This window comes from Delphinapterus leucas, chromosome 16 (assembly GCF_059928025.1).
Source record: "Delphinapterus leucas isolate spDelLeu-1000000601 "Yukka" chromosome 16, BTC_Dleu_Yukka2, whole genome shotgun sequence".
NCBI classification, from domain to species: domain Eukaryota; kingdom Metazoa; phylum Chordata; class Mammalia; order Artiodactyla; family Monodontidae; genus Delphinapterus; species Delphinapterus leucas.
The window spans coordinates 18,446,355-18,518,443 of NC_143144.1; the positions used below are offsets into that span (position 1 = coordinate 18,446,355).

General features: G+C 42.4%; 2 protein-coding genes across 3 annotated transcripts; one reads left to right on the top strand and one right to left on the bottom strand.

The window, feature by feature from the left end:
• Positions 1 to 39,789: 39,789 nt before the first annotated feature.
• On the top strand, positions 39,790 to 42,397 carry ADO (2-aminoethanethiol dioxygenase). The gene has a single exon (XM_022560608.3). The coding sequence runs from the start codon at positions 40,102 to 40,104 to the stop codon at positions 40,912 to 40,914; it is 813 nt and encodes a 270-aa protein (XP_022416316.1). The 5' UTR covers positions 39,790 to 40,101; the 3' UTR covers positions 40,915 to 42,397.
• Positions 42,398 to 42,721: 324 nt separating this feature from the next.
• EGR2 (early growth response 2) lies at positions 42,722 to 53,494 on the bottom strand. Of its 2 annotated transcripts, none has more exons than XM_022560585.3 (3): positions 53,381 to 53,494; positions 50,736 to 50,844; positions 42,722 to 49,395 (listed from the first exon to the last, which is right to left on the bottom strand). In XM_022560585.3, exons 1-3 carry the CDS (start codon positions 53,477 to 53,479, stop codon positions 48,146 to 48,148), a joined length of 1,458 nt encoding a protein of 485 aa, XP_022416293.2. In that variant the 5' UTR covers positions 53,480 to 53,494; the 3' UTR covers positions 42,722 to 48,145. The 2 variants fall into 2 exon arrangements, with proteins under 2 accessions (XP_022416293.2, XP_089753662.1); XM_089897536.1 differs by lacking the exon at positions 53,381 to 53,494 and adding an exon at positions 50,945 to 51,713.
• Positions 53,495 to 72,089: the final 18,595 nt, after the last annotated feature.

Below are 72,089 nucleotides of genomic sequence, written 5' to 3' on the forward strand. Positions count from 1 at the left end.
AAATTCATCTTCTTTCCACAGTGCTGACAGAGGTTAACACTGCCCCTGGGGTTAGTCCACTGGTCCAAGTTCTAAATGTATTTGTCATTTAAAATAACAAACCAACTAATAACAAACCCCAAATAATGAATTTTCTCTAGGGCCTTAGTGCTTGATTCTAAGTATCTAATCCCACATGCCCTCAAACTTTAGGGTGCAGCAGAATTACCTGGGGAACTTGCTAAATATGCCAAGTCCTGGGCCCATCCTCTGAGGAAGATTTTGAGGTCTGGCGAAGAGACCCTGACTCTGAATTCTTAACCTCCCCCACCACCCCCAGGCAAGTCTGATACCCATAGTTTGTGGACTACACTTTGAGAAATGTAGTCTAGTCCTTGTACTAGATTCATTTACTTCATTTTCCTTAAGAGAGATAGGGACTGACCTTGCCATTCTGGCCAGACACAAACCAATGAGGTCAATTCAGAAGACCAATTCAATTGTGGTTTGTTTGGTTTGTTGAGGAGGTTTTATTATTTGTTTTTGTCAATTCAGATTTTTAATTGTGGCACACAATTGATGCCCAATAAACATTTGTTTATGCTGAACAAAATCACTATTTGATTTTTTTTTTTTTTTGCTGTATAATGAATGGACAAGTTTTTCATTGAATTACCACACTTTACTACTTGTTTTGGGACATTAGTCACTGCCTTCACGCCATTTCACATGGTTACTCAATAGTGTTTCACCCCATTCCCTTGAAACTCAATCTGAAAGTACCACCTTAAGGTGACCATGTAATTTATCGTCCAAAATGAGGCTCTGTTAATAATTTCCCCAGGACAACAGGCATAAGCCAAGACTATGTGGGAGAACTGGGAGACATGATGCCCCCACTTTCACTAGTTAGAAAAGAGATCACTGGAAGGCTACCTACTTGCCCAAAACTCCAAAGTGACCCCTCCCCTCTATGAAGGGCCACAGTACTGGATCAGACGCTGCCTTGTGTTGCTTTTATCTTTCCATGGGACTTACAGCTGCCTAGCCACCAAAATGCTTGCCACTGCTGTAAAGGCAGGAGCCATGTCTCTTTTCATCTCCCTCACAGCACCACGTATACTTAGCAAGTGTGTCATCTGATGGAGAGGTGACCTAGGTAGCAGAATTCACTGTTCATATGATACTGTGGGAGCGCTCATCCAGACTAGGGAGGCCTCACATGTAGAGGAAATCCTTTGAACCACAGAGCCAGAAAAACTGGGTTTGCTTTCTAGCTGTGTAACCTTATACAAATCACTCAACCTCTCTGAGCCTTATTTCTCCGTACATTAGGGTTGATAATATTAATCTCCTAACATTGTTAGGTAGATCAAATGAGATAATATATGTGAATTACCTAACAGGGCCTTCTAAACAATGATAATTCCCTCCATCTGCTCTCTGCAACACTGAACCTGCTAAACAGAGAGAGATGAACTAGAAAAGGCCATCACTGCTTACGGTTCTAGTTACTACCACAGCATAACAAGTTACCCCAAACCTAGCTACATAAAATAACCATTTTATTATCCTGAGTCTGTGTGCCAGGAATTTGGAAAGGACACAGTGGAGGCGATTTGCTCTGCTCTGTAACATCTGGATCTCAGCAGGAAGGACCTGAATATTCAACTTCTGTGGCCAAGAATCATCTGGGACATTTTTCATTCACATTTCTGGTGGTTGACGCTAGCTGTCACCCAGAAGGCCTACAATGTGGCCTGGGCTTCCTCACAGAATGGAGGCCCCTGAATTCCTACATAGGGGTTCAGAGCTCCAAAGGCCAACATTCAAAAAAACGAGGAGGAAGCTGCATGGACTTTTATGAGTTAGCCTCAGAAGTCATATGCTGTCAATTCCACCATAATCTCAAGCCAGCCTAAGGAGGAGAGCAAAGATCCCAACTCTTGACAGGAGGAAAGTCAAGGTCACTGTGTAATAAGATTATGTGGGATGGAAGAACTTGATTTGGTCATTTATGGAAAATGTAATCTGCCACATTTACCCTGTAAATGATCACATGATAAAGATGGATAAATTTAAAAAAAGAAAAAATAAACCACCACACACATCTTAGAATCCCAAAGTGTTTAAGGATCTCCTGAACCTCATAGATAATCTAGGCTTTGGTTAAGCTAGCCAAGTCCCTGCCTTTAAGACACTAAGAGATGTGTTTGTGCCTTAAAGATGCCCCTACTTTTAGAAAAAGTCTGTTGGTAAAAAATCAATCTTTAGGGCTTCCCTGGTGGCGCAGTGGTTGAGAGTCCACCTGCCGATGCAGGGGACACGGGTTCATGCCCCGGTCCGGGAGGATCCCACATGCCGCGGAGCGGCTGGGCCCGTGAGCCATGGTCACTGGGCCTGCGCGTCCGGAGCCTGTGCTCCGCAACAGGAGGGGCCGCGGCAGTGAGAGACCCGCGTACCACAAAAAAAAAAAAGAAAAGAAAAGAAAAAAAAAATCAATCTTTATCAAGCAGAAGTTTTAGGAGATGGACATTCATATTTGGTGAGTTGTGTGAGGAGTTTACTTGCATACCAAATAAAATCTTAACCTGGCATTCATGGTCTCTTATAACCTGGCCTGTACCTACTGTACCCATTTTATCTCTAGCTACACTGAATCACAAGTCATTTCTGGAATAATAGGGTTGTATTTTTTTTGTCATGACATCTTTGTTTGGGTTATTTTCTTCTCCTTGGAATGTTCTTCACCCATGCCTATCAAAATCCTACCCATCCTTCCATGCCCAGTTTCAATGTCACCTCCTCTCTGAAGCCTTTCCTGGTTGCCCATGAAGGTAATCTCTCCCTCAGAACTTCTAGAGATCTTTATTTATATCCTTCCTTTATTTATAACACATTCCACCTCACATAAACTTTGCCATTTCCCAAGGCCCACATCAAAATTTCACCTCATTTTTTCCCTCTGTCCTGATCCTTACCCTTAACTGATGCTAAGAAGAAAGCAAGATTAAAATGTTTCCCCCATTTTGGAAGTAACTGGGTTCTCACCTGGGCAGAAAGTGTTGGCATTGAGAGGTGGTAAGGAGTCAAGGTACTAATGGGGAAGACGAGATAAGTCAGGTATGACTGCCTCTACCCAAATGATCTCCATCCTCTGTCTCATGATTTCTTCTTATCTAACTACTCTGCGTTCTGTCACACACACACACACACACACACACACACACACACACATACACTCACCTCAGCCACTGGAAAGCATTATGAATCTCTATGGGGAGTGCCATACTTTTTTCAGACACTTAAATTATCATTTATCTCAGAAATGTGGAGATCCACATTTTAATGAGGAAATCTGTCTACTTATTGATTCTTTCCTGTTTAACAAGAATCTCTCAATCCTTGGATTCCTATTCTTTCTTCAGAACCACATTCATCTAACTTGCCATGGACACTCCCATACACACAGAATTATATTTTAAATTACATGGTTTTACTGTATGTGGAATCTAGAAAAATGTTATAAATGATCTTATTTGCAAAGCATAAATAGAGACACAGACATAGACAACAAACCTATGGATACTAAGGGGGAAAGGGGGGTGGAATGAATTGGGAGATTGGGATTGTCATATACATAGTGTATATGACATATATACACTATGTATAAAATAGATAACTAATGAGAACATACTATATAGCACAGGGAACTCTATTCAATGCTCTGTGGTGACCTAAATGGGAAGGAAATCCAAAAAAGAGGGGTATATATTTATGTATAGTTAATTCACTTTGCTGTACAACAGAAACTAACACAACATTGTAAAGCAATTATACTCCAATAAAAATTAATATAAATAAATAAATTACATTGACCTCACTTCAAGTTACATTGTGCTTCTTTCTACTGGGCCAAATAGTAAATTTGAGCAACTATTCTCCTGTTAAATATGGCCATCAAAAAGGAGAAAATCCTCCTTTTTATAACTTTAATCTGAGGGAGAAAACGCTCATGAATTCAAGCACAAAAGCTCTGTTGCACTATTTGGCCTGACCTTCATGCCAGAATTATGACTCTCCTTCATATCCCATTATTTGTTTCCTCTAATCTTCATTGTATCATGACTTCAAATTTCACATCTTAAATTTCAGCTAGTGCTTACTTAAGCTCCTAAAGCAGGTTAATTAACTGCTGTTAAATATTCATGATTTAGGCCACAGATTTACTCTATGAAACAGCACCCTCCAGAGTGAGGAAGAACTGGGAGTCTCCCCTGTCCCAATTTACCCCATCAGCTAAATGGTCTCTTCCTTTATGCGTGTTCTCTTTTAAAATTCCAGCAACTAATAACAGCTGAAAACAAGCATCACTTTACCAAAGACAACAGCACTATTTTAATACACTAAATGCCATCAAAGAAAGTGCCACCACTTAATCAGACAGACTATCTACTCTACTCTGTTGAATAGTCAAGAGTGGCCCAATCCACTAACTTACCACACATATGTGGACCTCAGCCTATCTTAGCATTACTCTTTCAAGAGATATCAAAGTGAGGTAAGCAAATAGAGGACAATTCAACCCTTAGCTTTATGTGATACAATTCATGTCTCATTTAATCATTCATTCAATATAACTATAAATATTCCTTGAGTACCTACTTTACCCAGTCAAAGATACTGTAATCCAATAGTTCCCAGTATTTAGATTTTACAGACTAGTAAAATTCCCAATATATCTGAGGGACTAACAAATGCTTCCAACTTTTTATTCTGCTGAAGAATGTCAAATTATGAAAATCAGTGAGTCTCCCAGTGAGAGACTAGAACAGAATTCGCTGATGGCACAGGAGGGGCAGGTTAAAGGTAACTGAAAATAAATGGACAAATCCACAAAATGAGAAAAGGTAAAGAACATTCTCTGGTCTCAAAGTTAATGTGTTAAGAAGATCTGAAAATGTTAATTCACGCCCATCCTTAGCCAATGACTAAAGTTTTGAAGAGGGATAACACCAGAGTTGCAATACCTAGGCAGATTCTTTGCTCAGCTCCCTCCTTCCTACCAGATTCCCAGAGACAGGCCCACATTGCCCTGCCTAAGGGCTTAGCCCCTGCTAGAGTCTGAAGCCAACTACCTCACAGACAGGAAAATCTTGCTGAGTAATCCTGAGCCCAACCAAATCAGCTCTAACCCTAGTTCTAGTTACCGGGCTTTCTTTGTGACCTAGCCTTTACCTTCTAGCCCAGTTTCAGTTACTCTTCTCTTCTATGATTCCTGATGCTTTCTCTTGGCTCATTTTCATAGTTCAAGAGTCTCCAGGTGGGCATTATACCTCTAAATCTCAGTCCCCATGCAGAGGCTCTGATACCTACAGCTAGTTATTCCTAGCACCAGCTCCCACCTCAATGAAACATGATTTGTTGCTTGCTCCCCTTGTTACAGCTGGGAAACCCCTGCTAGGCTCTCTCTGAACTTCCTGCCAGCCATCCTCTCTGCCTGGACCTAAAGATATTACCTATTACCAGACTTTACTGATGCCACATTTCATCCACATAAGACGACTGGCTCCAAGAAAGCTGGGAACCCCAGAAATCATGTGTAACACTTTGCTTACATATACATGTGTGTGTTTTCCTTGAGAGAGAGCCCTTAGTACTTAGCTTCTAAGAGTTCCATGATTTTGAGAAGATAAACAAAACCACTGCTATAGGGCCATTTTGTTGACTGATTAACCTGAATTATATATTCCAGGCTGGTACTTATGCTTATTTTATAACAAAAACAGGCTTTAATGAGGGGAAAGTATACCAAGGACCCTCAGTGTCTGGAGAAACCTGAATTTAAGTCTAGTTCTCCTATTTCTTTTCTAGTTCACTTCTGGCCTATGCACCATCTTCCATCAAACTACTTTTACATTTCACTCTGTTGGTCATGCTACCAACTGACATCTCTGTTTTTAAATAAGATAATACAATGCTTGGCACATCGTAAGTACTCAACAGAGATGTCAGCTGTTGAGCTTATTTCTCAATCAGGTAGGGCCACTTAGTACAGAAAAGTGAAAATTCAATGTTTTCATGGCTGTTCTCCCTGGAAAATACTGCCAACTTAATTCCTAGGCAAGTCACTTTTCCCAAGAAAAGGTAAACTCCTCCAGATATGTCCTTAGCTCCCACAAGCCTAAGAGAGTCATAGGCCAACAGCAAGGTGCAGACTGGTCTCAGAGATGATGCTTGTGAAGCTATGTCACCAATATGAAGAAGTGAGAGGATGATGTCCAATGTCTGTCTGGGTAAAATTGTGAGGTGGTGTGGAAAGTTTGTGGGGGGCACTCCAATCATTCTGGGAGTCTTCCTTCATGCCCTCCCGTTTTCTCCCTCTGTCCTTATCACCCTGATGGCTAACTGCTGAAGCATTAGCTGGTAAATGAGGAGCTGACAAAGTGAGGTATGAGAATTCATTAGCACTTTCAAAGGGAGCCTCTCAAGGTCTATGCTGAGTTTTCCTCAGATCATCAAGCTGACCCAACAGCCTACATGGCCTATGAAGCAGCAGCCCACTGCCACAGTGTCCAGAATGCTGGGTGTCCTGGGTCTGGGATTTGATCCCTGGAGTATCTCAACTTCACCTCTGGAAACGGACTCCACTAGGTGGGCTTTCCCCTGTGTAGTGCCACATGGGTAGCTCTGACTTCTCGTTCCCAAGGTAAGCCTTGGCATACTACATCAGAAAGATCTAAGACCTTAGATCTTAATCCTTCGGCAAAGACCTTTGATCCATGGTCATTCAAAATGTGTGTAACTTGATGTTATAGCTCAACAGAAGGAGCTCCCCTCACAATTTGATTTTTTTCTGATTTTTATTCAATTTCTTCCTTTATTTATATATACTCTCCAAGATATCTCTCACACTCCTACCTTGAATTAAGTCTGTCAATTAATTCTTTAAAGAGACAATAAAACTGACAGGGTACAGAAGTGATCCAGACAGTTCTTCTTGTATGCAAAACCTCAATCTCAACTAGGAAATCTTTAAAAAATTATTAAGCAAATTACTGTCATGAGAATTCTAGTCATGAAGCAATTCCTACCATTTCTGGAAATTTTTTTAACCCCATGATGCAGTAACACATCTAACTTATTAAGCTTTTTGTATTTGATAACAGCTGTGGTATCTAATCTTTTTCATCATTCAAAATGGAAACTGTCCTTATTTCAATACAGTCAAGTGAATCTAATTTAAATAGCAGAGCCTTTTGGAAAACAGAGACTCACCTCTCAATGCAAAGAACAAATATTTGCATTACCTATTTATATTAAAATATGCAGAAATTTCCCAAGCATTCAGCCAACTTATAAATTTTTATAACTTCTCTGAATTGTTAACATTTTTTTAACACACTGCATTATTTCAGCTTTGTGAAGGGCTCAATAACAATCCCTCTGGTCAGGAAAAAGGAAAGGACATTAGAATAAAGAATGCAGAATAAATAAAAACAAAACAGTACAGCCCGTACATCCACTCATACAAAGACAACCTTTATGGTGAGCTATAAGCAATTATAATAACACAATGTGCTTCATGTTGATTTCAGCAGTGAAAAGAATTTCTCTAGTTATTGAAGACTTTCCTGGCCAAGTTTCAGAAAAAAAAAAAAAATCTGATTCTATCCCAATCTGACTTCTGTGCAATGCAAGTCATGCACATTTTAAACGCTGGTATATAATGCTGCCATTCTTCTACGAACTGTTAACAGCTGTAGAAACTATTATAGCCGGCTTCAAAACGCGTCTGTGTAGTCACTGCTCTCCAGACACTTAGCAATCCCAAAGCTATTCCTGGACTCACTCAGATTGCAGTGCGAACACAAAGTTTTGATTTATGTTGGTAATGAAACAACAAACTTCTGATCTTTCCTCTAAATGGCCATTCAGATTACATGAACAGCATGTGCTTCAGGGGAAAGTGGAGGGCAGAATTTACAGAAACAAAAAGGAAGCAAGAAAATAAATGGAGGGACCACCCACAGTTACCTTAAGGAAAACCCACAGTCATCAGTATAAAGCACTGTATTGGAGTTACATCTTGTGGCCACAAAAGGCACTTGTGCTTGGACAGAAAGAAATAGCAGCAGAAGCTTTAGATGAGGAGAATAACCCAGTGAGAGCATGTGCCCTAAGCAGGGACATGTGCAAAGCTGGTGATGGACATTAACACACCAAAGGTGCTACCCTGGCTATGAGCAAATATGCAAAAAGGCCATGAAATTCTCATTTTAACTGAAAGTTCCACTTCGCTGAATCATGACCAAAATCCCCTGAAACTGACAAACTCATGCAAGGGAATTTTTTAGCTGTAGCAATCCAACCTCCCCCCCAAACACAATGTCCATTGGAGATCTTCCTTAAGTTATGAAGTTCCCTTAGTCCACATTTGCCAGCGATAACTCAAATATATGGGGGTGCTTCCCTAAAACTGCTTTGTCTCAAGCTAATCATTAAAGGATACCAACAATTCTGTATCTAAGTTGTTTATAAAGAATGTAAATATTGATATGTAACCAAAATTCAAATGATGTCCACTTGTGATGATAGTGATGTAACATGAAAGAAATCTCCATAGGATATTCCATATCTTCTGTTTTCCAATTTAGAGACCAAGAAGGTGGTAACTTTGTCCCTTCTTAAGATAAGTCATTTACTTAATTCCCTCTCTGCTGGCTGAGATAAAGAATTGAAGCCATAGTATTTCATTAACTTCCCCATCACTGAGAACCCTCTCTATGCTGAGTACAGGAATGCACACCAGAAGAGTAAGAGGCTCAACAAACACATGAAAGGATGCTCAACATCACTAATCATTAGAGAAATGCAAATCAAAACTACAATGAGGTATCACCTCACACCAGTCAGAATGGCCATCATCAAAATATCTACAAATAATAAATGCTGGAGAGGGTGTGGAGAAAAGGGAACCCTCTTGCACTGTTGGTGAGAATGTAAATTGATAGAGGCACTATGGAGAACAGTATGGAGGTTCCTCAAAAAACTAAAAATAGAAATATCATGTGACCCAGCAATCCCACTACTGGGCATATACCCTGAGAAAATCATAATTCAAAAAGAGTCATGTACCACAATGTTCACTGCAGCTCTATTCACAATAGCCAGGACATGGAAGCAACCTAAGTGTCCATCAACAGATGAATGGATAAATTAGATGTGGCACATATATACAATGGAATATTACTCAGCCATAAAATGAAACGAAATAGAGTTATTTGCAGTGAGGGGGATGGATCTAGAGTCTGTCATACAGAGTGAAGTAAATCAGAAAGAGAAAAACAAATACCAAGCTAACACATATATATGGAATCTAGAAAAAAAAGTTTCTGAAGAACCTAGAGGCAGGACAGGAATAAAGATGCAGATGTAGAGAATGGACTTGGACACGGGGAGTGGGAAGGGTAAGCTGGGATCAAGTGAGAGAGTGTCATGGACATATATACACCACCAAATGTGAAATAGATAGCTAGTGGGAAGCAGCCGCATAGCACAGGGAGATTAGCTTGGTGCTTTGTGACCACCTGGAGGGGTGGGATAGGGAGGGTGGGAGGGAGACACAAGAGGGAGGAGATATGGGGATATATGTATATGTATAGCTGATTCACTTTGTTATAAAGCAGAAACTAACACACCATTGTAAAGCAATTATACTCCAATAAAGATGTTAAAAAAAAAAAGAGTAAGAGGCTCAGCCTCTGTCCTGAAGACGATTCAAATATAGTTGGTAAAGAAAACATGAATAGGTATAAAAATAAGTAGAAAATCAAGTAGCTCCAAAAGTGTTGAGGGTGTATAAGTATGGCATAATCTGAACAAGATGGAGTTGAAGGGCTATATAGCTATGGGCAAGTTATTCATGCTCTCTGAACCCAGAGTCAAAGTATAGCTAAAATGCTGGAGGAAGAGTGCTGACAGGATAGCTGTGGTATCTACATGAGATATTGTTCATTGCTCTTGTACCAGCTAGTATGTATTAAGTATGTATTAAGTAATGGAATACCCAACTCCAGTCATTAAATAACAAGGCCATTAAGTCATCTCACATAACCAGAAATATGAAAGTAGGTAGTTCAAGCCTTGGTCTTGTGAGTCAGGGTCTTTTTATCTTTCTCTTCTACCATTTGCTAACATGAATGCTTGGTCCCCATGACTGCTATCCCATGTTGCAAAGAAAGCTGCTGTAGCACCACCTGACACCACATTTACATTCATGGTAGAAAGAATAGGGAAGGGGAGGTCTCAGTGGACTCTTTTCTAACACTTGCCCCTTTAAACAAGAAAACGAAAGCTTTTGCAGAAGCCTCATTCCCAGAGGATTTCTACTTGTTGACCAGAATTGTATCATATGGCTACCACTAACAGCAAGGAAAGCTGGAAATGCGTGTATCTGGTAATGAGACTACTATAATAAGCTTGGATAATCATGATTCAGCCCCAGAAGTCAGTACAGTGCTGCCAAAAGAAATCAAGTTTCATTAGCAAGGAAGAAAGAGCAAAGAGGGTGAAAATGGCAGCTGAGTACTCAATGAATAGTGTCTTCAGTGTTCCCTTGTTTTTGTTTTCTATCTTGATGAAAAACTTAAGATTTTCTTTTTTGCTGTTACAGAAAAGCAGAAATATGACTTCTATTTTTTATGCAGAGTACTTGTTTCCAATGATGGTATGATATAAAACAAATTGCCTTTTCTCTTTCAGTGCCATAAAACCATTTTATGAAATGAGGTAGGAGGTGTGCTATTCAAGCATAAAGGACTTGTAACAGACAGTACTGGCTGTCCACCCTACAAATATTTGCCCTAGTTCTTTGTTAATTGAACCCTGATCTTTATCATCCTCCACATGGCCATATCCTCAGTGAAGGTGTCCCTTTAAGTATCTAGGGGGTGATTCTTAAACTAATCTAATCATAATAATTTTATTTCTCAAGTCAGTAATTGGTTTAAGAACGAGTATGCAACATAACTCTTTCTGTCCAATGATTTGTGAGGGGATGTCTGCTTAGGATCTGCTAGGAAAAGCTTTCCTCTTTTGAAAGAGGCGAATTGAGAAACTGCCCTTTTCTTCATCTCAAAGAAAACAGGTGAGGATATGATACTTAGAGCATCAGCAGCCATTTTGCAACCATGAGAGGATAAGCCTAGGAAAAGATCAACATGCTGAGAATAGTAAAACAGAAACTGGGGTCTTGATGTCATTGTTGAACCACTGAATTAACCAACCCTGAAACTGTCCTACCTCTAGGTTTTTTATTATGTGAGATAATAAATCCTTCCTTATTTAAAAGACTTACAGTTTGTTTCCTGTGAACCCAAAGCATCCTCAATGACATGGTGCTATCCCTATCAGCATATATCCCAGGTTCTAAATTTTCAATAATAAGCTTATTTCACCAGCAGCAGCATCAAGCTCTTATCAGTTCCCAGTTATCTGTAGGAACACTGTGCAGCTCTCTGATAAGCTCAAGCTGATTTATCATCATACTCCATGCTGCCACATCAGCCTTAGCAGAACTAGATATATGAAGTTTACGTGGTCAGAAAATCCAGCCTCAGTCATGGTGAAAGAAGGCTTTGAGGCTGTTCAGATTCAGCACTTAAAGATTCTCTATTTCCCCTCAGCCACCCACAACATGCCTACAGTGAAGTGCCTCACTAATTTTAAGAGAAGCCCCATACAGTGCTCCTAAAGTCACAGGCAAAGGGGCATCAGAAGCTTAAAGGAGTAGAGCTACGGAAATCATGAAATAGCTTGACAGAAAAAAAAAAGAGCTTTGTCTATTAAAAAAAAATGGCTATAATTTTGGACTTTTAATCTTATAAACTAAGATATGTCTTGTACTTAAATTATATGGCAAAATAAAAAAGCTACAAAAGATACAAAAATACATCCAGATACAAATGTATATAAACTGGAAAAATAGTATTTGGTCCTATTATGGTTTATCATAATAAATGGTTTATTTATGATGGTTCATCATAAATTCTCATCTAAAATCTTTTTACAGAAAAGATTTTAAACGGTTAAATGTCTAAAATGTCAACTAACACACACACATTTTTTTTTCCAGAAGTTGTCATGCACAGCTGCATGCTTGTTATATAAAATCTTCCAAAAGAAAATCTTGTATCATTCTTATTACCCAGGACTCTCAGAGGTAATATATCTCTCCTGATGATCAGTGAGTGTTTCTTCTCTGAACCCCATTTCAGACTTGCTTTAAAAATGCCCTTTCACTTACTCCTTCTTGTATGACAGTACCTTAAAAGAGCTCTAAATAAACTTTCTACCTTGGCAGGGGAAAAAGTACACGGCAAGTTTTTGTCCCAAGTTTGATATGCCTTAGCAGGACTTAGCATAAGAAGGACATAGGATCAGATTCCCAACTAGATGGGGCAAACCACTTTGCTTATACCTTTACAACACAGTTTTCCATGTACTTCTAAAACCTGAGCTTGAGGATACCTTTTTTTTTTTTTTTTTTTTTTTGCAGTACACGGGCCTCTCACTGTTGTGGCCTCTCCTGTTGCGGAGCACAGGCTCCGGACGCGCAGGCTCAGCGGCCATGGCTCACGGGCCCAGCCGCCCCACGGCATGTGGGATCTTCCCGGACCGGGGCACGAACCCATGTCCCCTGCATCGGCAGGCGGACTCTCAACCACTACAACCACCAGGGAAGCCCCGAGGGTATCTTAATAGAAATCTCCAAAACCGGGGCTTCCCTAGTGGCGCAGTGGTTAAGAATCCGCCTGCCAATGCAGGGGACATGGGTTTGAGCCCTGGTCTGGGAAGATCCCACATGCTGCGGAGCAACTAAGCCCGTGTGCCACAAATACTGAGCCCACGTGCCACAACTACTGAAGCCCACGCGCCTAAAGCCCGTGCTCCACAGCAAGAGAAGCCACCGCAATGAGAAGCCCACACACCCCAACAAAGAGTAGCCCCCACTCGCTGCAACTAGAGAAAGCCTGTGCACAGCACAAAGACCCAGCAGCCAAAAATAATTAATTAATTGATTAATTTTAAAGAAAAAAGAAATCTCCGAAACTGAAAAGCAAAAAGAACAAAGACTGAAAACAAATAGAAGAGAATATCCAAGGACTGTGGGACAACTAAAAAGGTATAACATATGTGTGATGGGAATACCAGAAGGAGAAGAAAGAGAAAAGAAGCAGTATATGAAACGATCATAGAATTTCCCCAAATTAATGTCAGACAGCGCACCACAGATTCAGGAAGCTCAGGGGACACCAAGAAGGATAAATATCAACAAAAAACCAAAAACTCCACATAGGCATTTCACTTTCAAACTACAGAAAATCAAAGATAAAGAAAAAAACCCTGAAAGAAGCCAGAGAGAAAAGACACCTTACCTATAGAGGAACAAAGATAAGAATTACACCCAACTTCTTCTCAAAAACCATGCAAGCAACAAAGAGGGGAATGAAATATTTAAAGTGTTGAGAGAAAATACAGACAACCTAGAAACCTGTATCCTAAGAAATTATCCCTCAAAAATGAAAGAGAAACAAATACTTTTTCAGACAAACAAAAATTGGGGGGAATTTGTTGCCACAGACCTGCCTTTCAAGAAATATTATATGAAGTTCTTCAGAGAGAATGAAAATATATAGGTCAGAAACTTGGATCTACATAAAGAAAGGAACAGCATAAAAGAAGAAATAAGTGAAGGTGATATAAGAACTTTTATTTTCCTTAATTAATCCAACAAATAAGTCTGTTCAGAATAATAATAGCAACAATGTATTTGACTATGTATGCTTATGTATATCATATATATATGCTTGTGTATGCTTCTATAAAAGTGAAATGAATGACAGCAATAATACGAGGGATGAGAGGGAGAAAATAGGATTATTTTGTTATTATAAGGTACTCACACTACCCATGAAGTGTTATAGTGTTATTTGAAAGTGGACTTGTTAGCTGTAAATGTATACTGCAAACTCTACGGGAATCACTAAAAAAAGAAGTACCACTGATATGCTAAGAAAGGAGATAAAATGGAGTCATATAAAAATGCTCAATTAAAACCACAAAAGGCAGAAAATGAGTGGAAAATAAAAATAGGAACAAAGGGCTTCCCTGGTGGCGCAGCGGTTGAGAGTCCACCTGCCGATGCAAGGGACACAGGTTTGTGCCCTGGTCCAGGAGGATCCCACATGCCGTGGAGCGGCTGGGCCCATGAGCCACGGCCGCTGAGTCTGCGCGCCCGGAGCCTGTGCTCCGCAACGGGAGAGGCCACAACAGTGAGAGGCCTGCGTACCGCAAAAAAAAAAAAAAAAAAAAAAAATAGGAACAAAGAACAAGAGCAATAAATTTTTAAAAAGTAACAAATATGGTAGATATTAATCCAACTATATCAATAATCACTTTGAACGTTAATGGTCTAAATGCACCAATTAGAAGACAGAGATTGTCAGAATGGTTCAAAAACAAGACCAACTAAATGTTGTCAGAAAAAACCCCACCTTAAATATAAAGACATATACAGATTAAAAGTAAATGGATGGGGCTTCCCTGGTGGCAGAGTGGTTGAGAGTCTGCCTGCTGACACAGACGACGCGGGTTCGTGCCCCGGTCCTGGAAGATCCCACATGCCATGGAGCGGCTGGGCCCGTGAGCCATGGCCGCGGAGCCTGTGCATCCAGAGCCTGTGCTCCACAACGGGAGAGGCCACAACAGTGAGAGGCCTGTGTACCGCAAAAAAAAAAAAAAAAGTAAATGGATGCAGAAAAATATACCATGCTAACACTAATCAAAAGAAAGCAGAATAAACAAATGGGACCTAATAAAACTTAAAAGCTTTTGCACAGCAAAGGAAACCATAAACAAGATGAAAAGACAACCCTCAGAATGGGAGAAAATATTTGCAAATGAAGCAACTGACAAAGGATTAATCTCCAAAATTTACAAGCAGCTCATGCAACTCAATATCAAAAAAACAAACAACCCAATCCAAAAATGGGCAGAAGACCTAAACAGACATTTCTCCAAAGAAGATATACAGATTGCCAACAAACACATAAAAGAATGCTCAACACCATTAATCATTAGAGAAATGCAAATCAAAACTACAATGAGATATCATCTCACACCGGTCAGAATGGTCATCATCAAAAAATCTACAAACAATAAATGCTGGAGAGGGTGTGGAGAAAAGGGAACCCTCTTGCACTGTTGGTGGGAATGTATATTGATAGAGGCACTATGGAGAACAGTATGGAGGTTCCTTAAAAAACTACAAATAGAACTACCATACGACCCAGCAATCCCACTACTGGGCATATACCCTGAGAAAACCATAATTCAAAAAGAGTCATGTACCAAAATGTTCACTGCAGCTCTATTTACAATAGCCAGGACATGGAAGCAACCTAAGTTTCCATTAACAGATGAATGGATAAAGAAGATGTGGCACATATATACAATGGAATATTACTCAGCCATAAAAAGAAACGAAATTGAGTTATTTGTAGTGAGGGGGATGGACCTAGAGTCTGTCATACAGAGTGAAGTTAAGTCAGAAAGAGTAAGACAAATACCATATGCTAACACATATATATGGAATCTAAGAAAAAAAAAAAAAGGTCATGAAGAACCTAGGGGCAAGACGGGAATAAAGACACAGACCTACTAGAGAATGGACTTGAGGATATGGGGAGGGGGAAGGGTAAGCTGTGACAAAGTGAGAGAGTGGCATGGACACATAAACACTACCAAACGTAAAATAGATAGCTAGTGGGAAGCAGTCGCACAGCACAGGGAGATCAGCTCGGTGTTTTGTGACCACCTAGAGGGCTGGTATAGGGAGGGTGGGAGGGAGGGAGATGCAAGAGGGAAGAGATATGGGAACATATGTATATGTATAACTAATTCAGTTTGTTATAAAGCAGAAACTAACACACCATTGTAAAGCAATTATACTCCAATAAAGACGTTAAAAAATAAATAGATAAATAAATGAATGAATGTTTAAAAAAAAGGAAGAAAGCAGGAATAGCTATATTAATTTCAGGCAGAGCAGACTTCAAAGCAACGAAAGCAAGCAGAGATAAAGTAGAGCATTACATTTAATAAAGGGGTCAATTCTCCAAGAAGACATAACAATCTTTAACATGTATATGCCTAACAACAGAATATCAAACTACATGAAGCAAGAAATGAGCAAGGAGAAACAGATAAACCCACTATCACTCTTGGAAACTTCAACACCCCTCTATCAGAAATGGACAGATCCAGCAGGCAGAAAAACATAGTTGAACTCCATAACACCATCAATCACCTGGATGTAACAGACATCTATAGACTATTTCATCCAATAACAGCAAAATACACATTCTTCTTAATCTCACATAGATTATTCACCAAGACAGATCACATTATGTGCCATAAAAAGGCAAACAGTCTTAATCTGGAGTGAGTGACCCCATCCAGAGAATTATGTTCCATTCCCAGCCCTGGGTTTCATGAAGGACCTCCATAAACTAAGTCAGTCCAGAAAAAGACTGACAGTGACTAGAACACTGAGAGAAACATAAGGAGAAATGAAGTATCTGATATGCTTAGCATGCAGAAGAGAAAACTTAGAAGTTATAGGATGGTTAATTGTCTTCAAATATTTTTGGAATGGGTCGACAGAAAACATGTTGTATGTCAAAGGAAGAACTCTGGCTGCCAACGAGAGGAATGAAGTTTCATCTTGACATGGAGAAGTTTCTTACAAACTTTACTTTCCAGCCAAGGGATGATGGCCTCACCCACATATGGCCAACAACGGGCACTCCAGCACCACAAGGGCTAGATGGAAGTCGAGTGACCATCAGTCAGCAAGCCCTTGAGAGACATTTCTGCAGCTGGGGCCAGAGAAAAACCAGATGATTTTCAAGAGCTCCTTCCACAGTTAGACTTGGGTTTTGTTCCCAAGTGATGTGACCATAAATTCTGAGACTGATTTTACCTCACAGATCATATACCATCTCTTCGGGTCATTTAAAATAAATGACCTGAGCAGAAGCAAGAAGAACTACAATTCTGCAGACTGTGGAACAAAAACCACATTCACAGAAAGACAGACAATATGAAAAGGCAAAGGGCTATATACCAGATGAAGGAACAAGATGAAACCCCAGAAAAACAACTAAATGAAGTGGAGATAGGCAACCTTCCAGAAAAAGAATTCAGAATAATGATAGTGAAGATGATCCAGGACCTCGGAAAAAGAATGCAGGCAAAGATTGAGAAGATGCAAGAAAGGTTTAACAAAGACCTAGAAGAATTAAAGAACAAACAAACAGGGATGAACAATACAATAACTGAAATGAAAACTACACTAGAAGGAATCAATAGGAGAATAACTGAGGCAAAAGAACGGATAAGTGACCTGGAAGACAGAATAGTGGAATTCACTGCTGCAGAACAGACTAAAGAAAAAAGAATAAAAAGAAATGAAGACAGCCTAAGAGACCTCTGGGACAACATTAAACGCAACAACATTCGCATTATAGGGGTCCCAGAAGGAGAAGAGAGAAAGGACCCAAGAAAATATTTGAAGAGATTATAGGCAAAAAATTCCCTAACATGGGAAAGGAAATAGCCACCCGAGTCCAGGAAGTGCAGAGAGTCCCATACAGGATAAACCCAAGGAGAAACACACTGAGACACAAAGTAATCAAACTGGCAAAAATTAAAGGCAAAGAAAAATTATTGAAAGCAGCAAGGGAAAAACAACAAATAACATACAAGGGAACTCCCATAAGGTTAACAGCTGATTTCCCAGCAGAAACTCTACAAGCCAGAAGGGAGTGGCATGGTATACTTAAAGTGATGAAAGAGAAGAACCTACAATCAAGATTACCCTACCCAGCAAGGATCTCATTCAGATTTGATGGAGAAATCAAAAGTTTTACAGACAAGCAAAAGCTAAGAGAATTCAGCACTACCAAAGCAGCTCTACAACAAACGCTAAAGGAACGTCTCTAAGTGGGAAACATAAGAGAAGAAAAGGACCTACAAAAACAAACCCAAAACAGTGAAGAAAATGGTCATAGGAACATACATATCAATAATTACCTTAAATGTGAATGGATTAAATGCTCCAACCAAAAGACACAGGCTTACTGAATGGATACAAAAACAAGACCAATCTATATGCTGTCTACAAGAGACCCACTTCAGACCCAGACACACATACAGACTGAAAGTGAGGGGATGGAAAAAGATATTCCATGCAAATGGAAATCAAAAGGAAGCTGGAGTAGCAATCTTCATATCAGATAAAATAGACTTTAAAATAAAGAATGTTACAAGAGACAAGGAAGGACACTACATAATGATCAAGGGATCAATCCAAGAAGAAGATATAACAATTATAAATATATATGCACCCAACATAGGAGCACCTCAATATATAAAGGCAATGGCTAACAGCTATAAAAGAGGAAATCGACAGTAGCACAGTAATAGTGAGGGACTTGAACACCTCACTTAGACCAATGGACAGATCATCCAAACAGAAAATTAATAAGGAAACACTAGCTTTAAATGACACAATAGACCAGACAGATTTAATTGACATTTATAGGACATTCCATCTAAAAACAGCAGATTACACTTTCTTCTCAAGTGCGCATGGAACATTCTCCAGGATAGATCACATCTTGGGTCACAAATCAAGCCTCAGTAAATTTAAGAAAATTGAAATCATATCAAGCATCTTTTCTGACCACAATGCTATGAGATGAGAAATCAATTACAGGGAAAAAACGTAAAAAACACAAAACACATGGAGCCTAAACAATACGTTACTAAATAACCAAGAGATCACTGAAGAAATCAAAGACGAAATCAAAAAATACCTAGAGACAAATTACAAGAAAACATGACGGGGCTTCCCTGGTGGTGCAGTGGTTGGGAGTCCGCCTACCGACGCAGGGGACGTGGGTTTGGGCCCTGGTCGGGGAGGTTACCACATGTGGCGGAGCAGCTGAGCCCATGCGCTACAACTACTGGGGATGTGCTCTGGAGGCCACGAGCCACAACTAATGAAGCCTGCACGCGTAGAGCCCGTGCTCCGTGGTGGGGGAGGCCACCACAGTGGGAAGCCCGCGCACCACAGCGGAGAGTGGCCCCCCCCGCTCGTTGCAGCTAGGGAAGGCCCATGTGCAGTAACGGGAGCACAACTCAGCGAAAAATAAATAACAGAAAATAAATAAATTTAGTTAAAAAAAAAAAAACACAACGATCCAAAACCTATGGGATGCAGCAAAAGCAGTTCTAACAGGGAAGTTTATAACTATACAAGCCTACCTCAAGAAACAAGAAAAATCTCATATAAACAATCTAACCTTACATCTAAAGGAACTAGAGAAAGAACAAACATAACCCCAAGTTAGCAGAAGGAAAGAAATCATAGATCAGAACAGAAATAAATGAAATAGAAACAAAGAAACAATAGCAAATATCAATAAAACTAAAAGCTGGTTCTTTGGGAAGATAAACAAAATTGATAAACCATTAGCCAGACTCATCAAGAAAAAGAGGGAGAGGACTCAAATCAATAAAATTAGAAATGAAAAAGGAGAAGTTACAACCGACACCGCAGAAATACAAAGCATCCTAAGAGACTACTACAAGCAACTCTATGCCAATAAAATGGACAACCTGGAAGAAATGGACAAGTTCTTAGAAAGGTATAACCTTCCAAGACTGAACCAGGAGGAAATAGAAAATATGAACAGACCAATCACAAGGAATGAAATTGAAGCTGTGATTAAAAATCTTCCAACAAACAAAAGTTCAGGACCAGATGGCTTCACAGGTGAATTCTATCAAACGTTTAGAGAAGAGCTAACACCCATCCTTCTCAAACTCTTCCAAAATATTGCAGAGCAAGGAACACTCCCAAACTCATTCTATGAGGCCACCATCACCCTGATACCAAAACCAGACAAAGATACTACAAAAAAAGAAAATTACAGACCAATATCACTGATGAATATAGATGCAAATATCCTCAACAAAATACTAGCAAACAGAATCCAACAACATATTAAAGGGATCATACACTATGCTCAAGTGGGATTTATCCCAGGGATGCAAGGCTTCTTCAATATACGCAAATCAATCAATGTGATACACCATATGAACAAATTGAAGAAAAACCATATGATCATCTCAATAGATGCAGAAAAGGCTTTTGACAAAATTCAACACCCATTTATGATAAAAACTCTCCAGAAAGTGGGCATAGAGGGAACCTACCTCAACATAATAAAGGCCATATACGACAAACCCACAGCAAACATCATTCTCAATGGTGAAAAACTGAAATCATTTCCTCTAAGATCAGGAACAAGATAAGGATGTCCACTCTCACCACTATTATTCAACATAGTTTTGGAAGCCCTAGCCATGACAATCAGAGAAGAAAAAGAAATAAAAGGAATACAAATTGGAAAAGAAAAAGTAAAACTGTCACTGTTTGCAGATGACATGATGCTATACATAGAGAATCCTAAAGATGCCACCAGAAAACTACTAGAACTAATCAATGTATCTGGTAAAGTTGCAGGATACAAAATTAACGCACAGAAATCTCTTGCATTCGTATATACTAATGATGAAAAATCTGGAAGAGAAATTAAGGAAACACTCTCATTTACCATTGCAACAAAAAGAATAAAATACCTAGGGAGACAAAAGGCTTGTATGCAGAAAACTATAAGATACTGATGAAAGAAATTAAAGATAATACCAACAGATGGAGAGATATATCATGTTCTTGGATTGGAAGAATCAATATTGTGAAAATAACTATACTACCCAAAGCAATCTACAGATTCAATGCAATCCCTATCAAATTACCAATGCCATTTTTTACAGAGCTAGAACAAAAAAATCTTAAAATTTGTATGGAGACACAAAAGACCCCGAATAGCCAAAGTAGTCTTGAGGGAAACAAGCAGAGCTGGAGGAATCAGGCTCCCTGACTTCAGACTATACTACAAAGCTACAGTAATCAGGACAATATGGTACTGGCACAAAAACAGAAATATAGATCAATGGAACAAGATAGAAAGCTCAAAGATAAACCCATGCACCTATGGTCAACTAATCTATGACAAAGGAGGCAAGGATATACAATGGAGAAAAGACAGTCTCTTCAGTAAGTGGTGCTGGGAAAACTGGACAGTTACATGTAAAAGAATGAAATAAGAACACTCCCTAACACCATACACAAAAATAAACTCAAAATGGATTAGAGACCTAAATGTAAGACCAGACACTATAAAACTCTTAGAGGAAAACACAGGAAGAACACTCTTTGACATAAATCACAGCAAGATCTTTTTTGATCCACCTCCTAGAGTAATGTAAATAAAAACAAAAATAAACAAATGGGGCCTAATGAAACTGAAAAGCTTTTGCACAGCAAAGGAAACCATAAACAAGACGAAAAGACAACCCTCGGAATGGGAGAAAATATTTGCAAGTGAAGCAACTGACAAAGGATTAATCTCCAAAATACATAAACAGTTCATGCAGCTCAATATTAAAAAACAAACAACCCAATCCCAAAATAGGCAGAAGACCAAATAGACATTTCTCCAAAGAAGACATACAGATGGCCAAGAAGCACGTGAAAAGCTGCTCAACATCACTAATCATTAGAGAAATGCAAATCAAAACTACAATGAGGTATCACCTCACACCAGTTACAATAGGCATCATCAGAAAATCTACAAACAACAAATGCTGGAGAGGGTGTCGAGAAAAGGGAACCCTCTTGTACTGTTGGTGGCAATGTAAATTGATACAGCCACTATGGAGAACAGTATGGAGGTTCCTTAAAAAACTAAAAATAGGATTACCATATAATCCAGCAATCCCACTACTAGGCATATACCCAAAGAAAACCATATTTCAAAAAGATACAGGCACCCCAATGTTCACTGCAGCACTATTTACAATAGCCAGGTCATGGAAGCAACCTAAATGCCCATCGACAGACGAATGGATAAAGAAGTTGTGGTACATATATACAATGGAATATTACTCAGCCATAAAAAGGAACAGAATTGGGTCATTTGTTGAGACGTGGATGGATCTAGAGACTGTCATACAGAGTGAAGTAAGTCAGAAAGAGAAAAACAAATATTGTATATTAACACATACATGTGGAGCCTAGAAAAATGGTACAGATGAACCAGTTTGCAGGGCAGAAACTGAGACACAGATGTAGAGCACAAATACATGGACACCAAGGGGTAAAGCGGTGGGGGCGGGGGTGATGAATTGGGAGATTGGGACTGACATGTATACACTGATGTGTATAAAATTGATGACTAATAAGAACCTGCTGTATAAAAAAATAAATATAATAAAATTCAAAAAAAGAAAGATGAGTAAGTTCTAAATACCTAACATAAATCATGATGACTACACTTAAAAGTTATGTATTATATAAAAAAATAAATGACCTTATCTTCTCCGCAAAGTTGTTACTCATACAATTCCCTTCCACATATGTGAACTAACATCTTTACCCAATTTCCATACTGCCTCATTCACTGATCCCCCTGCCTCTAAGATATTTTGTTTGTTTGGTTGATTGCTTGGTTGGTTTTGTTCTTTTTTTTTCAGTTATACATATACATGTATTTTCGTTTTCAAATTCTTTTCCCATTTAGGTTGTAACATAATATTGAACAGAGTTCCCTGTTGGTTATCCATTTTAAATATAGCAGTGTGTACATGTCAATCCCAAACTTCCTAACTATCCCTCTCCCCAACCCTTCCCCCTGGTAACCATAAGTTTGTTCTCTCAGTCTGTAAGTCTGGTTTTTTTCTAAGATATTGAGATGATTGTTAACTTGGTCAGACTGCCAGCTTTAGGTAGTATTTCCCTATATATGTCTCCTTCCTATAATTGTCTCTCTGTGGTTCCTTAGATTCTGAATCTTCTTAATGAGCTGCTGGGTCTAAAATTGGCTCTTTGCCCAGTGTGGGGTTTCCCCAGCCTAGATGTGTGAAAAGACACATCACAACCTGTGGCACTGGGGAAGTCCCAGGGCTCCCAGAGAGCTGAACTATTTTATGTTGAATATTAAATAGAAGAGAAGCTTGACTAGTGGGTGTGAAAGAGAGGGAGACTCAGTTGTGAAATAGTGACTAGATACTATTTTCACAATAAAAGATCATTTATCTTCACTGACTCACTCATACACACTTCCTTGACTGATCTGTTCTTTTATCAACTAATATTCTGGCAGCACCATCAAAAAAAAGAGTCAGGGGCTTCCCTGGTGGCGCAGTGGTTGAGAGTCTGCCTGCCGATGCAGGGGACACGGCTTCGTGCCCCGGTCCAGGAAGATCCCACATGCCGCGGAGCGGCTGGGCCCCTGAGCCATGGCCCCTGAGCCATGGCCGCTGAGCCTGCGCGTCCGGAGCCTGTGCTCCGCAATGGGAGAGGCCACAACGGTGAGAGGCCCGCGTACCGCAAAAAAAAAAAAAAAAAAAAAAGAGTCAGGTCCAGGGTATGAACATTACAACTGAATTACACATTAGCATCTGAACCAAGCAGAAAAACTGATTGCTTTTCTAAAATACTGAAGAAATCTTAGTTGTGGGCAATGCCTAAATGTTTACCACATACCAAAGATCTTGGACAAAGTTTTGAATACCTTTGATCCACTAACCTTCACTGGAAAATGCCAGTGAATTTTGGAATAAATTTGCTCACTTTCCATGGATTAAAATGTGATACTCCTCAAGTCATCCAGGTTCTTTTAAAATGTTTTCATAGTAACAGCCACCTTTAATAAACCAGAGGAAAAGAAAAATCTAGGAGAGAGTCTATATCTAGTCAAGGCTATATCTACTCATAGTCTAAGTGCATGATATAATGAAACAAACAGTTTGCATGGGTCTACTCATCTTAACTGTTAACAACTTGGGACAAATAACCAGAATGAGTTCACTTTGGCATGTGGAGATGGAGGAGAGAGGAGGTGGAAGATGTTAATCCCAAGCATCTGTAACCACATCTGGGTGCTGAACTTTAAAATCCAGGCAATGAGGAAGAAGTGGGGTCCATACAGGTTAGCACCCTATGAGCCCACAGCCTCCTCTTTGCTGCCCCATCCCTATTTGTAATGTGTGTGTAAGTGGAGTCTACTGATAACAACAAATTTGCCTATCTGCTTTGGTTCTTCCTAGGCTATACCATCACCAAAGGGATGGAGGGTTCTCTGGGGATGACCCACTATTCTGAGATAGTCAACAGAAAAAAGAATAATACCAGGAAAAGAGAGGATCTAAAGGATAGGAGGTATGAATTATCTCCTATTATTAAGATAATTAAAAAATTATCTTTAGTATACCCTAAAAATTAGCATGCCCCAAAAACTAGTTTATTCAAGCTACCAAGCTTATTCCTGCCTTAAAACCTCTTCCTGGAATGTTTACCCAGATCTTAACTGGATCTGGATCCTTCTTGTCTTTTAGGTCCAGCTCAAATGCTACATTCAGCAAGTAGATTTGTTCCCAGACTAAAGTAGTCATCCAGTCACATTCACTATGTTATTTTTATCCCAGTACTTGGGGCATTTTGAAATTATCTTGTTCCTTTGTTTTCTTTCTATTGTTTATTCCCCTCTTTTAGAGTAAGTTCCATGCAAACAGGAATCTTGCCTGTCTTGTCACTATTATATCACTCACCCATAGACACGTACCTAATGCATGGAGAGGGTGTTTAATACACATTCGCTGAATGAATGAACGACCAAGTCAATGGTGGAAAGTTCTGAGTTTCTAGTAACTCAGAACTAATAGGTTTTTTGTTTTTAATGGATTTTCTAGCAAATTTTCTTGTGAGAACTCCATTCCCCAATAATACCAGGTAAATGAAGCATGTAAATGAGAAAGCCTGTTGTCATTGAGATTATCTAAGCAATTTAAAGAACAAAATTTCTAAGTATAAGCTATTATTAGAAAGCATGAACTACCAGACTATGAATCAGAATCATAAAACAAAATTCTCTATTACTGTTTCTGACAAATACACCATTACTTCATCTTTCTTCTGACCTCCAGGGAGCTGCTATACACAAGGACTGCCTCTTTATTTCAAAAGCAACTTGGTAAGAGTAAAATCAGTAACTTTTAAAAGTCTACAAGGCCCTTTTCTTTGCTCCCTGAGCATCTCTTTCACCACCTTCATTGTGTGAAATGATTCCTCTTTAACCTCTCCCCTCACCCCTGCTGAAATCTAAGCAGAGTTCCAAATCCTACATCCAGAAGTACCAAGAAGACTGGTGCTACAAAAATCTATTATCTCCACCAACAGCATTTCTTGCTGTACCAATGCAATTTTAACATACTACAACAGTCACGTGCTAAAATGTGAAAATTCCACAACCAGTAAGAAATACCAAAAAGATTTTTGTTCTCAGACAAAATAAACATTTCAGTATGAAGTGTACTTTGTGAATTAAATAATGAGAAGCCAGATGCCAAAGGGCCAAAATAGTTGCATCCACCAGGCTTCCTACATTCTTCACCATAGACTAAGTCATACAGTGGGATTATGGCTAAATGGAAAATTAATTTTCACTAACCCTGTTCATTTAGGAATTAAATTCTCTTTGTTTTAGCTTTAGAGCAAAAATCTGCACCATTACCTAAAGTCCGTTTTGCACATTTAAAAATAAAACGTGTCGACTAAGGATTTGCAGCCTGTCCCTGGCTTTCAGCTGCAGTGCGTAGCTGTGGGCTTTCCCGAGCAGGAGAACAAATGTCTGAGAGGGAGAGAACACAGGCTGTTGACTGTATCAGGAGAGAGGCCATAAAAGAGGAGACGCTCTGGTGGGAAAGTTTAGGCAGGATTACCAGGAGATTGGAGAGAATACCATTAAGTAACCCAGACTGTGCCTCTATGGGCTACACAATGCACACAAGGCCAACAGAAAAATGTGTGACTCTTCTGTAGAAGCACAAGTGGGAGAATACGGGCTAAGCCTTTGCATCATGTTTTTCCACTGGAGTCCTCTGCTCTCTCCTTTCTATCAAGTTGCTCCCAATTCTTTAGTGGAGGTTAAGCTGCACAGCCTCAGAAAAGCTTCTTCTAACACATCTTGCTTAGGGTTGACTTCCATGTATTTTGTGAGCCTCTACTTGTCTTTATTAATATGTAATGATGCTACACAAATCCCCATAGCCTGTTTCTGTTCTCATTCTAGCCCCTCTGTGTCCTGTTTCAAGGTAGATTATAATCTCCCCACCAGCAGAAATGTATGCCCCCTACTCTCTCTCCACATAGTACAGTACTTTCACAAAACTGTTTTTTAATGAAAGCTGGAGGAATGACCTAGCAATTATATTCTTATAGGGATTCATTTCAAAAATCAGGGGGGGGTCCATGCATAGGAATTGGAGTTTACGAACACTGAAATGTGATAGGAGGAAAAAAGATTAACCACATTAGGTTAAGGAGGAAGAGGTAAAGAACAGGAGAGGACAAGAAAGGCCCTCCGGACCAAACAGCACCATTTAAGGGCTGAGCAGAGGAGAGGAAGCGTGAAGGGGATCCAGAAGGAGCAAAGACTCAAGGTCAGGAGAGAATATTGGCACCAAAACCAAAACAAGAAGAGCGTTTCCAGGAGAAATGTGCCAAATACTGAGCCAAGAGATAAAGTGAGCATTTCTGGGTGTGTAAGGAGAGCACTAAGTAGAGGGAAGGTGGAAAGGGTGGCACAGACCACAGTTACAGCACAACCAAGTTCATTTGCAGAACACTGAAGGAGAATTGTTAGGCAGTTTGTCCCCAAACTGCTTTCTCGTACCAAAAGCAATCCCAGGGTGCTTATCTTCCCAAATCACACCCAGCTCTGAAGATGTGTGATAACTGAAACCTGAGAGCTTCTGAGGTCTCCACGGTGATTAATGTGCTTATTTCCATGGTGATACTTTTTGGCACTTCACCTCTCTCTCTTTTTTTTTTTTTTTTTTTTTTTTTGTGGTATGAGGGCCTCTCACCGTTGTGGCCTCTCCCGTTGCAGAGCACAGGCTCCGGACACGCAGGCTCAGCGGCCATGGCTCACGGGCCCAGTCGTTCCGCGGCATGTGGGATCTTCCCGGACCGGGGCACGAACCCGTGTCCCCTGCATCGGCAGACGGACTCTCAACCACTGCGCCACCAGGGAAGCCCCACCTAACTCTCTTTTAAAGGTAGAATAAGAACTAAGTAGATAATTCCCTCTAGTTCAAAATCTCTCACGGAATCAAAGTTGTCATGACTGGGCTCAATTCCCTCAGCATCCACTGCTGGCCATTCCACAGCAGCCTTCCCAGACCACCTGACTAACCAGTAGAGGGGCCCAGGAAAGCGCCCGGCTTACCTGTGGAACCCAAAGGACCAGCAGAAGATGTGAGGCAGAGGCAATCTCCTCCTAGGACCCTTTCCAGGCCTCGGGTAAAGCTCATCCCGTAGGCAGTAACACACATGGGGCAAGGTGCTCTCTTCTTAGTCAGTGTCTAAGTCCAGGGTCAGATGTGCTTCCTAAGACACACCCCTTACCAGGGAAAGGAGAGGAGGGGAGTGATAGTGCCATCAGATTATTTATCTTCCCCCCATCCTTTTTTAATAGAAAGAGGAAAGCCATTCAGAATCCATCCTTCCATCACTTGGGCATATTATACATTAAATCAGTATCTCTGCACCAGATTTTCTTTCCCGCTGCAGTGCTGTCCTCATTTCCCCAGAACATTCCCCAATTACCATCTCTTCCAGGAGTATATTCCAGAATGTGCCTGCTTGAAAGAGTGCAAAAGGAATAAGCCTCTCAGTCACTAACAAATGTTAAGATATTCATGGCATTATCCTGGATTCTGCTAAAAGTATGTTAATTAGATATAGTCTTTGTCCTCAAGAAATGTGTAATCCAATACATGAATTCCCTCTCCCATCCCTGCCCACAATACTGAGGAAATGGCTCAGGGAGCACCATCTTGGATCCCCACAGTCTGCCTGAGCTGAGGGGAGGGGGGTGGCGGAGTGGGCTTCTGTCACTTTACCTCTTATAAGTTTGGTGACCATATTCATCAACCCCAGTAAGACGCACAGCCCGAAGCAGGAGTTTTTCAAGGAACTAAATGGTGCAGGTTCATTTCTGCAAAATTTTAAAACAAATATATCCGTCCAGAGATGTCTTCTAAAATGTTTGTAGGAAGTTTTTTTGGTCAACAATTTATTAAGTAAAGTACTTTCTATCAGCAATATCGTTTAGGGAATTGCTGCAAAATCTATGGAGTTTCAAGATAGTAAGAGACCACTTGTTCGGGTTTATGGTATTTCATGACTGTTCTGTTGATGCCACCAGATAATTCCTGTAATACACACTGTGTATGTTTAGAGAAATATAATCTAAGAACAGTATAGCATGATTCTGACTGTCCTGGACATGGCTAAAATGGGTTTACTTAGTTTAGATCAGCAGTTTTCATATTCAGTACATGATTTCTATTCACCTTTTTTTATTGGTGGTTGGTTACAAATGTCTGTCTGAATAAATAAGGGCCAGGGTAGCTAACAATAAAGAAAAAAAGGTAATTTAAGTAAACATAATGTGAATTCAAAAATCATTAAAGATTTTTTTTCCTAGTTACTATTTCTTTGGAACAATTTAAACTTCTATTCAGTGTTTTTACCTTATCTGTAAGTACCACTCTGTGAAGTAATGTGTATCTATTAGAATTGGAAACGCATATGTCTGTCTGATATTGTTAAAACAACAACAACCTTAAGGGGAACAAGGGAACTCAATATTTGAAAGCAGGATTGGGATCATTTTCATAGATTCCTACATTTTTAAGAAGACAAAAGGCTAAAGCAAATTATTAAAAGGTGAACATATATGGCCATCAGTATTAGGGTACTACTGTTACTATTATCAATAATAAAACACTATCTTCATGTGAAAGCTTGTGGGAAAATCTGAGTTGAGAGAATAAAGGTAAAAACATAATACTAAATTGGAAAAATTATGCTGAAAGGGATAAGTGTGAAATTTATCAGTCAGGTATAATATTAAGACAACTGCTTATATAATATGTGTAAGTCAAAACTAAAAAAGAGGAGCCATTTAGTCCAGTTTGAGGCAAAGAACCTAAAAAAAATAGTAAGGTCAAATGCAGAATGTTAAACTATAGCAAGAACTGGTGAAACAAACAAGAAAAAATATTTTATTTTACTTTGATGTTCAATTGGACTTTTGAATACAGGTTGGGTTAACCACTAGAAGGTATAAGATCAGTAATTAGTCAAGGAGTCCATAACTTTACATAGTGAGCAGTGAAATAGTCATAAATAAATCAGACTCTGTGAAGGTCCCTGTGAAGGAGATGCCTGTTGTCTAAATCTAGCTGTGATCTATTTTCGCTCCCTCATCTTAGGAAGAAACCAGGAAATGAAAAGGCAACTGACACTGGATAGAAAAAAGAAAAATAAACAGAACCTATACTTAAAGGTTTGGTCTTAGTCTGAGTGCCATGAAACAGTAATTCCATTAAAAAAAAAAAAGTCAACCAGACAAAAACCCACTCTGAGTAACTGAAATCCTGTAACTACATGGAAACTCAGTGTGGAAGCTACTAAGGCATTTATGAAAATATCCTGGAACAGTCTTCAGCATGCTTGTCATCAGATCTCCATGTCTCCTATGTTTTAGACAGTTCCTTTTAATGGACCATTATTTTAATCTTCAGAAACTTTTTTAAATTGAATATAGCCTGAGCATCTACTTATGAGGGGTTGTGAGTTCCACAAGCAGTGCCATCCCTTATGGTACCCACTGAGTGATGCTAGAAGGTCCAGGAAGCCCTCTTATAGGCCTGAAACTGCCAGTCACTGACTGGCAACAATGCCAGACAACAATGGAGGAAAAGCAGGCTTGATATCATTCACACCTCTTCCATCAGCATGGATGATAGGTTTAAATGTCAGGTAATCTAGTCAATGTTTCTCTAGACTTTCAGATTTACTCATAACTTCAAAAAATTAACCTGGGATACCCAACACAGAGGGGCAAAGAAAGTACACAAAAAAACAACTATTGGGTTGGCCAAAAAGTTTGTTCGTATTTTTCCATAACATCTTACCAAAAACCCAAATGAACATTTTGGCCAACACAATACTTTACAATACTTTACAATAGAGTCTTTGCTGCTTAAAAAAAAAAAAAATGGAATTTAAAGATACAGGGAGTAGTAGGAAAAAAACAAACACTGAAACATGGCAAGAGCAACTCAGGCTGACCCACTAAAAATGTGGTCTAGAAGATCTTTTTTTAGTGTTTTCCACGTCCCTTTAATCATTCCTTTTCCCACACATGATGTTTGCTTCCCATTCACCCCCTAACTCTCAATTCCCCAGGTAATTTTCTTCTGGGTCCTTTTCCTGAAGGACCTTGTCATAAGTAAAAAAGTAGGTATATGTTAATAACATGCTAGTATTTAGCTAAAAACTAAACTTTCAGTTTTAGTGTAAAGGGATGCTCCTCTCAGGAATATTTGCATTTTGACAGAAAGAACAAATTTCTAAGAATGCAAACTACCAACCCTATAGCAAGCCATTAGGGAAAGTCAAGAGGAATTTGGGAGCAGGAGTGTTCTTCCAGTGCCCCCCAAAACCACTCCAAACTGGAGGTCAGCAAAGCTCTGATTCATTTGTTCTATCTCTATTAAGACTTCACTGACTAAAGACTACCTAGACATCCAAATTCAACACACTTAATTTTTTTTAATATTGAAATACCTTTAAAGAAAGAAGTTGCCACTGTCTTATTCTATATTATTGATTATCAACCAGGGGTAATTTTGCCCCCCCCAGCCAATATCTGGAGATATATATGGTTATCACAATGGGGGTGAAGTGGGGGGCAATTGGTGCTACTGTCATCTAGAGGGTAGAGGCCAGGGATGTTTCTAAGCATCCTACAACGCACAGGACAGCTCCCACAACGAAGAATTAGTCAATCCAAAATGTCAATGATGTCGAAGTTGAGAAACCCTGCTTTTACATGATTTAACTCCGATAAAGTTGATATTTAAATGATTAAAAACATTAATGCCAGTGAAATTACTGCACCCATGGTAAGACTAAAAATGACCATAATTGGAAGGATTTGCACTATTTTCTAAGCATTTCTGGAACATCTTAATTCTGGCTCTGAATTATTTAAATTACTTTTTCAAAACAGTCAATTGAATAAAACGAAGAGTCTTTATATAGTTCACAAAAGTTTTTCTATTTTGGAAATGAGAGTTTTGATTAAAATTGGCATTTCTGAAACTCTAATTGCTAGTTATTGCTGGGGGAAAAATATTTCTAAGACCAGCCAGATGGGACGCTTCAAGATAAGAAATTATAAGCCAATGTTCATATTCCAATCAGAAGAAAAATTCTGTTTATACATTTTTAATTCTACTTAAATAGTAAGCAATATATTTCTTCAATTAATTCCTAAACTGCTATTAACTGGCTAGCTAATTTTCTAACATTGGGTTTAACTCCCCCAAATCTTTTTAGATTATTAATAAGCAGAACAGCATCTTTATAAGAACACTCTGTATATTAGGGACTCTATAAATTCTAACGGAATCAGATTGGTTTCTAATTATGACAAATCATATCTTTGTAGACGTACAATGTGCCCATAGAAACTTAAAATGTCCGTTTTTCAAAACCCATTTCTGACTGAAATATAATGAAGTATTTCAGTTTACATGCCTAGAACCAGAACAACAGAAATGTCTTCTTGACATTAACACTTAGTAAGTCTTCGGAACATGACCTCCACCTCTTTGGTAACTTCTGCTCTCCCATATCAGAAAGCTCCCTCTCATCCCTTTGTCACTCCCCTCTCTTCTTCCTTTTCCTTTCTGCCATTTTGGATGGGAAAGACTTACAGTGGAGGAATGTGAGGAAAACCATAATGATTCCTTCTGCCATCCATGAGACTAAAAACTGTCCCCAAACAGGAAAAGATGGCCAAGTGAAGGCTTTCATTTACTGAATTCTATCTCAAGCCCTTCCAAACATAAGACTCTTCAAGCCATATACACAAACACAAAACAAGTTGTTTTTTGAGGGCTTTGCTTTTGGTAGATCTATGGAACTGTTTCCTTTTATTCAAGTTTGCTGAAAGCCAACGAGAAAGAACTCTAAATTAAGGTACATCTCTTACTAGTTGCTTGGGTTTGACAAATAAAGCAATCATCAAAATCAAGTAGTGTGCACTTCTTTTAAAAGCTCTATTTGTCTGACATAATATAACAGCAGGATGGCTAGGCAAATAAATGGCATTACTTAACATAATCACTTAATGTTGTGCAACCAACTTCAGGTCTCATTGCTTTATCGCTTGCAAAGAGTTTGATGATAATAAAGTTGATTGTTAGTGTGAAGAGATAAATTGTTCAGTAGTTAGAGTTTTTAATGAAAGCAAAAGAACACAGAAGAGGAAAAATAGGTTTTAGCAGCCCAAATTCATTGCTAATTGCTTGTGCGTTCATTATAGGCCGAACACAGCTAATTACCTAATTAAACTAAAGCTCTGCTACCTTAGGGGAATTTCTAGAGCTATGATGTTGGTTGTCAATTACCTCAGCAGGTCTGGTTGAAATGAGTAGTTAACTCAAGGCATGTTTTGCTTTTCCTGGTAGCAATACACGGCACTCTTGTTGCATAATATATGCTTAGAATGAAAAAAAAAAGTTTTCCTTAAAAAATACTATGGAGGGCTTCCCTGGTGGCGCAGTGGTTGAGAGTCCGCCTGCCGATGCAGGGGACACGGGTTCGTGCCCCAGTCCGGGAAGATCCCACATGCTGCGGAGCGGCTGGGTCCGTGAGCCATGGTCGCTGGGCCTGCGCGTCCTGAGCCTGTGCTCCGCAACGGGAGATGCCACACAGTGAGAGGCCCGCGTACCGCAAAAATAAAAAATAAAAAATAAAATACTATGGAAACGTAACAATAACGGTAAACCTTATTTTAAACAAGAGCTCTTGCTCATTTTATTCAATAATTTATATTCAGGAAATGTCAAGATAATCTACTTTAGGTAGACAACACAGACACAAAGGAGAAATCAGGTATCACTGTATGCATGTTACTGAGTGTTCTCGTCGCATGCTGTTTTTAAAAATACATTTTAAAAAGTGTCTTTTGTGATGCTCTGCAGTATTTCACAGGATAAAATTATACCACTTAATTTTATATAATATTTTAGATTCATAAGGTTTTTTTTTTAAGCTGGAAGAAAAGTAGTAAATCATCTAGACTAAATTATTCATTTTATATATAAGGGAACCAAGGTTCCAAGAAGTGAAATGACTTACCCAAAGTCACACATTGGGTTGCTAGAACCAGGAGTAGAACTGGTATCCTGTCAGTCTATTGTTCTTTCTTCCTTGATTCCTGCTTTCCACATTCAAATTGTACCGTCATTTCTCAGGCTTCCTCTAAATGCTGTAACAGAGCATCTAGCTGGACAAGGTTTTTGGTTTGTTTGCTTATTTTCAAAAGGCTTTGATTAGTAGCATTTTACTCCTCCAAAGAAACACATGTAATACTGTCCCTATTTATTTCAAGTCAGTCAAATGTCTCAGGATGTATTCTAAGGTGAACACTCAAGGGAGCAGATTTTTTTTAAAGTTATTGTTCGCCTTGCCCAACTGAAAAGGAGAAGATGATAAACTTATGGTGGATTTTATTAATCAGAGTGTTCAAGCAATTGAATTGTACCCTGATATTTTGTTCCTAGGGAATTTGATCCTAAATCAATGGACCATAAATCATCAAGCAATATTTACTAAGCATCCCTTGAGAAAGGTATTTCCCAAGAAAGTATGATTTCATTCTCAAGAGTTTTCCCACTTCCCTTGATTCTGGGCTATGGTGCCTATTCCTTGCAAGGACAGAGAATTCTGGAACCCTCCTCTGCCCCTTTCACAGCCATTTTTCAGGTAGGCACCAGCAATGAACATCCAGTTCTTTTCTGCTAAGTTAAAGAGGATGATTTTCCCTTTCACTCCTCTTGAAGATGAACATCAACTGTTTCACTACTTGCGATTCAAATCCATTAATTAAAATAAATATAAAGTAAAAAACATCTCTCTTTCAGCCAAGAGGAAAAGGACAGATGGGGAAGCGGAGGAGGTGGAGATACCTCATGTCTTCTTAAAGGGAAAAAAAAAGGGAAAGAAAAACAAGAAGCATGAAATTGGGGGGAAAAGTTAATTAAGAGAGGTAAAGAGTGTTTAGATTTAATTTACAGTTCAGAACTATTTTGAGTCTTATAATAATTGCACTACTTAAAGGAGAAGAGGAAAACCTCTCTAATATCAAATTGGTAAGGGGAGTGTTAAATCACATCCAAAAATGGTGACTCCGGGCCTTTGGCTATGCTTCACACTGAGCATCACAAAAACTTTTCTACAATATTGACTTGCAAAAGCCACACCTTTTTTTGCTTCCCCCTCAACCTCTCTCTGCATGCTCCCAATTTTTAATTTCTTTCTCCCTTGCCTCCCACTGCCTGAAAAAAGACACTGGCAAGGAAGAGAAAAAGGAGTTAGTTTAAGTCCTTCTCCATCCCAACCCTACATTCATCAGTATGTAGAACCACACAGAAAATAAAGCTATATCACAAAAAACAACCTCTGCAATTTTTTTGTGCAACGTGAACACCTAAAGTCTGACCTGAACACTACAAACTACTGGGCCTGGCACACTTAACGGAACAGCCCATATACCAAAGTGATCTGATTTCAGATAACCATGCAAAGTTAAATCAGAGTAGAGTGGAGCAGAGTTACTTTATAAGACCTTAGTGGAGATGGACAGAGCTAAGAAGAGTTACGCTGTAATAATTTTAGATAAATGAGACAAAAGAAAATACGGATGTTTGCCATGCCTAGAACTAGTTCTTCTACCTTCACAACTATTTATTTTTTCTTACAACTTGACATTCATTCATGATAATGGATGAAAACATATGCTAAATTTCTTAAAAACTGAAAGGAAAGCTACAATAGAAACCCAAAATATTTCAAATATAAATAAGTACAACTGAGTCCAAAAGTAGAAAAAATTTTTATCAATTTTTATCATGTTCTATAGCAAATTAAAAGGCAGATATAGGAGTAAGTTGGCAAGAGGTACTGGGAAAAAAGAAACCTTCCTGCCCACTTTAAAAAAACTACCAGCCTACTGTAGGCTAGCAACACTGAGCATTTGAGAATGTCAGTACTTTTGTACTCTTTTGACTGGGTTCCAAGCATGATCAAAAGAGCTGGATAAAACAAATTCTGAAAAATGATTTGAGGGCTTCCCTGGTGGTGCAGCGGTTAAGAATCCGCCTGCCAGTGCAGGGGACACGGGTTTGAGCCCTGGTCCGGAAAGATCCCACATGCTGCAGAGCAACTAAGCCCGTGTGCCACAACTACTAAGCCTGTGCTCTAGAGCCTGCGAGCCACAACTACTGAAGCCCATGCATCTAGAGCCCGTGCTCCGCAACAAGAGAAGCCACCGCAGTGAGAAGCCTGCGCACCACAACGAACAGTAGCTCCCGCTCACCGCGTGCAGCAACGAAGACCCAACGCAGCCAAAAAAATTAAATTTTTTTAAAAAAGAAAGAAAAATGATTTGAGAAAAAGTCAGAAGATGATCTATCCCATGAATTAAGGAAAAGTCCTCATAAAGAAGAGGGCCAGGGGAAGAAGAATGAAAGATAAAATATAAGCCAAGTTCCCAAAGAATGAATAGATCATATAAATGAGCAGGTAGAATTAAGAAAAGATACGTGTATATGTGTATGTGTGTGTGTGTGTGTGTGTGTGTGTGTATGCATGCGTGCTGGGGGCTCTTCCAATTCTTCTTGCTTCCTGATTAATTAAGCAACTGTTAAAAAAAAATCTCAGCTTTACTCATGCTTCTGTGTGCTTCCCTCATTCCTAAATTTAATAGTTAGATGTGGGCAGGAGGTGAGATTTAAGCTTTATCAGTCTTACCTATCACCACATAACTGTCAACTCATGAAAAGAATATGCGAAAAGAATATACTTTAAGAAATAGATTGCCAAAGCAACAGCTCATCAGCAAGCCCTGCAGCTCCACCTACAAAGTAGATTGCTAATCTTTACACTAGTTTTCTTTTCTCTAGATTTCTGCCTTCAACTGGGCTTCTACACTGTTACATCGCCTGCCCACCAATCTCTGAAAAGTGTAAAACAGATCAAGTCATTCTCCTGCCCAGTACTCTCTGAAAGCTTCTTACAACACTTATAATCCAACTCCCTACCACGGCCCTCAACTCCCTGTAACACCCCAATCAGGGTCTATAAGGCCTGTGGAATATGTCCCTTGCCTACCTCCCCAACTTCATCTCCCTCCAGGAACTCTGAAGGTCACTACATAGCCTATCCCCACCAGCCTTCATTCTTGTTCCCAATTATACCAAGTTCCTTTACATCTGGTCAAAGTCATGGTCTCCAATACTCTGTTTGACATCCTTAGGGCTATTTTCCTAGTCTTGGAATGCTGACCCCAGATTTTTCCACAGCTGACTCCTTAATATTCAGAACCAAATATTATCTTCTGGTCACACCTGACAACTCAATAACACACACACACACACACACACACCACACCGCCATCCTGTTTGTCTTTATAAACTCATCTCTGAAATTATGTTGCTCATTTATTTGTATTGTGTAACAACCTCCAACCCCAAAGTACACACACACAGAGAGAGACACACACACACGTAAATTCCTTGAATTCCAATATTCTTTGCCAAATCCTCAAAGCCTAGAACAATGCCTGGTACCTAATAAATACTCACTATCGAATGATAGATTCCATCTGTCCCAAACTTTTCCCAAATCTTGTTTCTGTCTTGTATTTCTAGCACTTGTTCACTATCACTTCTCTTTTGTCTGTTCTCCTTTCTGAATGTCTTTTGGTCTTCATTCTGCTTACTGCAACACAAAGGAAAACAGAACAAGGAGCATAAAAAGAAGGACGTTATTGGTAATAGAAACCCAGTCAGCCTATGCTACTGGCAGTGGGGCAGAAGGCCAAATATTGTAAAATGCTTCTTCAGGGCAAAAGCCATTAGGATGGATTTCATCCATTACAGCAGCTCTTAAGGACAGTTTCAAAAAGGAATTATGGGGCTTCCCTGGTGGCGCAGTGGTTGAGAGTCTGCAGAGCTGCTGGGCCCGTGAGCCATGGCCGCTGAGCCTGCGCGTCCAGAGCCTATGCTCCACCACAGGAGAGGCCACAACAGCGAGAGGCCCGCGTACCGCAAAAAAAAAAAAAAAGGAATTACGGAGGTAGCCTGTCTGTGGCCTAAGAAAAGTACCATATGCCTTATGGACACTCAGCAGTTCTTAAAAACTTTAATGTGCAAAAGATACAGATGAAGATTTTGAGATGATCTGAGAAGCTGCACTTTCAACAAATACTCCCAGGTGATTCTGATAAAGGCAGTCTTAGGAAACTTTGCACTCTCAGGCCAAACAATGAACAGCAAGGCCCTGAGGGATGGTATTACCAGGTGAATAGTTAACCAGTAAAAATAATCTTTTTTGAAAAAATCTCTACCTTGAACCTAATTCTCAAGACAAGCAAATCCCATTTCAATATTTGCTCAATATTATTTAAATTCATTGGTCCTTACAGCTTTTAACAATTTTGAAAGTATAGTAATAGCTACTATTATGAGACAGCTACTATGGTATCATCAGTGTTTTAAACATGTATCTTAATATCTCATTTTATAGATGAGCTTCAGTTAAATAAGTACAGACAACTATTAAGAAGTAACAGATGTGTTAATAGTCTGTGATCTATGGAGTCTACACCTCCCACTAATTATACCTTAATAGAAATAAAATCAATAAATAAAAATCCAGATTTTTACATGAATGGAGGGTATTTTTTTCTCTTAAATATTCCTCACTTTAGAAAAAGATTGCATGGGATTTCATTACGTGAACTTTGACAGTACATTTAAGTACTTTAACAATGGCATGGCAACCTCTGAAAATGAGTAAAACTTAAGAGTCCTTTCCTAAAACAATCACCCTCTCAATCGAAATCACCAAATATTAAGAACTGGTTCATTATTTACAGATCTAGCAGTGGTTTTCAAACTGGGCTGATAATTAAGAATCACTTAAGGAGCATCTTAAAAATAAAAATTCTGGGCTTCACATCAGTTCTTCTGAATCAGAATCTCTTGGGTTTGACCCCCAAATCTTTATTTTTATAATGCTCCCCAGGGTCTTCTGATGAGTAAGGAGAGTTCAGAGTAACTGTTACCCTAACTCCAGATTCTACAAGTAAGTAAACTGAGGATATAAAAGGGTAGAGTCTGCTAAAGACAGACAACTTTAAGTAGCAGTAAGTAGCACAGTAGCCTGGAAAAACAATATCCTAACTCCACATTTAATGCTTTTAACACCAATTCAAGCTGCCGGCTTTGGTAAAACTGTACTTATTTCTGCTCTGCTTAGGCCCCGTCAATTATTCGCTATCCTCTTGCAACTTATTCCCTCATCTGCAAACTGGGAATAATAATGATGCCTACCTCTTAAGAGATGCTGTGAGGATTAGTATAATATTCATCAGGTAATGTACTTAACACAATGCCTGACCAATACTGAGTGCTCCTTAGATAGGTTACATAGCCCACTAAAAAAGCATGCCTTTTTTTAACTGGAGAGAATTTACTGCACCACTCCAATTACAAAATTGAGTAAGAAACCCTTGTTTAGCTTTGGAAATCCAAAAGGACTCTAAACTCAGGGTAAGGTTAAGGTCAAGAGTTTGCCTGATTCTCCCATAACAAGGTTTCTCACAGGATGCCTCAGAATCATCTAATGAACCAATCTCTGGATGAAGACCAGGCATCTATATTTTTAAAAAGCTCCCCTCCTCCCCTAACCAAGTGCTTCTTGGGCAATCTAAGGTTTGATAACCATTAGTATACAGAATCAGTGACCACAGCAAAGAGCCTCTCAAGTTCCACCAAAAAACTATCGTACTCTGTAACCAGAAGAGCAGCGTCATCAGACCCTGATGCAAACAACAGCTGGGGAAGGCTGGGTACAGTAACTGTGGCGCTCACCCCGGACAGTCTCGACCCTCTCATCTCCTCAGAAACTTAGGAAATTACGAAAGCGCGGTCCCGTAACCCCTGTGGCAGACAGTGCCGCCTGGACGGCCACAAGGAGCTAAAGTTAACTCAACAGCCTCATTCCCAAGGCTAAGGCCACAGGAAAGCGACCTTGTAACGCTGACCGGGCCCGAGCGGCGTCAGAAGGTTAACGACCCTCTTGCCTGGTTCCTTGAGACTGCCAAGAGCCTCCACCACACCACAGGCCAGACGCCGGAAGTGCGTCACCCCAACCTGCTGAGGAATGCCGGGAGTTGTAGTTAACTGGCTACTTCTCTGGTGCCCCAGTTCGCCTTTCTTCAAACAAGCAGACACCTTGGGACCGTACTAAAGGTCGCTTTATGACACATATATCTAATCCTTCCCTTTTCCAGCTGACAAAGGGAACTCTCTGAGAGCGCATGCGGAATACCGGACTACAAGTCCCAGCATGCTCTGCAAGGCGCCGGGAACGCCTGACCACAGCCGTAGGTGCGGGCCGCATGAATGGAGCTTCGGGCGTAAGGCAAAGCCTACCACCGTCCGCGCGGCCGGTATCTGCTCCCGGAGCGTGAGTGCGGGGTGTGGGCCGTGCGCGTGCGCGCTCGAAGGGAGCGCGAGGCGGGCGCGCCCGGCCGTTGCGGGCGCGTGGCCGCTGAGGTGGGCGACTGTAGTGCCGCGCGCCCGACTGGCCGGTAGTTGCGGGGCCTCCTGCCTCGCCGGGGGCTGCGGGCAGCCGTGGCGGCCGCCGGGGACCGCAAGGGGCGGAGGAAAGCTGGGGGCGGAGGGGGCCGGCACGCAGAGGAACAGCAGGGCATGCCCCGAGACAACATGGCCTCCCTGATCCAACGGATCGCCCGCCAGGCGTGCCTCACCTTCCGGGGCAGCGGGGGCAGCCGCAGCTCTTCCGACCGCGGCGAGGCGCCAGGCCCCGAGGCGTCGATGTCGCAGGGCTTCCCGGAGAACCTGAGCAAGCTGAAGAGCCTGCTGACCCAGGTCCGCGCGGAGGACCTGAACATCTCCCCGCGCAAGGCCACGCTGCAGCCGCTGAGGCCCAACCTGCCGCCAGTCACCTATATGCACATCTGCGAGACAGACGGCTTCAGCCTCGGCGTGTTCCTGCTGAAGAGCGGCACCTCCATCCCGCTGCACGACCACCCGGGCATGCACGGCATCCTCAAGGTGCTCTACGGCACCGTGCGCATCAGCTGCATGGACAAGCTGGAGGTGGGCAGCGGGCAACGGCCGCGGGCCCCGCCACCAGAGCAGCAGTTCGAGCCGCCTCTGCAGCCGAGGGAGCGGGAAGCGCTAAGGCCGGGTGTGCTGCGCTCGCGGGCGGAGTACACGGCGGCCAGCGGCCCCTGCGTCCTCACGCCACACCGGGACAACCTGCACCAGATCGACGCTGTGGAGGGGCCCGCCGCCTTCCTAGACATCCTGGCCCCGCCCTACGACCCCGACGACGGCCGGGACTGTCACTATTACCGGGTGCTGGAGCCTGTCAGGGCCAGGGAGGCCTCCGGCTCGGCCTGTGACCTGCCCCGAGAGGTGTGGCTCCTGGAGACCCCGCAGGCCGATGACTTCTGGTGCGAGGGGGAGCCCTATCCAGGTCCCAAGGTCTTCCCTTGAAGCCGCCGGCGCCCGGGATTGGTGGGCCAAAGACATGCCCTACTCGTATCTGGGCTTGGCTGACCGCGACCCATCGCAAGGGCTCTCTTCCTTCCCCCAGGCCTGGGCGTTGGATCTACTGGAATGGGCTGTAGCCGCTTCCTCGGGAGCCTTGCGAAGCGCGGCGACTGGACTGCAGCCACCGGGCACCGTTTGGGGGGCGGAGCAGGCGGGGAAGCTAGGTTGTTTCCTGGCTCTGTCACTGCCACTGGGGTTTTGATTTGTGGGGAGGGGGCAGGGGACTTATATGAAGCGCTTCCATCCTCAAGCCATAATGAAAATTTCCTTTCCTCTGTTCCCCGTCCTATACAAAATACACTAAGTGGTTTTCTCCGCCCCCCTCTTTGGGTAAATAGGGTTTGTTTTCCACTTACATCCTTACGCCCTTTTACTCCGTATTGTTATAGTTCTAACTTACTGACTTTGCATGACCTAGTGGTTTGAATTGTTTTTAGTTCAAGACATTGATAAAAACTAGGTTTAAAGAGATGAGCTATTATTTAAAGTGAGCTGTCCGGCCTAATGAAGTCGTTGTGAAAATTAAATCCATTTTTCCAGAGTTGGGGGATTACCCCCAAACATAACTATGCATGTAGAGGGCAAGATTTATTTTCTTTCCTCCCCTTGCCCAGTAACCACATCTGGGTTACTCTGGCAGCACCTAATAAGAAATTCAAGCACCTGCGTATCTCAGTGACAAATGGACACTTAGAGCTTCCCGATGAGTCTCCAGATCTCTGAGTTGAGCAGATTTCTTGTTGCAGATTCACCTTTAATGCAAAAACTATATTATCCTCAAGTGACTTTTTTTGTCTTAGTGTACTTTAAGAAGTAATAGGGTAATTCTGTATTTTCTAACCATAAGATTCAGAGGAGCTGAATCGGTATGCTTCCAAACAACTGAATGTAAAACACCCTTAGCCAGCTGTTAAATTCTGTGCCCATATTTACTTCCAGTATTTTCCTGCAAAAGTAGAGGATAATGTTCATGACTGTTTCAAATTCTCTCAGGAGTTCTAATGTTCCAGAGGGCTGATGATTCCAGCTGTGTTGTTGGTGTCAGTGTTCTCAGAACCCTGTCCCTCAAATAGGAGAGAGCCAGTGCTTGCTTCATCTAGGGTGAGTTTTCTGCAGGAAGAGAGAAGCACAGATGATCAAGGCTAGAAAGTTGAGAATTAACTATACTGCTGGCCACTTTAGGGCACCAAAACTTGGGACAAAACACTTCCCATTCCCATCCGCTTGAAATGAACAGCTGTGTTGTGACTAGTTTTATTTTTGTCCTTTTAATTGGCTGAGCTTTACCTTGTTTACAAATGTATTGACACCATTTGCTTCAGGCCAAGGAACACTCCTGTTTCCCCCTTTTTACTATTTATAGGACTCTTTTTTTCACAAAACTTTTAATAAAAACAAACTGTAGAAATAAACACATTAAAATTTGTCCAGCTGTTGTCTAAGCCCTCTTGATTGACTTGCCCATGTGGCAGTTGAGTTCTAATATCTGTAATAAAGGGAGATTTGCTATTGGTGGGAAGTGATGACCCTGTAGGGAAGCAGTATGTGCCTTTGCCTCTTTTTGCACACTGGGTTACAGAGGCCCAGAGTGAAGGAATATTTGTTCCCAAATTTAAAAATAGAATGAAAAAGCAAATTCTTAATGACTTTTCTTAAAAAACAAATTACAAAAAAGATGCTACTAAACATGATATGCCACTGTGTTGTAAAACCTGACACAAGCATAATGCATTTCTTCCAAGTTTGCTAAAATTGTTTTATGGTAGTGTCACATTCTGGTGTGGTTTAGTATACCTTAGGGGCAGTTTGAAGCAGTTCTTCAGGCCATTCAGTTTGAAATTAAATTCTAGATATGCAAATGATGATTTTATTTAAAATTGTTCACAAAATGGGTTTTTTTCATAGCACAATGATGAATGTGTATGGTTATCACATACCTACCTGTTTTGAATTATATTGTAGCAAAAAGTTGATCAACTTACAACGATTGTTGATAATGATATATAGGTTAAAATACAATCTGGAGTACATTAAACTAAGCTACAAAAACTCATTCTGGCAACAGGACAGTAATAAAAGAGAAATTGTTTTTTCAAACTTCATTATGAAAAATTTTTAAGTTCTCAAGTACAAGCAAGTTAAATGGAGAAGACTAAGGTGCTTTTCAAAAGAGTAACTGAGATTATCACAGGCCAAAACAGCATTATATCTCTCTAGTTCAATAAGAACAGTGAAACTTTTGTTTCACTAATAATTCTGAGTAAATTAATGGTGAAAACAAAATTAACTTGTTTTAGTGAGCCACTAAGGAAAGAATATTCTTAATACAAAGACAAAATGTGGTGCAGAAAAGCCTTGCACCTTTCTGCATAAACTGTTAGATGTGACTTAATGTGCTGCTGTTGTGTTTCCATATATTCCTGCGATATGGGTAACAACTGTGGGAAAAAAGTTGTCTTCTACAAAGACTAATGAGCACAATGATACTAATCACTTAACTTTCTGTTGAATAACAAATGCAATAATTGCCTCTCATGGGTGAGAAGTTGTCTAATACTTCTAAAGCTTTTTAATTCTCTGGTTATATCAATTCAGAGTGTTGTATATCTACCTACTACTTTATGAGAATTGATTTTTTTATCCAGCCTAATTTGCATGGATTGAGTTTACACCAACTGCTGTTTATCAGTGAAAATGGTGGACCTTTTTTTAAAGTAATGTGTGTTTGTCAACAGGAGTGGGTTATCTGATCTTTTAATGCTAACAGCCCTTAACTTCTCCCAAAACTCACAATTTATGTTCCTTCTTTTGCATTGTTCCCTTGTAGGTGCCTTAGTCTAGGCATCTCAGGAGGACTCTCATCACTCATTTATTCCAAATGACTTGGAGTCTTGTGCTCTAGCTCTACTGTTCAACAAAAAAGCAATATATCTTTAATTCAGGGCTCTGCCCATTGCTATTCAACTCTAACCTGAGGGCAGTGCCACTCCTGTAACTCTCCTGTTCTGAATTCAGAACTTCACATCACAAACAGAAGCTGACCATTGATTATTCGCGTTCAATGAGTGGCAAAGAAGGAAATCATTTGTTAAGCCGCATATAGATACTGAATCTTCTGATCCAGCGATGTTTACATTTCTAGATTAAAATCAGTGTACTTGTGGAAAATAAAGTCATTTTTGAAATTGTTTAGAGGTAAATCTTATTTGATTATTGCAAAAGGGAAAAGGAAAATATTACTTGCTATGATGCCTACATTTGAATTGCTGTTAAACATTCACAGTCTGTATGGTAAGCTTATGTTGTACTAAAAACTGGGGGCCTTCTGCAGATTCTAAAGTCCAAGTAATAATATAAACTTAAAATTAATAGTTTATTTCCCTGAGTGTGATCTTTGAAACAGCCTGATTGACAAAACATCTGAAATTATTTAACATGCAATCATAACTATTTTGCTGCAACGAAAACACTCCTTTTATATTTAACCTGAGGAAAATAAGCTAGTGTAAGAAAACAAAAATACTTTCGTTCACGGAGGAAAGAACCTTTGGACTTAAATATTTTCTTGTCTTTCCTTTTTCTGTAAAGTTTATTTAATTGTAGTTTGGATTGGCAGCATTTTAGGCCCTTGTGATGATACTGACCATTCTTTCCCACCACCACCACCCCTCAAAGTAGTATCGAACTGTTAAAGCATCACTACAGCCATTTCTAATATATGCCAAACAATTTGCCTTCATTAGCAGTTAGGATATTGAAATTAAATAGCCTCGTTTATGAATAATTGGAAACCTTATTTAGGTTTAATAGACCTATTTTTAATGTGTACTGAACCATTTCAACTGCATTATGATCTTTAAGGAATTACTCTCCAGAAGTTTATTTTTAATAATTCCCAGTGGGCTTCCCTGGTGGCGCAGTAGTTGAGAGTCCGTCTACTGATGCAGGGGACACAGATTTGTGCCCCAGTCCGGGAGGATCCCACATGCCGCAGAGCGGCGGGCCCGTGAGCCATGGCCGCTGAGCCTGCGCGTCCGGAGCCTGTGGCCCACAGCGGGAGAGGCCACAAAAGTGAGAGGCCCGCATACCGCAAAAAAAAAATAATAATAATAATAATAATAATTCCCAGTAACAGCTGAAACATCAATAATATTATTTAATAAAGCATATTGAACAAAAGAAAGCAGACAGCTTTATATGCTTTATTTCTTAAGCAAAGTAAAAAATGAGACACCTGTGAACAGTACCCTGAATGTTTCAAGCAGATAAAATCTGATTAAAGATTGACCTAACCTATTGAAATCAAGGAGTAAAATCCACAAGCTTGGCTCTGAAAAAACACCAAGGTGTGTTCCTTATGGTATGTATGTTATGCCACTTCACCAAGCCCACATCAAGGCAAATCACCAATATGTATTTCATCTTATTGAAAAGAGATTTTTAGTCTGTTGCTTTGTTAACAATTGTTTACATTGTCTTAATTGAAGGTGCTCTGAAATTAAAATTTGGCAAGACAATTATAACATAAAACTTAGGTGTATTATATTTTAATATAATGACATTTTGGTAGGAGAGTAGTATCATTAAAAACACAATTATCAAAATGTGGCATTGTTTTATACATACTTCTTTAAGAAAATTGGCCAAGCAAGGATGATAGTATGCTGACAAGCTAGGAAATATGAATCTAATGGAATGACACCAGTCACTAGAATAATCTGACACTGAAGTTTAGAAACTTCCATTTAGTAGTTATTAGAGGTATTGTGCACCTTTGAAATAAGGACAGGAAGGAAATAAGGGTTAGTTACCTTCACAAATTAGATTTCGAATTCTAGTGCTGGTAAGGGCAAAAAGTAGTTTCCAGGAGAAGCTGCCACTGCTGTTCTAAAATACAGGCCATCTGTTATCAGCCACGCCTGAGAGAGTCTAACAGTGCCAAAGGACAAACAGATGACAGGGTTTTCAGATGATGTAGCTAAACAGTGGGCACTCCAGTGTGTTACATTTGTGTAAGGATCCAGAGGCAGCAAGTTACGTTAAATGATATTTAGGTCCAATTTTAGAGTAAAGAAAGATAACTTCACAAATACAATCTGCATTGTATGATACATAGATAACTATTGGGGGGGGTGAATTTATATTTTAAAATCACTACAAAAGGCTTGCAGTAAAATGACCCCTATAGTGTATTGTTTTACAAACCATTATCCAGTGCCATGGAGGACCATTTTTGCCTATTTGATTCAGATTGTCTTTGAGGTTTTCTTAAGGCTGGTATACACTTATCTAAAAAGGTGAACATTTTAATAGTCTCCAGACCCACCAAACCTATGGCAGTGTAATGATCCTTCTGAATAGGTGTAACTGGGGAGACAAGGCTGGAGAGAAATGAGTCCTGGGGTAATTCCTTTGGCAGCCTATTAATGCTGTCATCAGCAGTGTCTGAGTGCATTTTTGATCTGAAGAGGTGATAGCGCTTTTCAAAAAGTTTTCTGCGGTCATGAGAGTAATCCTGGAACCTGAAAGTCATTTCCAGCTTGACCACGCCACCACACTTTCCACAAAGCCACATCTCGTCTGAGTTCCTGGCCCTGGTCAGGGTTCTGAAAACAGCCGCAAATGTGTAGTCTCCGAGTGGGCACTTGTTTGTAAGTATTTATTTTCCGGAGCCCACTCAGGAGCAGAGAGTAGTTATAGGCTGTTATAGAGGACGGAACAATGAGTCAAAACAACGCCTCCCCACTTTTACACTAATGCATGGGGGAAATCCCCAGAACGCTAGCGTTTGATTGTGAATGGAGATTGCTTTGGGGTGAGAGGGCTGGTGTCAGAAAGGCTAGCAAAGAAGACTTGGAGATCCTGGCTTGATCAAAGTACTAAAACCCACTGAGTACTGTTGAAGTCCCACCCAATAAATCTTTCATAAGTAATTTCTAAAGCAAAAATATTGTTGAAAAGTATTTATTTACACCATAGTCATAAACCATTCCTTATCTGAACTTTAGTTAGTGGTTTTGTGTTAGAATAAATCATTTATATTTCCACAACTATTAAGAGCTAATAACCAAACAAGTCAGCTCCAGTAGCATTATTTACATTCCCATCTGCAATTTGACTACAAAGGTAACACTTTTAAGTCACAAAACAGAGCATACAAAAATATACTTTCTAAAAAAAATTCCAAATATTAATAGGCAGAAATATACAGCCATACTAAACCCAGGGAATGATGTTTTTTTTTTCCATAGTAAGGCAATCCATTTACATGCAGACCCTGTAACATTGTCTACATCACACAAGGCACCAAGGACACTTCCAACACAATTGCATGCATCCTAGTTTCAGAGAATATATGTACATCCCCCTTTAAATAAGTTAACCTCTGACTCATTTTGAGATCATAAATGCTTTACTTTTTTTCCCAAAGGTTCAGAACTTGGAGAACAGTGCACATCAAAAATACACAAAATCTGAATGGATATACACTGAAAAAATAGTCTTTACATTTCTCAAGCCACTCAAAAAGGAGCAGATATTGCTATGTCCCTCCCATCACATTGCACTTCTGTTCTCGGAGTTTATAATACATATTGCTTAAAGGGTTGAGATGACTAGATAAGCTTTGTTTCACTGTTCTAGGGCCACAGAATGCAGCTTTATAAAGGCCATGCTTCACCCACTGTACAGCATCCCCCAAATCAGTCCCAAGCCATAAAGTGCACATCAGTTTTGCTTCTGCCTTTTTTGCTATCCCCACCTGAAGGGATGAGCATCTCCCAACCTACTGTAGAAAAAGTCTCAGATCATTTCTGACATCCAGAGTCAAAAACCTGTAACCAGTCCAAGTAAGAGAGGGGAAACAAAACCTAGTCAAACAACCCTTTAAAGTAGGGTCATGCCTCAGCCCTCTAGGCCAGGGACCCCCACCCAACCCCCTTCTGAGCCTCCCCATTACCTTGGGGTGACAGTCAACTCACCTAAGAGAGACTAAGGTGGGCTAACTTTTAGGAAGGACCTGCTTCTAAGTGGAAAGGGGAGGGGGCAGTGCTAGGCTCCTAAGGCCCTTTGCCCAAGGAAATGAGGGAAGGGCAGGAATGGGTGGTAGTGTTTGTCGTGCAGCTCCAGTGGATGAAGGGCCTCAAGGAGCTGCTGTGTCAACCTGAGTCTCATCTCAAGGTGTCCGGGTCCGAGATGAGCAAGGGCCGAGGGACCCTCCACCAATAGTGCTGCTGTTGCTGCCGCACAGGGTGCCCCCAGCCTGCGCGCCCCCAGTGCAGGAGGTGGTGGAGGCGGCCGGCACCAACGAGGAGGGGCCACCGCTCTTGCGTTCCTTCTGCCTCAGGTGGATCTTGGTGTGGCGCTTCCTCTCATCACTCCGGGCAAACTTGCGGCCACAGTAATCACAGGCAAAGGGCTTCTCACCAGTGTGGGTGCGGATGTGGGTAGTGAGGTGATCACTGCGGCTGAAGTTGCGCATGCAGATCCGACACTGGAAGGGCTTGTGCCCCGTGTGGATTCGGATGTGCCGTGTTAGCTCGTCGGAGCGGGAGAAGCGCCGGTCACAGCCTTCTGCTGGGCACGGGTAGGGCCTCTCATGCACTGGGGTCTTGCTAGGCCTGTTGGGGTACTTTCGAGGCCTCAAAATAGGCCGCAGCGGCAGATGGTGTGGGTTATAGGCGGCAGCAGCAGCAGCTGCGGAGCCGCTGCCAGGTAGCCGGGGTCCCTCGCTGCCTCCACTGGCCCCTGGCCCTGTGGCCCCAGCACTGGGCCCTCCCAGGGTAAAGTTGCGGATGGTGGAAAGTGGAGTGAGTGGAGGGGGGACTCGCAGGGAGTCCAGGGGGCAGGGAAAGGGCTTGCGGTCTGGGCCAGCTGCACCATGTAGGTCTCTCTGGCACTGTGATGGGAAAAATCCAGGATAGTCTGGGATCATGGGGAAGAGACCTGGGTCCGTGGCTGGCTTGGGGGACGGGTAGGAAGGAGGTGGTGGGTAGGCCAGAGAGGAGGAGGTGGAGGTTGTGGCTGCCGACAGGAACGCCGAGGGGTCCTGGTAGAGGTCTCCTGCACAGCCAGAATAAGGAGGAGGCGGCGGTGGAGAGTAGAGGTGGTCCAGGTCAGGCTGGGTCTGGGACATGGCGCACACACCCAAGGGTCCAGTGGCCAGTGGGTTGGGGGAGGCAGAGGTGACGCTGGATGAGGCTGTGGTGGAAGCTGGGGAGGTGACCCCTTGCAGGATGCCTGCACTCACAATGTTGATGATGCCTTCTGGGTAGCAGCTAGCACCGGGGTACTGGGGGTCGATGGAGAACTTGCCCATGTAAGTGAAGGTCTGGTTTCGGGGTGCAGAGACAGGAGCAAAGCTGCTGGGATATGGGAGATCCAAGGACCTCTTCTCTCCAGTCATGTCAATGTTGATCATGCCATCTGGGGAGGGGAAAGGAAGAATGGAGGTGGAGCAATGAGAATGCAGCCAAGAATCCCTTCTCACCCCTGTCTCACATGAGTCCAACCCCAAGGCCCAGGATCTTACACTGTAGAGCTGAGGCGGAGTTCAACAGGTGAGGAAATTGTGGCTCAAAGACAGAAGAGGCTAGCCCAATATCCTACTGTGGCAGCCAGTGACAGTCTAGGACGCAAACTACCTCCAGGAAAGCAGATGAGCTACTCCCAACCCCCATATACAGCCATCTGTGGCTCTAGTCCCCAATAAAAACACCCAAAAATAGCAACAAGAGTATTAAAAATTCCCCATCTGCCTGGAACTTCTCTCCCTCTCCTTTGCCTGGGGGGGTCCCACGGCTGGGGCAGACACCACCCAGAAGACTGATCCCAGCCACTGCCGCGGAGGTGTCAGCCTGAGAGGTGAGCCAAAGAAGGGGGTCAATGATTTCCCAGCTGCTACCCATCCCAGGTGCCTTCCTTTCCTCCCTCTCCCACTGCTGGAGGGAATCGGGCTCTGCGATGGAAGGAGTCTATAGGTTCCCTTCCCCTCCCAACCTTTTCAGCCTTGCCCGACACCCGCGCGTCCTCGCCCCAGCCCAAAGACAGTGGCAGGGCTTCGGGGAAGGCGCGGGGGTTGCGGGAGACCACTTTCCACCGCATCGCCAAGGAGACTCGCGGCACCGGTGCCCGATGGGCTTCCCTCGGCAGCCAGGGGGCCACTTCCCGCCGTTGCCCGCCCTCCACCTCCTCCTCCCCGAGTGGCCAACCCCCTCAATTTCGCGGGCGGCGCGCAGGTGGGGGCGCTCCTGCAGGCCGCAGGGGGAGCGCGCTCCGAGATTTTCCCCGGGTCTCCTCTGCCGAGGAGGGAGCAGCGGACGCTTTCCTCTGGGGCTTCTCCGCCGCTCGGCTCTCCAGACGCGCAGCTTTCCTCCAGAGCCCCGAACTTTCCCGTCACTTTGCCCCTACCCCGGGAGAGGGGCGACTGGGGTGCGGCCAGCGGAAAGGCCCGCACAAGCCCAGAAGCCTGGTGGGGCACCTCTCCTACTCTCACCCCTCGCCCGCCGGGGGCTGGGCGCGCCGCGGCGCACGCACGCTCGCTCGCTGGCAACCTGGTGCATCTGCCCGCGCGTCCAGCTCCAACGCCCGGATACCCGCTCACGCGGGCTCCTCCTGCACCCCCTTCCATTCTTCAAAGCCAGTTCAGTCAACGCCGTCCACCTCGCGCCCCGACCCTCTCTTCCAAGTCCTGCACATGCACCGAAACCCCCCCACCATCTCCGAGCTGCGTGGGTCCCGGTCCGCGAAGGGGGCAAGCGGCTTACCTCCGGCCACTCCGTTCATCTGGTCAAAGGGGCCTCCCAGTTCGGCATTGGGGAAGATGGTCACCGACGTCGCGGCGAGGTCCTCCACCGGGTAGATGTTGTCAGACAGCTGGTGCACAAAACCACTGAGAGTTACTGGGATTTTGTCTACGGCCTTGGCGGTCATCATTTGCTCCTCGCACAACCTGGAGACCCAACTCCCTCGCTACCTGGAGTGTCAGAGAAGCCGTTTTGGAGAGGGATTGGACTGAGCCTAGGCAGGTATCTCCTTTTGCCCTCCACACTTAAAGGCAACTACCGACCTCAAAAAAAAAAATAAAACTAGCAAACAAGTTGCTTTTTTTTTTTAAGAAGAAAAATGGCTATTTGCCACTGACTCTCTCCTGTGTTCCGGCTGGGAAGCCAGGAGTTGCTGGTGTAGTGTTATTATAACAGTCAGTGTGTCCCCTCGCCGAGCTATTAATCAATTGCTGCTCTCCGGGTTAGACGGAAAGTGTTGCTCTAAGTATTTATGGGCAGGTCCTCAATGCCCGTGACGTCACTGCCCATATATGGACTGAGGAACAGGGCTGGGCCAGGCGGCTTTTGCCGTCACATGGCCGATTTGCATAGGGGCTCGGCTGCGCGGGCTCCTCCGGGCTCGCGACTCCCGGCTTGCAGCCCGCGAGGATCCGCGGGGGTCTGGGGCGCGGGGCCCGAGCCGCAGGCCGGATCCAGAGCGCAGGGCCGGACGGGGATAGGGCGCGCCACGGGTCCGGCTTAGACCACTGTGGGAGAGCGATCGGTCCGGGCTGCGGCGCGGCCTCCCGGGCGGGGAGGAATTCCGGTTCTCCGGGACTTTCCAAAAAAGGCGAAGATCCGGTGCCGGCAGCTCCGCCTCCCCAGCCCTTGTTTGGGAGCCATTCCGGAAAATTAAACTTCGGAAAGAAACCGAGCGGAGCCGAGACACTACAGTCAAACCCCTACTCACTTTCTTGGCAGCTCAAAACCGCAAGCAAAAGGAGGCAGAGAAGAAAAAAAAAAAAAGCTGCATGCATTCACGGAAGCTGACTGCTTTTTTCTGAATTACTTGGTGGAAAGAAGTAGCTGGTGATAAGAGTGAATGCGGTATTGCTTTTTTGGAAAGTCTGTTCTATTTATACAGGAGCGAAAACGGAACAGGTTTGGGGTTGTTTGTTTGTTTAAGTATTTTGGGCACCTTGGGGCGGGGGGGAGCTCCCTAGGAGGAGCAGATAACTGCGGGGAGCTTCGAGAGAAATCCTCAGCCGGAGACACCCCCCCCCTTCCTCTGCCCGCGCGCTCCCCGCCCCCCTTCAGCTGCTGCGCGGAGCGGGCGCCCTTCCCGGCGCGTCTGGGCGGTCGGCAGTGTGGGGGCGTCCAGATGGAGGCTTGGACACTCACCCTGCCCCGCCACACACGCGCACACACTCTTACACTCACACACGCTCCACTTCCGCTGCACACACTCCTGCCCCCGCCACCTTCTTCACACACCCACTCGCACACCTTACGCTACACACCTCCCTGTTGACAGCGCGCTCGTGCGCTCGCCTCGCCAACAGAATGCCTGGTCGGCAGAGTGGGCGCCTGGGTTTGCTGAACAGGCTGCTCTGCGAAGACACCCATCCTCACCTTCACTGCCTGTACCTGCCGCCACCGCAGTCATCCACCCCCGAAAGCCTACCCTCCGGAGGTGCGCTCTGCCCGCACCCGAGCGCTACTCCAGAACACACACATGAGGAGGAATATTCTTCCTATCCCTGGCCAAGAGCCACCTCGGGGAGCCGAGCGAGGTCCAGAGTGACAGCAAACGGTGACGCTAACGCCAGTTTCGAGTAGCCATCACCGTACGCGCTTTTCCCTTTGCGTGTTAAAAAAAAAAAAAAAAAAAAACTGGCCCCGATGGGAACCTTTCTGCTTAGTTCCCAAAGCAATTTTTAAAAACTTTTCAGAGGTCCAGATAGCGGTGGGTTCTGGCTGGCTGCACAGACCGCTTCTATCTCCCGGCGCGCCCTGGCCCACCCCCTCAGAGCGCTCCTGGCCTGGCCGGGGCTCCGTAGGAGGTTGGTCTCAATTGCTCAAACCTCGCGAGTGGCCGCCTGCCAGACCTTTTCCCGCCCCCAAAGCAGCCAAGGCCTGGCGTAGGGCGCGGGACAGCCTCTAGGGCCCAGCCCTGCCCTTTACCGCGGCGGGCCAGGACGGCCCCAGCCTCGTGGGGGCCCGGGCGGCCGAGAGCCACGGCGCCACGCCGTGGAAGAAGCGCGGCGCTGCAGGCGGCTCCCCGGCCGCTCACCTGCCGCGGCCGCAGCCGCTGCGAGTCCGCTCCCGCCCGGCCCCGCGCGAGGCAGTCAGGACCCCGGGGCAGCGGTGAGCTGCCTCTGCTTCTCCTCCGGCGCACCGGTTCCCCCCCTGACCACCGCGAAATTGGTTCTCCCGCGAACGGCCATCTTCCTGACTTCAAACGCCCAGAGAAAATTTGGGAAAGTTTCTCGCTTGCGCTGCGCGCTCTTTTCCAATTGGAGATAAAAATTAAAGGGGAAAGGAAGGAAATCGCAGCAAAATTAGCACCCTTGTAGGTACCCCACCCTCGGCAAAAAGGTGGAAAGTCCCGTTTCATGAAAAAGAAAAGAAAGCTGCACTCTTACCACGTGCGCCGGCCCACTCCGCCTGCGCTCCGGCCCGTCCTGCGGCCCCCGCGCTGACCACCGGCAAGACGACGCCTCGGAGGGGAGCCCGACTCGCATCTCCAGCCCTGAGTCTGAAAGAAGGGGTGGGGGGGGACCGAATTATGCAAATATGGGTCGTGGCAGCGGGGCTCGGGTTACGGCCCCCGGCGGCCTCCGAGGTAAGGCACCCACCGGTGGCAAGCGCAGGCGCCGCGACTGGTTGCGCTTCGCTCCTCTCCACGCACGTGGGCGGGCGGGTGAGTCGCCGGGGCCGCCGGGCGGTGGGCGCCGCTGCCAACCCCGCCGGCGGCCACAGCGCGCTGCCCGGAGGGGGAGCTCCTGGACCCCCGAGTACGGGGCGAGCTGGGCGCAGAGGGCAGGGCGCAGGCTGGGGGCGGCCCGGGAGAGGGTGAGACGCGCGCTCTTCGCCTGCTGCTCTTCCCGAAGGAGGAGGCTGAGTGGGGGTCAGATTGGGGCCCCAACGAGGAGAGGCGGGATTACCCGGCCGGTCAGAGAAGCACGTTAGAGTAAATGGGAGTGACTGACCCTGGAATAATTCGCAGTTTTCCAACAACTCACACCTACTTAAGAGCTGCGCGACGTCAAGCCAGCCGTGAGCCGGGGGTGGGTTGGGGGCAGGGGCAAGCAACAGTTGCAGGGAGGCTATGCAGGCTACCGGGAAGGTGCCTGGGGCCAGTCCTGGGAGGGCTTCCCTGAATCTCCGCTGGAAACGGGTCAGTAGATTCCCTCTCTCCCCCTCTCTCTCCCTCTTAAGAGTGGTAATGGAACAAAGTCTAGGCATACTCATTTCAAGCCAGCATCCGGAGGATGGGTAATAAGTTCAGAAAGCTGAAGTAACTTGCCTAAGTCACGCAGCTGATAAGGGGTGGTGTCCAAACTTGGAACCGGGTCTTCTGACTCCAGGTACAATGCGCTACATCATTCGTATGGGAAGACCCAGTTCCGGAAAGTGAATGGCTCTTTGAGGACTGGGAGCGTGGCTTAGCCACTAGGAAAGAAACAGGTCACCTTAGACAACCTCATTTCTTTTCTCTGGCATTTCGGAAAGGAGGAAAGCTAAGATCAGGGGTTTCAAAAGGAAGGGACAAGGGACTGTCATGGACATACCCCCCTCCCCAAATGAGGAAGAATTTGAGTTCTTGGCCTTTCGCAGCCTGTGCTATGGATGGAGTGACCAGGTTCGCACAAAACCACCATACGAATAGTCTCTGTAATAAAATAAGCCAATCCCACAGTATCCTTCCTGGAGTGAAGAAGTGAGAAAAAAAAAAGAGGTAGAGACAAAAAATCACAAAGGTGTTTACAGAGTAAGATGCTGTGCTGGGGAGGGGAGGAGGGGGGGAAGGGGGAAGGTGGCAGTTGAATACAGAGATGTACCATGGTCTCTACTTTTAGGCACTTGAGCTTATTCTGATCAAAAGCTGAACAAATAAATGCTTTTCTTTAAAATCTATTGGTCAAAATGCTCCAGTAAATGGAGTGCTCCAAGATGTATTAGGGTTAGTAAAAGAGTAACAAATCGATGCCAGATGCTGATCTGCTTTGTCCTGATTCCAGACCCAGAAAGTAAAAGAGGAAGGAAGCAGAGGTGCCCCTAAGTGGGCTTGCCCTGTGGTGGGGGTGAGGAGGAGGGCAGGCAGCCTGCGGCTCCTGGCTGGCTCTCAGGGTCCACTCTCTGAGTGCTTTTCAGCTTTTTTTCCACAGTGTGGACTTGAGAATCACAATCAGCCATGAGGCATGTCACAAATAATTTGGTAACATTTGCGTTTTGATTTATTAAGAAACATTTTTGAACATCATTATAGACTATTGCTATTAACATGTCATTTTCACTCACTTCCATTCTAATACTGCCACTGGAGTGATAAAGAAGGGTCAGAATTGCTCTTAACCATGGACATACACAAGGGTGTGGATCCTGAACTCAAATGGCATAGGACATGTGAACCTCAGTGATAAACAGGCTAATTTCCAACTCTGCCACATGGCGAAGCCTTCCTTAAAGGTGCCCCGTGTGCTGAGAAAACTGATAAATGCCTCCCTACATTCAGCATCTCACTACAAATCTGGTAATCCCAGAGGCTATAAACCAAACCGAGATTATGCCAGTCAAAGTTGTTGGGAAGCCTGAGAGAATGATTACTTCACACCAGTGCAACCAGATGTGCAACCAAAGTCTTGTTTTGTCGGCACAAATAATCTGGACGGGAGAAGTAAGACCCCTGTGATCTTATTTTGTAGCGGCGGCAGCACTGGCCTAAACAGAAGGTGCTCAGTTTCCCTTTAGGGTGAACTATTGTAGGTCAACAGATATTTCTTGAGCATCTACTATGTGTCAAGACTGTGCCAAACCCTGGGCTACAGTGGTGCCTAAAACCAGGCCTGGTTCCCACCCTCCACGGAGCTTGCAGTCAATCACACAAATATACAGTTGTAAAGAATGACAATGTTTGACCCCAATGAAGAAAAAGAACAAAGGATCCAACTGAATCGAGGAGGTTGAGGAAGGCTTCTCTAATCTAAGCAGAGATCTGAAGAATGTGCAAGGATTAGGGGAAGGTCAGTGGACAGAGCATTCCAGGGAGAAAAAGCCCGTGTGGAAAGGCCCCGAGGTGGGGGGAAGCAAAGTGCATTTGTGGAATAAAGAAAGTTCAGTGTGGGTGGAAACCTCCAGTCAGTCTTCCGTGCCTAGTGTACTGGAGCTGAGGGTAGCCAATACAGTCAGGCTCCTTGAAAGCCCCTTCCCTTTTCCCACCCCTAAGAGATTTTAACCTCTACGACCCTCCTTTTTCTCTGCCATTATCTTTTCTGGATAATGACAATGGCATTATAAGTTTTACATTTCAGATTTTTTTTTTTTTAACCACTCAGCTTCTGCAACATGCCAACAAGATTTCAGCAAGAAAAGAACATATACAGAAATGCTTATTGGCATCAGCATTCTGCTTCAGTGACAGTCTTAATGAAATAACATTCCTTAGTTGTCTATTTCTCAATACGGAAATGACAGACAATGCAAATTTTGTCCCATTTAAAATGAATAGAGGGGAGAAGTGCAGTCTTTCTAGTAGAAACACATCATGTCAAATCTACAGATCACTTTAGCATTGCTGGCAAAGAATAAAAGGTAAATTAATGCATTACTTATCACCATTAAGACAAGGTGCATATCAACTTAGGGTCCAGGTTAATAAGTGGTAGTCTGTCAGTCTGGTCATTAAGGCTCGAAGCAAAATCTCCATTCCAAATCACACCTTTTTATGCCCTTAAATTTAAAATCTTTCAGCTTATATATTTAATTGTACAAAAAATGAAGTTCACTACAACTAGGATACTCCTGGATTTTTTAAAAGCACATATCACTAGCCTGCTTACATTACCAGATTACAGGAAGCAATTTTTCTTTTTCCAAATAATGCCAGACATCCTATAGAAGCTTCGTTTTTATATTGAGAAAAGGACGGAGCAAATCGGTGCGCCTAGTTGTCAGAGCAGTTCTTTTTCAGCATTTAAACCAAAAAAGAAAAAAAAACCCAAACATTTCATTTTTCAACTGAATAATCTTGATAAGAATGGTCACTATTTCTTGTGGTTATTAAATGAGCTCTGGAGGCCCATCTGGTCTGGGTTCAGATCCTAGGTCCTGCGTTGAAATCCTAGATCCTGGGTTCAAATCCCAACTGACAGTACCTGGCTGTGTGTTCTTAACTAAGTCATATAATTTTTCTGTGCCTCAGTTTCCTCAACTATAAAGTGGACAAAATGATTATACGTATCTCATGGGTGTACTGAGGATTAAATACAGTGATATACATAAAGCACAGAGCATACTGTTTTAGTACATACTACGTATTCACTAATCGTTAGCTATTAAATTATTACTATTATGGAACACCCACTTGGCAAACAGACACTGAACTCTGTTTTTCTCAGTTCACTGTCTTATTCCTCACACCCACCTCGAAAAATAAGGCCTTTTATTCCTATTTTACAGATGAGGGAACTAAGGCTCAAAGGAGATACCCAAGTTCGCACAGATAGGAAGTGGCAGAGCCAGAATATGAACTCAGTTCTCTCACTTGCCAGAGCCCACGTCTTTCAAGTACATCATGTGATGCAGAGCAGCCTATAGTAGACAAAGATAAAGCAGATAAAGCATAAGAGTAGCTATACTTCAAATATTGACATATGAAGTATTCATAATATTTATGCTTGAATTCTGAGCTTCCTCTTCCAAGAATAATGATTCTAGGGTTACTGAGGAGGTCCAGGTTTAGGTTGTAAGGAGAAAAGCTAACCCAGAAATCAGCACTTATTTGCATGTAACTTATAATAAGCTGTACCCTTGAGGAAAACGTCATCTAAACTTGGAAAGCCAAGTTCCACATTAATAATTATCGAATTGACGTAACACCCTTTTTTTCCAGGGAGATCAAAATGACTAACGATAACACTGTCACTTTTCCAAGGAGGTTTGGAAATGTGGAATCGAAATTTTAGATTTAGGAAGAGTGGGTTAGTGAGTGACCTGCAAAATCTGGAGATGGTGTTAGAAGAGAGACATTCTTAGCCTTGGTGTCACCCACGTAGGGGACTTGCCTTGTGCTGGTGTCTCACGTATTCTCTATGCTGTTACTTTTTTCAACTCCCTTATAAATCCCCTGAAGGCAGGGACCTTGAAGGGTGTTCTCCCTGTCTGTACTCCAGTAAACAGAGTTCTGCATAGAAACCCAAGATACACCTTCCCAGCAATGAGAGGGGATGAAGCCTGGCCATCTGCGATTTTCATATGCTATCTTGCCAGAGAACTCCTAATTAACTAATTCTACCCAGTCCACAGCATGTTATGTCTAATGGTTTCTCCAGGAGATGTTGGATTTCAGAGCAAGGACATGGACCCCAGCAAACATCCTCTGGGGCTGTTAAGGGTTTGTCCTCAGATATTCTCTTTATTGGAGATTTAAATCATGAAGTTCTGAGCGCCGCCCTCTGATGTCAGCATAGGGAGTGCCACTGATGTGGTGGCGGCCAGCAGTGAAAACCACTTCACAGATGTCTACCCAGAGCCCTGTTCAAGCCCTCCCACCCTCCTTCCTGACTCCTCCCTTCCTTGTACAACTGGTCACAGATGCAGGGCGACGCAAGGAGCTGGTGAATGGAAAGGACTCAGCGCAAGGTAGCCCAAGACTCCCTTAGCAGTTCTGCCCGTGCCATTTGACTGAGGGTATTCTCCTGGGTTGGTGGTTGATGCTGGGAGGAACCAGCTATGCTTGCTCCACTCACACCACTCAAGCCTTTGGTGGCAGCCTTTCCCCGTGTCTGATGATACGTCTTAACTATGTGCCACAAAGATATAGAAACATCACATCCCCTCATGCCTGCCCAGAATTTTTTTTTTTTTTTTTTTTTTTTTTTTGTGCTGTACGCGGGCCTCTCACTGTTGTGGCCTCTCCCGTTGCGGAGCACAGGCTCCGGATGCGCAGGCTCAGCGGCCATGGCTCACGGGCCCAGCTGCTCCGCGGCATGTGGGATCTTCCCGGACCGGGGCACGAACCCGTCTCCCCTGCATTGGCAGGTGGACTCTCAACCACTGCGCCACCAGGGAAGCCTGCTCAGCCACATCTTAAACGGCTCAAGCTGCCTCCCATCTCAGAACCTGTGTGCTCACTCCTCCCTTTGTCTAGGACGATTCCTGCCCCGACCCTTTGATCATCCCATGTCTAGTCCTTCTGCTATAGATGAAATGTTTGTGTCCCCCCACCCAAATTCATATGTTGAAACCCAATGCCCAATGTGATGGTATTAGGAGGTAGGGGCTTTGGGTGGGGCTTAGGTCATGAAGGTAGAGTCCTCATGAATGGGATTAGCGTTCTTATAAAAGAAACCCCAGAGAGCTCCCTTGCCCCTTCCACCATGTAAGGACACAGTGAAAAGACAGCCATCTGTGAACCAGAAAGTGGTCTCTCACCAGACAATCTGTTGGTGCCTTGATTGTGGACTTCCCAGCCTCTAGTACTGTGAGAAAAAAATTTCCTGTTGTGTGTCAACTACCCAGTTTATGGTATTTTGTTAAGGCAGCCCAAAATGACATCTTCTTGTTTAGATCTCAGCATAAGCCTTCCCTTCCTGGCCCTCTCCACTCTTCCCCAGTCACCCTGTCCATTACGTGCACTGTTCTTGGTGCTGAGCATACAAGAGGGTAAGGACCATAGCCTTCGTGACCATCACTGTGTGCCCAGAACCAAGAACAGTGCTAGCAGAGAGGAGTGTGAAGTAAGCACTTGCTGAATGAAGGAGCGATGATCAGCCAAGTTTGGGATCCAGTGACTTAGTATGGTCCCTTTCCCTCCCTGCATGCCAGTTGCCTCGTTTGTAGAAAGGGGGTATTAGCCTATGTGACGTCTAAAGCGCCATGCAGCTTTGGCTGTATGGGCAGCACGAGGGCTGTAGCCTCAGCATCACCCCACACCGGACTGTGCTTTCCTAGGTAAGGCAGCATCTCAAATCATGATAAAGCAAAGCAGATTAGGCCCATAGAAGAGGCCTCCCTCTTTCTACAAAGAAAAAAAAAAATCAGTCTCTGCTTTTCCTAGGAATTCTGACAGGAATTGTTCTCCATGAAATCTTTTTGATTGAATCCTGTTGCCTTGCTCATGCCAAGGCATTTGCAAATGGATGGAACAAATCCATTTTCAGATATATACATGAGCTATGCTTAGAAGGTAGACTTAACTGAGTTGCAACTGCTGGGATCTTTTTTTACTTTTATAAATAATGGTGATTTATCTTTTCTTGATCTTCAGGTAAGACCCTAGGATTCCATTAACTCTTTTAAGTGGTTGTTCTGTTTAAAATGATATAGAATATAATGGAAAGGGGGCAGTTAATAAGGGGAAAAGAAATTATTTTCTGCCTAATTAGAGCACAGAAACTTAAAGCGACTTGTATTCTTTGGTCTAAGGCACTTAGGACTGCATGTTGTTTTTGAATGAATACTCCTAAATTTCAGTAAGTAAATACCATTATTATCAACATTTGGCTTTGAATACAGTAATGGAACTCCTGTAGGATTACTTTAATTTCAATGATGTATTTGAATTGGGGCTATAGAAATGAAACTACAGCTTATATAATTTTTTAAAAATCAAGAAAAAGTTGATCAAGAAAAGGTTGGCTTAATTGGGGCCTGGTTACTTAAAAACACACACACAAATCAAAAAACGGATGTGCAAAGAAAGAAGTCAATGTTTGTATTGTCATGTTCCAAAAGAATCAGAAGTGTCAGGTGTGAATTATATTGTAACTGACAGTTTTACAAATGTCATCTGTTAGAATTGGGGGGCCAGTGCTGGCAAAATAATCCACTAAATATTTTTGAGACCTAGTGGGTGCTAGGCCCTGTGCCAGAAGTTAGGGAATGGGAGATGAATTAGACGGTATCCCTGTCTCTTGGAACAAATGGTCCAGGGAAGAAGTAAGGCAAGTGCACAAAGAAAAAGAATGCAAGAAGGTCATGGTAGGTATTATCAGACAAACATTCAAAATGTTCAAAAATTTTGCTATGGGGTCCCAGGAAGGGTAAGAACAGTCACACGTGTGGTAGTGGGGATCAGATAAGGCAAAACACTTGAAGGTCACTCATTTTCCAGACTTAGCCACGTCCTTCAGAGCTCAGTACACCTTTCTACCCTACACCTACTACTGTGGCATGGCTGTGAGAGATGACCAATAAACACTGACAGATTGATTGATCGATTGATTGATTGATACTCAATAAAAGGTAAAGAAACATACTCCAAACATATGCTGTAGCAGCCAGTTGGTAGAATTAGTGGATCCTGGAGACTTAAAGGTGGATAAAAAGTTTGGCTACTGTAGTTGCAGACCCATAAATTCAAGTTCTGTACGTATTTATCATCTTTAGTTTTCTGGCCAAAGATTATTGAACCCAATCAAGAAAGGAGAAATATGCATTTGTGCAGCCTACTCAGAAATGAAGGAGGTTGCATTTAGCAGCAGCTAAACTTTCTTTTCCATCAGAATATGCTGAGAATTACTTCACAGATACCTCACCAAAAAATGGTTATGTGGTCTGTAAGGGGAGAAGATGGGCCCTGAATTGTGCTGGCTTGGTTTTATAAAATAGATAGATAGCAATAAAAGGTTAGCCTTATGCGCAGGGCTGGCAGTCCAGAAGACCCCCCAGGATGTGCCAGGCCCTTAAGGACAGGGTTTTCTTACCCACCCCAAACACTGGCCCCCGGACTCTCCACAGTTGCTCCCCCATCAGCTGATCAGCTTCGACCTGCACACACTGTGCAGACAGCTCTCCCCTGGGATCCAGAGCCCCTGTTAGAAATGAGCCATGAGGAACTTTCAACCTGCACATTTTAGTTTATCACCTCTGCTTGCACATCCACAGGGCTCTTGGATGGAATGGGAACCCAGAACTCACTTGAGCTGGAGCTGGGGGAGGGGGGATAGCCCATTCTATGGTGGGTGGTCTTTGGCATTAGGCTGCGGGACCAGAAATCAGAAACTTGGGGGACACAGTGACTTAACCCTTACCCTACCACTGCCTTTTACTCTGCCTCAATGAGAACCAGGGGAAGTTTAGCAATGAGAGTCTCATGATACGGCAGTTGACAGGAAAAGAAAAAAACCTGTCTCTGACCCTGGATCTCAAAGTTTCCATTTGGAGTAAATTTTCAGAATAGAAAATTGATTATTTAAACTTCAATGAATTTTTAAAAAAAGAATGGACTTTTGTTGGTTCTGTCTCAGTGATTTTAATTAACTTTCAGAAGTCTACAATAATAACTGTTACCCATGATGCTATTACAGATAAAATGTGATGGGCATAGATAAAATTAAATGTTAATTGGCATAATTACCCAGCTAATATTTTAAGATTTGTTATCTATATGTCTCTTCTTTTACCTTATTGTACATTCTAGTTCGATATGAAGATTAAGAAAAAGAACTTTCTCTTCATCTGCACTGAGTTATTTTTCACTTTGAGTTTGCTAGTTATTAGTCAGAGATGATAATAATAATTTTTCTTAAAGTTCAGGCTGCAGCTGAGAATTTCCAAATTTCTGTGAGTCACCTCTGGAACAGACAAGTCATTTATCCCCAAACCTCAGACTCAGACACTGTGCCAGGAAGGGGATCCAGGATTCCCCACCTTTAACACCAAACACCGGTACCATGACCTCCTCACCATGTGAGATGGCTATCCTTGGCTAGTCAGTGTGAGCTGCTGGGTCCCTTTAAGCAGGGCTCTGAGAGGGTTCTAATTTTCATGTTCCTCAAACGAGTAGCTTCCATGTTCCTGCCTCAGCATCACTGGACACCTGATGCCCCCAACCTGTGTCCTACTGCCCAACAGTGACAGACATTCATCAGCTGCACAGGAAAATATGTACAGGTCACTGTGCAGAAAGTGCCCAGTGTAACAGCTTGGACCATTAGGAGATCCAGCTTCTAGTCCCTATTCCGCCAATAGCATTTGAATCATGGAATCTCAGTGTGGCTTAGTGCTAGGTCATTCAAATGTCAGTCATTTTTATTTTATTCTGCCCTATTATTAACTTTGTACTTTTCTTTAAATGATTTATTTTAACAAATAAATATACTTTTAAAAGAAAGCTTTATGTTACTACTGCAAAACAGAAATTTGTCTTGTTCGGTGTAAATTTTTAAAACGTCATAAGAATAAATATATTGGAGTTTCCAGCCAATACAGTAAAATGGCTATTGAAGTTCAGCCTCTGGGAGTAAAAAGGATTAAATATGGTGAACAGGAACTGACTCACTACTTAAAACCCAGGCGCTGAGGTAGGTTCTTCACTACCATTTTATATAATGTATATCTTTTAAAAAGTTGCTGACTTACTGTCTGTTATGACTTAAAGAAACGTGTAAAGATAGACACAGCCTAAAGACTGACTAGTGGATCTGATTTGTGAATGAAATAGCAATAGAAAGAGAGAAAAAAATAACTGATTAAAAATCTTGGAAATGAAAAATATGCTAGTGGAAGTTATAAAACAACTTAATAACATAAAAGTCAGGGCCAGAGACCATCAGAGAGAGTATTATTAAAGTGAAACATACTAATGAGGAATTCAGCAGAACACAGCACAGACAAAAAGGATGAAGAAGAGGTAGAAAAGGAGGAAACAAAACAAAAGAAGAAAGGAAGCTCACATGAAGGATAGATTGAGACCCTTCAACAAACTTTTTATAAGTTCCAGTAGAAAAGAATGGAAAGAATAATGGAGAAGCATTATATGAAGAGTTAATACTTACAAATTTTAGCAAGACAACCTAAGATCAAAAGTATATTGTAGAGCACCCCAGATCTTGGTTTCTAATACCATTCTCCAATAAAAGGAACCAGGGCTCCTCAGAGAAATTGCTGATTCTAAGACTAGAGCAGGAAAGATACAAGATGAGCATGGAGTATCTTGTAGTTCAAGAAAGTAAGAAAATAATCAAACAACAACAACAAAAAAACCATGTTGGTGGAGGTATGTCAAAGGGATACACAGGGCACCAACTGAAAGAGCTGCTCCCAAGGACCAAAGTTGGAACAGCTCAAACAACAAAATAAAATGTATTGGTTTATAACCCAAAGTATAAAAATACCTGTGAGTCCATATTAATATGAACAAATTATTGAATAAATAAACAAATGGGGGACAATAGACAAATCTCCCATGCAGAAGAATTGCAAATAATTTATGTAGATACTTTGCCCCGAGGAGGTGGAGCATAACTCATTACTTAAGTGTGGGTGGCACATAGTGACTTCCTTCCAAACAGAACAGTGTGGAAGGGAAGGGGGAAGAAAGAGTAACTTTACAGTGGAGAAACCTGCAAACACTTTCTCAAGTCAGGTGGTCAAGGTTAATATCAACAGTGATAAGTCATGTTGATAGTATGTACCTTTGATATGATATGATGAGAATGGCACTTTATCTGTGTGATCTTCTTCCAAAAAACACATTACTCCAGGCTAATTATGAGGAAAACATCAGACAAATCCCTTTTGAGGTCCATTCTTTAAAACTGTCAAAGTTATAAAAAAATGAGATGAGCCTGAGAGATTGTCACAACCAAAAGAAACCTAAGGAGACATTTGACTAAACATAATGTGGTATCCTGGAAGAGAGAGAAAAGGACTTGAGGGGAAATTTGAGAAAATCTGAATAAAGTATGGATTTTAGTTAATGCTAATAATATATCAATAGTGGTTCATTGTTGGGGACAAATGAACCATAACAATGTAAGAATTCATAATAGGGAAGACTTGGTATGGGATATATGGGAACTCTCTATATCATGTTCTCAATAGCTCTGTAAATAAAACGCTGTTCTAAAATTTTAAGTTTTTTTTTTTAAGTGTTAGTGACCAAGTGCAAGGATAAATAAGGGAATAAAACTTGTAGAACATCAAGTATAATGAGACCATCGTAACAGCAACCAGAGTAAAAAGACAGATTATCTATGACTATAAGTGAGTTACAGTGAAACTTACTTTAATCAGCAGTGCTAATAGAAGCCACACAACTATGGAGATAAATCTTAAAAGTGCTGGTGGAAAACAAAATAACAGTCAACTTAAAATTTTATACCCACATAAACTATTATCAGATAAATGATAAAATTAAGCCGTTTTCAACATAATGTTTACTATTTACATACCTTAAAGAACAACTAAAAGGTGCATTTCATAAAAGACAATTTTGAAGACAAATTTAGTTGGAGGACCTGCACTCCCAGATATCAAGACTTATAAAACTGCACTATGTTAAAAAAGAAAAAAACAGTAGTATTAGTAGAAAGATAGGCAAACAGACCAGTGGAACAGAATGGGATCTAAAAGCAGATTCACATACATATGGTCACCTGAATTATGACAAAGACATCACTGCAGTATAATGGGAAAATGATAGTCTTCAATCAGTGGTACTAGATCGATTAGTTATCATATGTCAAAAAGGAACCTTGACCCTGCTTCACACCATATACAAAGATCAATTCAAAATGGATCATAGAACTAAACGTGAAAGGTAAGACAATAAAGATAACAAGCAATTTTTTAATGAACTTGGGGTAGGCACAGAATTCTTATATAACCCATAAAAACACTAACCACAAAGGAAAATATTGATTATTTAAACTCTGTTAAAATGGAAAACTTGGGAATTCCCTGGTAGTCCAGTGGTTAGGACTCCGAGCTTCCACTGCAGGGAGCGTGGGTTTGATCCCTGATCAGGGAACTAAGATCCTGCATGTCAGGTGGCAATTTAAAAAATTTAAAACAAAATTTAAAAAAGGAAAACTTGTGTTTATCAAGGACACTTTAAGAGAATGAAAAGATGGGCCACAAAGTGGGAGAAGATATTTGTCATATATATATCTAACAAAACACTTGTAACTAATATATGTTACTTTCTAGTGGAAAATCACTCCACTAGAGTGATTTTCCACTAGGAAACCACTCATTACAATAAAGTTTAATGAGCACTAAACAAGGGAAGTTCCAGGGTACTTTGGGAATCAGTAGTCTAATTAATTCCTGGCATGACAAATCCCTTCTAAATCCTATTATGTTTATATGTTAGACAGAGTAGGGCACAGTTTGGGTGATCAATGAGCATTCCACACATCCACCTCATGAGAGAAGCAACCTCTAGTTGTTTCTTATTCAGTGGTTGTCATAGCCAGCTACCTCGGCCAAAGATTGGATGAGGACCTGCCAAAAGTAGCTATCTTATGCAGTGGTTGTCATGCCCCTGGTACCCTGAGGGAGAGAAAAAGAGGGAGATGGGGCTGAGGATTCAAGTAGGAATAATCTAGAAAAAGAGAATTAAAGGAAATCCACCAAAATGCCACTTCAAGATAATTTGATTGGTTAAATAAACTCCTTCCAGATAGAAGGAGTTAGGTAATGTTATTTTCTTTTTGCATTTTTATATTTTCCACATTTTCTACAGTGGATAATGTGCTGCATTCGTATTTTACAAATTTTCTGTAGTTGATAATGTTTTGCATATGTAGGTTTCAAAATTGCAGACCACTTGTACAATGACAGCAACTTGTAGAAAAGATAAACTAACCAGTTAAACAGATTTAGGATCTTTCTAACTAGAGGAACCAAAATACTACATCCTGCTTTTTCTTTTTTTAACTGTGGTAAATCCGCATAGTATAAAATGTACCATCTTAACCATCTTCGTACAGTTCAGTGGCATTACATATACCTATTCACATTGTTGTGCAACCATCACCACTTTCCAAGTCCAGAACATTTTTCATCTCCCAAAACTGAAACTCCACACCCATTTACTTCCCATTCCCCTTCCCCTAGCCCCTGACATCCGTCATTCTATTTTCTGTCTCTGAATTTTACTAATCTATACCTCATGTAAGTGGTACCTCATACAAAATTCATCCTTTTGTGACTGGCTTATTTCATTTAGCATAATGCCTTTAATGTTTATCACATTGTAGCATGTGTCTGAATTTCCTTCCTTTTTAAAGCTGAATAATATTCGATCGTATGCATATACTATATTGTGTTTACCCACTCATCCTTCAATGAACACTTGGGTTGCTTCTACCTCTTGTTTATTGTGAATAATGCTTCTATGAACATGAGGGTACAAATACCTCTTTGAGTTTCTGCTTTCAGGTCTTTTGGATATATACCCAGAAGTGGAATTGCTGGACCATAACATAATTCTATACTTAATTTTTCGAGAAACTGCCATACCATTTTCCACATTCTCACCAACACCTGTTATATTTGTTTTGCTTGATAATAGCCACCATAATGGGTGTGAGACAATATCTCCTTGTAGTTGTGATTTGCATTTCCCTGATGATTAGTGATGCTGAGCATCCCTTCATGTGCTTATTGGCCATTTGTATACCTGCTTTGGAGAAACGTCTGTTCAAGTTCTTTACCCATTATTTTTTTATGTGTGTGTTGAGCTATATAGTTTTTTAAAAATATATTCTGGATATAAACCTATTATCAGATATATTATTTGCAAATATTTTCTCCCATTTGGTGGGTTGTACTTTCATTCTGTTGATTGTGTTACATCCCATTTTTTTGTTTGTTTGTTTTTTTGTTTTTTTTGCGGTACACGGGCCTCTCACTGTTGTGGCCTCTCCCGTTGCGGAGCACAGGCTCCGGATGCACAGGCTCAGCGGCCATGGCACACGGGCCCAGCCGCTCCATGGCATGTGGGATACTCCCGGACCAGGGCACGAACCCGTGTCCCCTGCATCGGCAGGCGGACTCTCAACGACTGTGCCACCAGGAAAGCCCTACATCCCATTTTCAATTAAATATTTTCATGATGGGTTGGGGTATGAAGGGAACTGTAATTTGTTGTTCCAGGCCAGCAATGCTGGGCCCACTGAAACAGGGATGGCCTCAGTGTGTGTGACCAAGCATTCAGAGGGCTAGATCTGATACTTATGATTTTTGGTATGAAGGAATATAGCAGAAGTAAGTAAATCTCAGACTAGTCTTTGGCATCTCTCTCTGTCTGACCCCACATCCAAACAGCATGCCAAGCCCTCCCTATTCTTCCTTCTCCAGTATGGTTGCATTTATCCTTCCTTTCCATTGTTCTACTGCCACCCTCATTCAGACTTCTACAATTCTGCTGTAGATTTCCAAAGAGCTTGCTGTTGTTTAGAATGCCATTGTGAAAAACATAAACTTTAAACTAAATGTTCCATGTTCCAACAAATTTGAGAAATGCTGGGTTAATAAAACTTAAACACATTTTTCTTGCAGGACTTCTCAGAGCATACACTATGCAAGGAGTATTATAAATCTTCAAGAAGAGATTTAGTGTGCAGGTATTCCAAGATTGTTTAGCTGCTGAACACATTTAGGGAGGTGGGTAGGGAAAGCACTATAAGACCTGTGTCATCACATATAGAACTAACTCATAGTTTTAATGGCTTCACAACATTCCATTTATGGAGGTACTGTACTAAATTTAACCATTCCCTTTGGAAATTCAGTTTGCTTATTTTTCATAATTAAAATTAATGCTGTAATCAACATCCTTGTGCATATATCTATATAATATATCTATTATATGAGTGATCTGATCTGTAAAATAAGAGTAGAAATTTGGACAAATGCTAAGAACATATGAAATTTTGATGCTGACAAATTGTCCACTAAAAAACCAGTACTCACGATAAGCATGTGTTGAATAAATAAATTTCACATTATAATTCTCTAAAGGAATTATCTCTCTGGTCCAGTGCCCAGCACAAGACCACATACAAATAGATAGTCAACATACATTCCTGTTTGGTCACAGTGGTAACCAGTTTTACGAATTCTTATCAGTTGAATACAGGATGGGTAGTAGCTAATGTGAAAGCAATCTAAGGGTCTTAGTTGATTACAAGCTTAACACAAGGCAAGATAAAGCAGCATCTTAAAAACAACAACTCTGGTTACATAAACAGAAGGGTAATTAATTTCCAGATCACAGGATCAAATCATTAATTTAATTCCACAAGCATCCATCCCCTGGACTTGTACAAGTCAGACTACATGTATTTCAATTTGGAGCACTGGTCATAACACAGTCACTGGCAACCTGGGGTTTACTCAGGATCATAAACGCTCTAGTGCCAGTCACATGAGGCAGAGGCAAAAAACTGAGACCTTTAGCCTAGAGAAGAGAAGACTTGGGAGGCCCATGATAGGCGTCTTAAACAACTTGAAAGGCTGACATGAGGGAAGAGGAAGCAGACATGCTCTATGAACCAGCACTGATGGGTGGACTTGTCAAGCAGAGAGATTTCAACTCAGTGTGAGCTGACCACTTTCTAACCACTGAGGTCATTCAACAATGAAATGAGGCGTCTCATGAGGTAATGGGGTTCCCATCACCGAAGAGCTTACAGAAGAGGGGTGTGGACTTTTCAGGATCTTGCAAAGACTATCCTGAAGAGTGAGGCATCTCCAGGTGTCCTGTAAGCATGAACAGAAACCAGCTTCCTCAGGGCAAAGGTATGAGCTCTTGCTCTGCTTTCCAATTATTCCAGCACCTCAATCTGTAGTACCCTGAAAAATTCTCTCCTAACATTCTGACTCCTGGTGGGAAAAGACTCAGAATGACAGAATTCAAGGACGAAGGAAGCTCTGAGAAACTGAAGGGAGAGTTACAAAGAAGATAAAACAAATAATACTGATAACAGGCATTGTCTTTGCAAGACTCTCTTATCTCCCTGTTCTCTGCCTCTTCACAGCTTTCATGATCCCCCATAACTCCCTCTTCCACCTTCTCCCAGGACTTTCCTGTCCAAAAGGAAAAGGTCTGATAGTTCACCTTAAGTTAGGTGTGACAAACAGGGTCCATCTCAAGAGCTAATTCCAATCAATTGGTAGTGCCTGCCTAAAGCCCTGAAGTGAGAGAGATTCTGGTGATGCATCTGGATTCAACAGGAAAGAGCACAGCAATTGATTAGTAGTGTCTGCCCTGAACTTAGTGGGGTGAGTAATGGAGCGCATGCCATAGAGATGATAAGCTTGCACTAAGATGTCAGTAGTTGCAGATCCCTGGGAAGGAATGAGATATTATTTTTACAAAAGATCTGTGGGAAGAGGGCAATGCTTAAAAAAAAAAAAAAAGAGGGGCCTTAAATCAGAGGAGATTACAAGCACAGTAACATTTTAGTGGAGGCCACATCTGAGGGCAAAGAAGTAACACCTGGTACCCCTATAATCCTATCACAGAGGTAGCCTCCAGTTCTGTTCCCTGTTGGGCAGACTCTAAAGGCCAGAGAGAGAAGGTGGACATCAACATCTGCTGCACCAAGTGTTTACAGTGTAAGGTCCAGGAGTAAAAGGGCAAAAGGATTTTTGCCTGGAGATGACCATGCTCATTTTCCCCTTCCTTCTTCTATTCCAAGACCCAAATCGAGGAACAGAGTGGAGAAATTATTTCCCAAATTCTACACATTTTCCTCCTGCCTTCAGGTCCATGGCTGTTTATCCCCGATCTTATGTGTGTCCTTTCAAGTGACACTGTTGCTCCTGGGCCAGACTCAGGTAACTCTGCCCACTCCCTGAGCCTCCCACCCACCTCTCAGAGGTCTATTCCAAGTCTTACGGTGATTTCAGTAGTTGCTCGCTTCCTGCCTGCAGCCCACACTTACCTCCACAATGAAAATGCTTTCATTCTTCTGCCCCCATCACCTTTCAAGTTGTCAGTCCCCAGAGGGCCAAAAAGGGCTCTGTTCTCCTCCTGGTGTCTCCTCAGCGTGGACTCAAGACTGCCCCAGGGCATGGGTTGGGGTTGGTGGAGGGTGGGTGATGAGACACTCAGGGCCTCTACGTACACCTTTCACTGCATGCTGAGGAAACTGAGGCCCAGAGAGGAAAGAAGGCTCCCTCAAGGTGACACGGAGTCAGTGGTAGAGGTGAGACTGGAACCCAAGTTTCTTTGCATGGTGTCCAGTCTCTTCACCCCATGAGCCTCTGTGTGGCAGCTCAGGCTGGGTTACTTGAGTTGGTTTACACTTTATACCTTTAAAAACAAAGCTCGGGCCTCCCTGGCGGCGCAGTGGTTGAGAGTCCGCCTGCCGATGCAGGGGACGCGGGTTCGTGCCCCGGTTCGGGAAGATCCCACGTGCCGTGGAGCGGCTGGGCCCGTGAGCCATGGCCGCTGAGCCTGCGCGTCCGGAGCCTGTGCTCCGCAACCGGAGAGGCCACAGCAGTGAGAGGCCCGCGTACCGCAAAAAACAAACAAACAAACAAACAAAAAACCAAAGCTCCCTCTCCTCTTCCTCTCTCTGCTTGCCTCCTTCTTGTCCCTCTTTCTGGCTCTCCGCCACTTTCCCCTGTCTCTCATCTCCATCTCTCTTCCTGTTCTCTCCGCCTCAGTCTCCTCTCCTCTTCTCTTCTCCTCACCCCTTCCCTTCCCTTCCTTCCTTCTCTCCCTCCTTCCCTCCATTCTCTCTCTCTCTCCCCCCTGCCTCCCTCCCTCTGAAAGGATGGAGGAGGACTGCTTTCTGATCCAAGCTGTGTGTCCTCCATAGGCTGGGGAGGGAGTGTTGAGGAGGGCCAGGGGAAGAAGACTGAGGTACCTGCCCCCACCTCGGTTAACGGGGTCACATTCCCCCAAACTCCATTCTCCAGCCCCACAATCTGGGTAGTCTGCCTATTTTCTTTTGAAGGGGTGCAATTTTATTTTCCTTCATTTTTTTTCCTTGACTGGATAGAGGAGCAGTCATATCAAGTAAAGGAGGGGTGATTTGCTGCTAATTGAAGTGTTTCCCCTCTTGGATTTCTGGGGGAGTGAGGAGAGGGGTCACCAAGAGAGAGGGTGGAAGTCACCTGGAAAGGGCGCACTCGCTGAAATGCCGATGTTATCTGATGAAGCAGATCGGTGTGTTCTGCTTCAAACGTGGTTAACAATGAGAGAAGAGTAGGAGTGCGGGTTTTGCAACCAGATACCTGGATAATGTGTAATAAATAAGGAACACAGATAAGATGGCCTTTTATTATTTTTCTAATCTATGCTGCCAGGTTTCACTTATGAAATGGAGGAGAGACAAAGCAGACCTATTTCTCTCTGGGGTCCCCAGCATGTCCTCTCAGGTGGGC

What these genes read in the sequence shown, in the direction of transcription:
- EGR2 (XM_022560585.3), bottom strand. Translation starts at nt 53,479, where the DNA reads ATGCGAGTCGGGCTCCCCTCCGAGGCGTCGTCTTGCCGGTGGTCAGCG. An exon ending in GGAGTGGGCCGGCGCACGTG is followed by an intron (nt 50,845 to 53,380) that starts GTAAGAGTGCAG and finishes TTTGTGCACCAG; the next exon opens with CTGTCTGACAACATCTACCC. An exon ending in GATGAACGGAGTGGCCGGAG is followed by an intron (nt 49,396 to 50,735) that starts GTAAGCCGCTTG and finishes TCCCCTCCCCAG; the next exon opens with ATGGCATGATCAACATTGAC.
- ADO (XM_022560608.3), top strand. Translation starts at nt 40,102, where the DNA reads ATGCCCCGAGACAACATGGCCTCCCTGATCCAACGGATCGCCCGCCAG.